Source organism: Ailuropoda melanoleuca, chromosome 13 (genome assembly GCF_002007445.2).
Source record: "Ailuropoda melanoleuca isolate Jingjing chromosome 13, ASM200744v2, whole genome shotgun sequence".
In the NCBI taxonomy this organism is placed as follows: Eukaryota; Metazoa; Chordata; class Mammalia; order Carnivora; family Ursidae; genus Ailuropoda; species Ailuropoda melanoleuca.
The window spans coordinates 21,868,956-21,926,634 of NC_048230.1; the positions used below are offsets into that span (position 1 = coordinate 21,868,956).

Here is a 57,679-nt window from a genome sequence, read left to right on the forward strand (position 1 = left end):
AGTTTTTCCTTGGCTGTCAGAGAAATGCATTGTTTCAAGACACTTTACTTGGCAAGCAGGCCCTGAGTCTTGTTGGGGCTTTATTGGTTGTGGTTTCTCCCACTGGCAGGCAGCCAAGGCCACTAAGAATGAGATCTTTAACTTGCCAAGCAACAAGACATCATTATACAGACAAGAAATAACAAGCGTTGGGGAGGATGTGGAGAAAAGGGAACCCTCACACGCTGCTGGTGGAAATGTAAATTGGTGCCGTCACTATAGAAAACAATGCAAAGGTTCCTCAAAAAATTAAAAATAGATCCAGCAATTCCAATTCCACTTCTGGGTATGTACCCAAAGAAAATGAAAACGCTAACTCGAAAAGACCCATGCACCCTTATGTTCACTGCAACATTTCCAATAGCCAAGGTACGGAAGCAACCTACGTGCCTAGTGATGGATGAATGGATAAAGATGTGGTCTTTGTATACAACGGAATATTACACCGCCATAAAAAAAAAAGAATGAGATCTTGCCTTTTGTGACAACACGGACAGACCATGAGGATGTTATGCTAAGTGAAATAAGTCAGACAGAGAAAGACAAATACCGTATGATTTCACTTGTATGTGAAATCTAAAAAGCAAACGAACAAACAAAACTCACAGACACAGAGAACAGATTAGTGTTTATCAGAAGGGAAGGAGGTTGGGGGTGGGTCTCAGGTCAATTGTATGGTGAGGAGCGGTAACTAGACTTATCGTGGTCATCACTCTACAGCGGTACACAAGGATCAAACCGCTGTACGGTACACCTGAAATTAACATAACGCTCGATGAAAACTGAAGACTGCATAATTATGCATGCTCGTTACAACAGATGCAACATATATAACGTATAATGAAAAAAATAAAAACCTTCCTATGTAGAGATTTAAAAAAAAAAAAGATATCGTCACAGACCGAAAATTGTGGACCCCAGAAGACTTTTCTAGAACTTCGTGCACTTTCACGATTCAAGCATGTGAGACATTTCAATGCCAATTACAATAGTTCATACAATGAATACCCCCAATCCCTCCAACCCCACCCATGGCTTCCCTGCAAGTTTTTTGCCCAAACTCTATTAGGTGTCTTTTGTTGTTGTTGTTGTTTTTTAACAGAAACACAAACCAAGGAGTTTCAACACAGGCACTGCAGGAGGTCTGTGCTGGAGCTGGACCGAGGGGGAGCAACTTGCACCAGGAAGCACAGCTTTGCACTGCCTTTTGGTTTTAAGTGGTCATCAACTCAGCCTCAAACTCCTTTTTGAAGATTTTATTTATTTACCTAAAAAGAGAGAGTGTGTGAGCAGGGGGAGGGGCAAAGGGAGAGAGAGCATCTCAAGCAAACTCCACTCTGAGCATGGAGCCTAACTCAGGGCTCGATCTCACTGCCCTTTGATCATGACCTGAGCTGAAATCAACAGTCAGATGCTTAACCTACTGGGCCACCCACGCGCCCCTCAAACTCACTTTTACCACCTGAAGGCACCAATCCTACCTCTAGCGACTTGACCTCCAAACGTTTATCAACAGGTGGCATCAACTATCAGGTTCCAGAAAATTCTATATGCTAACCTGACCCATGACCCTCACAGTTCCCAAATAGGTAGGACGCCTGCCCTCTGGCCCTCTATTTAGGGGAGGGCTGCACTACCAGATCCTGGGGCATGTATATTATTAAGGGCCCTGTACCCTCATGGGCCCCACACTGGGCACCAAATTTGTCCACTCACGCACACATGACAAGCCAAGGCCAAAGCCAGTTCTGATCTGACCAGTGAAGATACAAAGAACCGCTTGTGAATTTACCGTCACTTACTTACATGGATGGTCAAAGGAAGAATAAGGGTGTTCTAGCAAACCGTCAGCTGAAAGAGCTTGCATCTCATTTCATATGCACCAGTGAAGGCTTCTCTTGCAGAGATAGTAACTGGTTAGCCATATTATTAAAGGCCCGGGTTCTAGAATCAAACGCTTTGTGGCTTTAGTAACATAACCTCTCTGATCTTCGGACATCATCTTCACCTATAAAATTGGAGTCACATTCATTTTAGGGTTGTTGTGAGGGTCAAACTTTCCATCATGTAAGGCCTTGAATGCCTTCTGTGTACGTAAGCAGCACCATATTTATCTCAACATTGACCATTATTAGCAAAGCATCCACAGGGCTTCATTCCCATGTGTAAGCCACCTTCATGATTCCTGAAACAAGGCAGGGAACAAATATTCACCTCCCATATAAAGCTTCCACCAAGACTGGAAAGTCATGTCCCAACACGTATCCAATTATTTGGGAAGACACAAGTAACAGCAACACTGAGCCTTACCTAATGGCTTTCACCCACCTGGATCCATGTTAAAGGGATTTCAAACAAGATTGGGTTAAGTAGGGAAAAAGAGGAAAGATGTGGCAGGAGAGGGAAAGGAGTGGAAGGAGGAAGGACAGAGACTGGCGTAACTATTCTTAGCAAATACTCCCCTTGTCCTAGGTGGAAGTGAAGGCTTCACTGATATGCTCAAGACCCAGGACAGACATACAATCTAAGTGAGAAGGACGGGCCATTCTTGGCGTGTCCCCTTTCCACAAGACTTCACAAGACAATACCTGGCGCTGGGCCCATCTATGTACTCAACAGATAACTAGAACGATTCTTTTAGCATGGTGTTGCCCATGTCGTCTTTGAAAGACATGTCAGAGCAGCAAGGGCTGGATCAAGAATCAGGACAGCCAAGTTGGGAGAGAAGGCTGTGTCCCCACGAAGTTGTCCCTCCACCGACCTGACACTCAAAATGGANAGTTTTTCCTTGGCTGTCAGAGAAATGCATTGTTTCAAGACACTTTACTTGGCAAGCAGGCCCTGAGTCTTGTTGGGGCTTTATTGGTTGTGGTTTCTCCCACTGGCAGGCAGCCAAGGCCACTAAGAATGAGATCTTTAACTTGCCAAGCAACAAGACATCATTATACAGACAAGAAATAACAAGCGTTGGGGAGGATGTGGAGAAAAGGGAACCCTCACACGCTGCTGGTGGAAATGTAAATTGGTGCCGTCACTATAGAAAACAATGCGAAGGTTCCTCAAAAAATTAAAAATAGATCCAGCAATTCCAATTCCACTTCTGGGTATGTACCCAAAGAAAATGAAAACGCTAACTCGAAAAGACCCATGCACCCTTATGTTCACTGCAACATTTCCAATAGCCAAGGTACGGAAGCAACCTACGTGCCTAGTGATGGATGAATGGATAAAGATGTGGTCTTTGTATACAACGGAATATTACACCGCCATAAAAAAAAAGAATGAGATCTTGCCTTTTGTGACAACACGGACAGACCATGAGGATGTTATGCTAAGTGAAATAAGTCAGACAGAGAAAGACAAATACCGTATGATTTCACTTGTATGTGAAATCTAAAAAGCAAACGAACAAACAAAACTCACAGACACAGAGAACAGATTAGTGTTTATCAGAAGGGAAGGAGGTTGGGGGTGGGTCTCAGGTCAATTGTATGGTGAGGAGCGGTAACTAGACTTATCGTGGTCATCACTCTACAGCGGTACACAAGGATCAAACCGCTGTACGGTACACCTGAAATTAACATAACGCTCGATGAAAACTGAAGACTGCATAATTATGCATGCTCGTTACAACAGATGCAACATATATAACGTATAATGAAAAAAATAAAAACCTTCCTATGTAGAGATTTAAAAAAAAAAAAGATATCGTCACAGACCGAAAATTGTGGACCCCAGAAGACTTTTCTAGAACTTCGTGCACTTTCACGATTCAAGCATGTGAGACATTTCAATGCCAATTACAATAGTTCATACAATGAATACCCCCAATCCCTCCAACCCCACCCATGGCTTCCCTGCAAGTTTTTTGCCCAAACTCTATTAGGTGTCTTTTGTTGTTGTTGTTGTTTTTTAACAGAAACACAAACCAAGGAGTTTCAACACAGGCACTGCAGGAGGTCTGTGCTGGAGCTGGACCGAGGGGGAGCAACTTGCACCAGGAAGCACAGCTTTGCACTGCCTTTTGGTTTTAAGTGGTCATCAACTCAGCCTCAAACTCCTTTTTGAAGATTTTATTTATTTACCTAAAAAGAGAGAGTGTGTGAGCAGGGGGAGGGGCAAAGGGAGAGAGAGCATCTCAAGCAAACTCCACTCTGAGCATGGAGCCTAACTCAGGGCTCGATCTCACTGCCCTTTGATCATGACCTGAGCTGAAATCAACAGTCAGATGCTTAACCTACTGGGCCACCCACGCGCCCCTCAAACTCACTTTTACCACCTGAAGGCACCAATCCTACCTCTAGCGACTTGACCTCCAAATGTTTATCAACAGGTGGCATCAACTATCAGGTTCCAGAAAATTCTATATGCTAACCTGACCCATGACCCTCACAGTTCCCAAATAGGTAGGACGCCTGCCCTCTGGCCCTCTATTTAGGGGAGGGCTGCACTACCAGATCCTGGGGCATGTATATTATTAAGGGCCCTGTACCCTCATGGGCCCCACACTGGGCACCAAATTTGTCCACTCACGCACACATGACAAGCCAAGGCCAAAGCCAGTTCTGATCTGACCAGTGAAGATACAAAGAACCGCTTGTGAATTTACCGTCACTTACTTACATGGATGGTCAAAGGAAGAATAAGGGTGTTCTAGCAAACCGTCAGCTGAAAGAGCTTGCATCTCATTTCATATGCACCAGTGAAGGCTTCTCTTGCAGAGATAGTAACTGGTTAGCCATATTATTAAAGGCCCGGGTTCTAGAATCAAACGCTTTGTGGCTTTAGTAACATAACCTCTCTGATCTTCGGACATCATCTTCACCTATAAAATTGGAGTCACATTCATTTTAGGGTTGTTGTGAGGGTCAAACTTTCCATCATGTAAGGCCTTGAATGCCTTCTGTGTACGTAAGCAGCACCATATTTATCTCAACATTGACCATTATTAGCAAAGCATCCACAGGGCTTCATTCCCATGTGTAAGCCACCTTCATGATTCCTGAAACAAGGCAGGGAACAAATATTCACCTCCCATATAAAGCTTCCACCAAGACTGGAAAGTCATGTCCCAACACGTATCCAATTATTTGGGAAGACACAAGTAACAGCAACACTGAGCCTTACCTAATGGCTTTCACCCACCTGGATCCATGTTAAAGGGATTTCAAACAAGATTGGGTTAAGTAGGGAAAAAGAGGAAAGATGTGGCAGGAGAGGGAAAGGAGTGGAAGGAGGAAGGACAGAGACTGGCGTAACTATTCTTAGCAAATACTCCCCTTGTCCTAGGTGGAAGTGAAGGCTTCACTGATATGCTCAAGACCCAGGACAGACATACAATCTAAGTGAGAAGGACGGGCCATTCTTGGCGTGTCCCCTTTCCACAAGACTTCACAAGACAATACCTGGCGCTGGGCCCATCTATGTACTCAACAGATAACTAGAACGATTCTTTTAGCATGGTGTTGCCCATGTCGTCTTTGAAAGACATGTCAGAGCAGCAAGGGCTGGATCAAGAATCAGGACAGCCAAGTTGGGAGAGAAGGCTGTGTCCCCACGAAGTTGTCCCTCCACCGACCTGACACTCAAAATGGAAAACAGGCAAGGGCGGGATCACAGTGGTCACCAAAACCCAGAAGGAAGCAGCAGCCTTTTGCATAGTTTTCTTAGAGCAGGTGTCAGGAAGGGCAACCTCTTCCCCACTTCCTCGGCTTGGCTGCTCTGCACTGTGATTTTGCAACATTTTTTAGGGGTGGAGACCTTATTCCAGGATGCAAAGTTAGTGAACAGCAAGGCACCATCTCAAAGCCACTCCGGTTGGCTGTCGGCTAATTTAAAAAAAATACCTAGTTTGTATCTGGGAACCAGGACTCTCACACTGAAGTCAGCCGTTGGGAAGTCTGAGCATCTCAGCTACCAGACCCCGAAAGCCCCCCGGAGACACACACAGACACGTGCGCGCACGTAGCTTTCAATAGAAGTTTCCTTTTATTTTGAAATTGAAACAGCAGAATGAAGTGGTTTGTAGCTGAAACAACCTTCACGGGAAAAGCTGGAGGGCTCATCCAGCAAAACAACAAATTCGCAAAGTCTGAGCCAGCTGCCCTGCCTCCCCGGACAGAGCAAAGAACAGATGAAAGGGTGGGAGAAGGGGTACAATCAAAGTCCGGTGGTGATGGCTGGCAGGTGTCCAGCCAAGTACAATATTCAGAGTGGCCGCGATTACAGACCAGGAGAGCAGTCACATGCAGGAGCCCCCTCCAGCCCCCACCAGGATTCGCATCCGTAAAAACACATCTTCCGCTCTCCCGAGTGAGGTCTCAGGACTGGATACCAATTCACTTTGCCTCAGGGGAGGAGGCTCCTCTGACTTAGTCTGGTTTCCGGGACCAGGATGAAGATGCTGGAGAAAAGTGGAGAATCCAAGTGGTGGGAAAGGATGTTTATTCATTACGCTAACTCGTCATCTGCTGAAATTCATTTTGAACAGCTTTACATTGCAGTGGGTTACATAAAATTTACACAGAAGTGTTACAAGTGTTACTAGCGGCGCCCCAACCCCCACAGGGGGAAATGGTGAGTGGAGACGGAAGCACCCCAACACAGTCTTTATTCTTGGCGTGGGTGGGGTGGGGTGGGGGCTGAAGTCACCTGGCTGGGAGGGTCTTGGGGTGAGCACAGGTAGGACGCACGTAGGTGGGAACGGGGGTGTGTGTGTGGGGGGGAATGCAAGCGGGGGGGGGGCGCTGTGAAAGCTGTACCTGTTAGAATAGCACATTATCTTAAACAAGTGGAGAAACTCGCCAAAGAGTGAAACTTATTTATGGGGGAAAAAAAGAGAAAAGTCTGGGGAATTAAAACAATCCAGTGGTCACTGGAAAATGTCTCCCTCTTTTTTTTTTTAATTTTTAATTTTTTTTTTGGTTTTTTACATTTTTTGGAAAGTATTTTCAAGGTAATATTCTTTTTTTCCTTTGGAAAAAGAAATCTTTTTCCCCCCCTAACCTAAGCAAGTGGAGTTGCCACTACCTAATTTCTCTCTATTGTCTTGCTAAGAGGTAGATAAAACAAAAGTGAAATGGGGCTTCTATGAGGAGGTCCATTAGAGGGTGGGGAGGGGCTGGGACCGCCCAGTGGGCTCCCCGACTACGAAGACGCCTGAGCGACCAGAGGACCGGGGGGCCTTGGACTCTCTCAGGACAAATGATCCTGCGCCGCCTCTCCTTCTAGAGCCAACTGTCCCCGTGAAGACAGAGAAGGCGGTACAGCCGAGGCAGAGCATCTCGGAGAAAGCCTGAAGACGTCTTAGCTCTGGCTTCCCTAGGCTTCCTGACGCTAGGGCTGAGGGACGCGTTCCAGGCCCAAGCCCCGACTTCACCTCCAGCCGGCCTCTCTGGTCCAACAAGATAGAGCAACTGAGAGGGGGCGCGGGCAGGCTGAAGGGAAAGGGGTGACACACTGGACCCCAGGGCAAGGAAGGCAGAAAGGGAGGGCCCAACTTGCCAGGCCTCCCAGCCCCAGCGACAGGAGTGGGGGCTCTTGGCAGGCCTGCCTGTTCCTCCAGAACAAACCTTTTGTGGCACAAGCCTCAACTCACTTCTCCCGGCCGGGATTCATACCCTCCTGTGCGCGTCCCCGCCCTCGGTTCCAATCTCACTGTAAGGATTGAGGTAGTTAATCCATTTCTACTCGTAGCATCCATCACCTGTGGTTACGCAAAACACGTGCCCCGAGGAGCTTCCTGCTAGCTAGTTCATTTCAGAAAAAATAAAAGAAAAAGAAAAAAAAAATTCTTTCATGTCTTGTCAGTCCGGATTCAACCACACTAAGGCACCCGACTCACGGTGCCACCATCAGGCTGTGCCCCAAGGAGGCGCACGGGCCCCGAGGGTCCAGGCTGGGATCTGGCCCCCACCCCTACCTCCACCTTTGGTCACGAGGCCTCCTCCCTGGCCTGTACCCCGATAGAGAAGCCTCATGTAGCCAAAGGAAGGAAGCCGAAGCTCTCGGCTGGTGTCAACTCCAAGTCGGAATACAAGAGAGATGCTCTGCGTCTGAGCCACCGCGCGTTCGGAAGGGAGATGGCTTTAGGTCCCCTGGCACTGAGACTGTCTTCCATCTTCCTGCAATTACTTTCTGTTAGGCTGCGCTGTCTTCCTTCTACCAGTTTTCAACAAACAGGCAAAACACAGGTGCACGGTTTGAATGTCAAAGCCACTAGGATCTCCCCCATAAACACGTCTGGAGAATGAAAGGAGATCCCCGCCCCCGGAGGGGAGGTGGGAGGACAGGGCTGACTAGAGGTGCCAGCTTCTCCGCGAACTGGAAGCTCGGGCGGTCCCTCTGGGGCTCTGTGAGGTAGTTTCGTAGCACTGCTGGTTCCCAGTTTGGCAGAGGGTATGTCTGGGCGGGGAGGAGGGGAAGGCACCCTTGAGAGCTAACTGAGGCCCTCCTCGCCGCCAGCCTGCCAGGCCTGAGGGGAACTCGCCGCGCTCTCTCCGCAGTGGGGGCAGGGGACGGAGGGCAGTCCCACGTAGAGGAGCCCCAAACTTCCCCTCCTTCCCCAAAGTGCAACCAGGAGCCAATGGACCCCTTTCTCAGCTCCCTACCCCTTGGTAAGTCCCACCCCCACGTCCCCCAGGAGCCTCCAGAAGGGAAGGGGCCTGTCTTTAGCTCACACTGTTTCCAGAAGCCGCCCTCAGACAGCCCGAGTCTATGTCAAAAGATGGCTACTGCTCTGATTCAGAAGTGGCCTCTCTCAGCCTCTGTCTGTCTGTCTTTGGCACAGAGGAAAACGGACACAGAGCCACCTGGAGTGTCCCCCCCAGTGTTCTCTTGGGTTTTACGCGGGGTCTGTGATGCCAATAGTGAGGCACACCTAAGAATCGCTCCCAACCGCCCCCAGAAATGGAGAGCTCACAGGGAAAGGAATAAAGACTGACAGGGGCCTGGGGAGGGGGGGGCAGGAGAGCAGCAGGGGATCAAATTCCCTGTCCCCCCGCTGGGCTCTCTCTCCTACCCAGACCCCTCTGAGGAGCCGGGCCCACAACCCAAACTGCAAAAGGCAACCAGACCCTAGAGGGGATTAAAGCCATCGGGGTGTAACTGTCAGATGCAGCTTCAAAGTTAGTGAATCAAACCATTTTGGTTTTCTTGTGTGTTCCACAGAATTAAAAAATATATCCTAAAGAGATGGTCCTTTCTTAAAAATATATATGTTGCGTGCACACACACACATATATATATATTCTCCGAGTATAAGAAGTGGTTTTTTTTAAAAAGTCGCTTTTCTCAGATCATCCAAATCTCCCAAGTGCTTTTCATGTTGACTTATCTCGCCAAGGATGGGGAAATGGAGGTGATGTGCGGGAGGACAAGGAACTGCCCCAAGACCTAGCCTAGGGGTCAAAGGCGGCAAGACAGGTCCTTTATCTCCCCTAAACTTGAACCACCAAACCATATTCCTTCTGCTTCTGATAGGGTAACTTTCACAACCTTCCTGCTGGGCAAACGTCAGCGATGAGTGGAGCCGTGCCTAATTCAGTCCCTCGCCACACTTCCTGGTCTCTTCTGGGAGCCGAACCAGTCAAAGGAAAAGGACGTGGGCTTAAGATGTGAAGGGAGCAGGATCCCAAGGAAACTGAACACTGCAACAACCACATTTCAGGTACTGTGGGTGGTTTTTGTTTTTTGTGGGTTTTTTTTTTTTTCCTGCTGGTAGTTTGAACCAGATATTAAAGCATGCTTGCTGCTGGAAATTCGCCTTAAATCACCAAATGGCCGATGTCTGAATGTTATCTGCTTCATTTTAGGATAAACATAGAGAGCCAGAGATGGAAGCTGGGAGACCTTTTTTTTTTTTTTTTTTGGTGGTTAGGACAGGTGGGAAGCTCAAATTATATTGGCCTGATATTACCTCTAAATGCTCTCCCTGCGCCCTCCTGTCTTGGGGGTAGACCATTCTGGAGGTTATAAAGGAATGTCATGGGCACAAAGGGATAAGACCTGAGCGAGGCAGGAACCTGTCCCCAGTCACATTTCCATACCTCCTAACCCCCCTGGCCACCCACCACCCTAAATTAAGGATTCCTCTAGTTCGGGTCCATTGTTAAAATCAATCAGATCAGTCTAAAGAAGATAGAGGGGACAGAGGGGCAGTCATCCGAGTGTCTGTCTGCTCCTTGGCCTGTTGATACAGACCAAAACGAACAGCAAGATGGGACTGAAATGAAAATAACAAAAGGAAAAGGAAAAGAAAGAAAGAAGAAAGAAAGAAAGAAAAAGAAAGAAAGAAACAGAAAAAGACAGCAATGACAAACCCGGTGGACCTCTCTGAGGGGGAGAGAGCGGCTCTGTCTCTTCCACCAACGGAATCTTGGCTCCCATATTTCTAGACAGAGAAATAGAGTTTTTGTTTCTGTTTTTTTTTTTTTAAAGGTATATTTTTTAGTTATTATTTCACTCCTCGATAAAACGGAGGCAATATTTTAAAATATCTCAACAGCACCACTGGTGGGGAAAACTGGCTGGGATGCCGTTTCACCAAAAAGGGAGAGACGGGGGTGGACACCAGGGGCCAGTTGCCGGGGACTGTTTTTTGACCCCTGGAAGCCCACAGCTCTGCTAGGTTCTCTGAACCCCAGCAGGCAGGAGTTCCCAGGAGAGAGGCCAGTGGCTTAGGAATCCCGGAGTCAGAGATCAGGGCCTCCCCCTGGTCTCTCTCAACCCTGGGCCTGCCCCATCAGCCCCAGCCTCCTCCCCAAAGAGCAGCCCCTGCTGCCTTTTCCCACAGGGCCTGTTCTCCATAGAGAGATCCTAAAGGCTTACACTGGCTCATGTTGTAAGAAATTATGAAACATGACTTTCTCGTTTTTTTTCTTTTCATTAAAAAAATAAAATATTCAAGACTATCAGCTTCTCTTTTGCTTTGCTTTTCTTTTTTTATATAAAATATCAGCAAGCCGCAAAGAAAAAAAAAAGGTTAAAAAAAAAAGGTGGGGGGAACAAAAAGGAAAGTAATTGCTGAGGTAACTTCATACCTTGAGGTAGTTTACTTCGCGCACAGCATTACCTGACTGACTCCGCCCACGGGTCATGGTTGTCTCGTTATTACTACTGTCGTTGTTGCAGTGTTGGAAGGAGGGGACTCCACGCATGGGCTTTTCCACATGCAGAGAGGCCTTCCTCCCTTCCCAGCACACTGGATAGCATTGTCCAAGGTAGCTAAAAGTGCACCACCTGGCTAGTATGCATTGACAATCAGTATATTCGGAGGGAAGGCCTAACCTCATTTAACTGATGGCTGCCGTCTTCCGCAAGGGCTGAACTTCCAACGGGATCTTATTGAGCCTGGTAAATTAATAAATTAAGCTTATTTACCCCTTTGTGCATAACGCTGCTGGTATTTTGAATTTTGTTTTCAGGCACACTTTGGTCATGCCAATGATTTGCGGAGGCAGAAGCCATCGGTTAAATAAGCCTCTAGGATAAAAACAGAAGCAAATACTCTCCAATGTACTGAATATTCGTAATACATGCCAGATGACGGACTTTAGCTTTACCGGGAGCTCAGGGTTGGGTTCCACATCCCACCACCACCAAGGGAACAGTGCCGTGGGGGGGGAGTGCCCCGCAACCCCTGCCTCTGGGAACCAGCCCTTATAGGAGCACATGGGCTGGAGCGAGGGCACAGTGGCAGCCTTTGGGGCCACTCAAGTCCTCCATGGAACTGAGACTTTATCAAGGGGAGTCATGTCCCCTTCCCAGTGCTCATATCCAATCATTAAAATAGACTTTAAAAAAATATAAAATCTGCCTGAGAATGATGGGAATCAGGGACAGTACAGTGGTCAGCCCCTATCCCGCTGAGCATTCAGTACCACCCATGTGCACCTCGATGGGTAGAAGGACGTGAATGGGGCAGGGAATCTTGGTGGGGAAGTCCCGACAGAGTGGAGAAAATTTTAACTGCGCCAATTTTTCAACATGGTGATCTGGACTAGATCGGCCATAAGGGCACTCCTTTTAAACGTGGATTACTATATATTTTAATCATATTTCTCCCCCATTCTTTACTCCTTGCTGTTCCTGTTGGTTGGTTAGGGAAGGAGTGGAATAAGACTAACAGATGCTGGTGTGTCTTCTCCTTTGAATCAATAACATAAGCAAAGCAATGCATTGGTTCCTACTTTTTCTGGTAGCAGTACAGATAAAACAATTCGTGTGAATATAGGAAGAGGCTATGTCAGGGCACGAGAATAGAGGTATTTTAATCAACGGACCAAGTAGGAGAAGGCTGGAAGGATTTTAGGGTCAAGAAGCAAACCATCCTTTGAGGCTGATTAAAACACCCCTCTGCATGATTGAAAAACCTGAAGGAAATTTTATTTCTCTTCCCACTGGGGTCTGACCCACCCTCTCGGTGGGACCTGGAGAACTTACTTAAACAATCCACGTTTAAAAGCACCCTGAGCTAGAATTTCCATGGTGACACCCTGAGGGGTGGGCAGTTTCGGGCCAATTGGTTGGGCGTGTGGGGCCAAGGGATCAGGGTTCCTCACTGGAACGTCTTTTCTCAAGCAAGTGGGCAAACCTGATCTACACCCCGGCCCAAGTGTCCCTGATTCCCACTCATTCTCAGGCCTGCTGGGGAGAACACGCTCTCGATTCCAGCCCGTTGTCCTTGAGTCGACGTGATGGGGAGGGGCTGGTCACTTCCTCCGTGCCTGGGCCTGGTTACTCTGTCCCTTTTGGTGCAGCTGTTTAACTTGGGCCAGGATGTCTCGTATCTTCCTCTGTGCCATCTGTAGGAGAACCAGACAAGAGGCAAGAGTGAAGATCTCTCCAAAGGCAAGGGGAGAGCCTGACCCTGGAGGGAGAGAGGCCATCAGGATCGAGACACCAGCAACAAACAACAGGAAGAGCGAGGGTAAGCGGGATCTGAAGTTTCTCTGCCTCCCCGTGGGCCCCGAGCAGCCCCTCGCCCCGGGGAGCAGGGTGGGATGACTACAGCAAGGTGGGGGAGGGGAAACCAGAATACAAGCTCATACACCAGAATTGAAAAATTGACAAAGTTGCCACACATGCTACTGAACCCAAAATAAAACTAGAGTTTCCAGGGGTACATCTGGTCAGAAGGTCATCAGGTAGGAGACCTCCTCACAACTCAGAGCTCCGCCATGCACGTGCACATCCCCAGCAAAGGGGACAAAATGTCCAGGCACGGATTTACAAACAAGCAGTGAAATTTAAGCTCCGCCATCAAAAATGGACAAAATACCAAGGATCCGTCTCTTTACTCTTTCCTTCCTAAAGGTTTCTTCGCTAAGAACAGAGCTGGGCAAGGGAAACCAACTGCAACACGGGGCGCCCCTAACTGGTTTACCAGTATCGCCTCCTTCCATAAATGGAGTGCTTGGTTTCTTGGTTCAAGAGAAAGGTGGTGTAGGGGCGCCCGGGTGGCACAGCGGTTAAGCGTCTGCCTTCGGCTCAGGGCGTGATCCCGGCGTTATGGGATCGAGCCCCACATCGGGCTCCTATGCTATGAGCCTGCTTCTCCCTCTCCCACTCCCCCGGCTTGTGTTCCCTCTCTCGCTGGCTGTCTCTGTCTCTCTGTCAAATAAATAAATAAAACCTTAAAAAAAAAAATTAAAAAAAAAAAAAGAGAGAGAGAGAAAGGTGGTGTAGGTGGGGAAAGGCTGCGGACTCAGGATTTATACCGCATCCTACTCAGGTTTCCCTCTAATCCTCATTCTAATACGTGAAAAATACACACACACACACACACACACACACACACCGCCCGCTTTGGTACTGAGACCATCCTGGCTCCGTGCGTCCCTGGATCGATCCTCCACGCTGCCACGCCCCTCATTTGTACAATGAGATTGTCATGGGGATTCAATGAGCTAATGTATGTGAACCACGGAATGATGCTTGGTATACCAGATGCATGCCGAGTCTTAGACACTACCGTGGCTCTTGTTCGTACTTCTCTAAGGACTGTCACAGAAAGTCTCTTAGCCCAGCCATACAGCAGAAAGGCTATGTGGGGTTTGAGTTCAACGCCCTCTGTTTCCAAAACCCCTGTTCCTGGTGCCGCGAGGCCACACCACACTGGGAACCGAGCGCCGGGAACCGGGGCTCTGGGGTTCCGGGTTCCTTACCGCCCTTGACCGCTTAGGCAGCATCTAGCTTAGGAAGTGCCTAGCCTCTGAACAGATGGGCTTATGTCCAGGAGTCTCCATATCCCTTCCAGGTCCGACGCCAGAGGACTTTAGGGAAACCCCATTACCTTTCAATTAATGTTTCTCTGACTTTTGAGATTCAGAGTGTTTAAACCTGATATCCACCCTCTTTCCAGACTCCGGGGTCAGTCCCATTGCCGGGCAGTGCCGACTGCCTGGCCCACTGGAGGTGGTGTGGGGATGCTGAGTTCTGGAATGGGACGGTCGAAGAACTGGAACCAGGGATGGGATGGAGTAGTCATTGTGAGAAAGGAAAAGGGACTGCACTGGAAAAAGGCAACCAGAATGTTGTTACTACTGTTATTATTCCACAAACTAAACTGGGTGGTGGGTAATACCGATTTCCTCTCTTATCTGGTGCAAAAGGGGTTAGGGTTAGCAAAGGATGAAAGCCAGACGACAGGGAAGACTTAATATACTGCAAGAAACACAGACATGTACTCTTCACTATACCGAATATGAACTACATATGGAAGTTCTGAAATCACTTTCCCTACAGTTCTAAGAGGGCATAAAACATCTACAACATCACATACCTACACCTGGAAAAGAATGGCCCAGTCCAGAGGCAGGCAGAGTCCACGGGACTGGTCCAAGCCATGGCCAAAGCCATGCAAGTCAACGTCTGGCCTCTTGCTTCTCTGACCCCTGGACTCCTGCTGCCCTCCCACGAGGGGGGGGAGTGCCACATGTACCTGGCTGGCATAAAAATGCCCGATGATCTTGACGATGACCTGGTCATTCTCATCCGGGGTCTGGTCTCTTGGCACTACCACCTCGGCTGCTGTCAAATTCTGCAACTCGTTCACCTGGGCGGGGTGGGGGGCAGAGAGAAGCTCAGGGTGTTATCAAGAAAGCATGGAGGGGGTTGGAGGGAGGGGCAAGAGGCAAGTCACTAGCGGGTAACTGGAGGACTCCGGAGCCAGGCTGGGGAGCAGACTCGGGTAAAGAGCAAGCCAGGAGTCCTAAGGTTGTACGGAGTAGGGGGGTAGGAGGCCAGGGCGGAGCTGTTGGGTTTGAGGACGAAGATCCAGAACTTTCATCCCTGACCCTCAAGGCTCACCGTTTTGCCGCCTTTGCCAATGACTCTGCCGGCAGCTGACGCTGGCACCCGGATATGCGTCTCCAGCTTTACTTCCTCCTTGGGTCCAAAGAAGTTCTCCTCCTTGAGTTTTCCATAAATTCTTCCCTGAGCCTGAGAGAGGAGAGGTCCTTGTGAATCAGCGGGCCATACACAGGACAAAAGGGAAGCAAGGTAAACGCGGAAATACGGCCCCCAAGCTCCACCCCCATCCTCTTCGGCCCCTCAGGCCCAACCCAGGTGCGTCAACCACCTACACCAGGTGATGTGAAATCGGCCAACAGCATCAACCTGCCCCTTCCCTTACTGGTGATACTGGAGAGCCTGGGTCGAGTACCTGAATGCACACCTCCCGGAAGTACGACTCATAAGCTACAAACTCCTACAGGGTCTGGGATGATCCCATTTACGTGAACAAGACAGCTCATCCCGCCCGCCAGAGGAGAGGCTGCTGGCTATTCCACACGGCCTCCAGAGCGTCCCCGTTCTCCATGCCTGCCCAGGTCAGGAGGAGCTAACTGTCCGCTCTCTGGCTCTGTGACCAGAAGTCCAGGGACCCAGCAATGTCGTACGACTTAAAGGAGAGAAGGGGGGGCGCCTGGGTGGCTCAGTCGTTAGGCGTCTGCCTTCGGCTCAGGGCGTGATCCTGGCGTTCTGGGATCGAGCCCCACAATCAGGCTCCTCTGCTATGAGCCTGCTTCTTCCTCTCCCACTCCCCCTGCTTGTGTTCCCTCTCTCGCTGGCTGTCTCTCTCTGTCAAATAAATAAAATCTTTAAAAAAAAAAACTAAAAAAAAAAAAGGAGAGAAGGGAACTGGGCATCAACCTTCCTTAGTAACTAAAACAGGGCACAAGAAAGATGCCCTCAGCCTTCCTTCTGTCCAACATTTCTGTTCACCTTCAGAACTAAAGAGGGAAGAAGTCAGTAGAAATTGAGTTGGACGCCAAACTGAAAGCAGCACCGCAGTGCTGTCCTCGGGGCGCCTGGCCAGCCCCGTCAGCACAGCGGGAGACTCTTGATCTCAGGGTCATGGGGGGTGTAGACATGACTTACATAAATAAAAACTTTCAGAAAGTGTTGTGCAGATTTCCACTCCCACCCAACCTCGATTCCCTTTCACTGGAAAAACAAGGATGAGAACCTTAAACTGGGCCTCTGGGGGTCCGGTGATGATGACCATGCGGACTTTGGAGTCAGGGGTTTCAGGAGGGGCAATCTAGAAAGCAAAGAGCTGGTCAAAGAGGTGCCCCCGACCTCCACTTGCTCCAAGCCCCCTGCCACCACCCCAATGCCACCACCCACTTCCAAGGGCTAGGAGAGGCGAGAACAAAGTCCCTGAGCCCCAATGGCATTGGTCCTACACCAAAAATGTGATGAGGACCGTGGGTGCATGTGTCCAGGACACTCCCTAAGGACAGCCTCCCTGCCACCCACCCTCCCAGCCTCCTGGGGAGGCTTCTGTGGGGTCCTGCGCACAGTGGGGGGGGGCACAGACAAAATGCCCACGGTGAGGAGGGCAGGGACCATACTTCAGTAGAAAAGAATCCCTGTGTCTGAGCAACTCCTTCAGGACCATCGACACAACTGGACTGAGGCTTGTGAAACTTAATTTTGTTTCACGAGGACAGACTCTCCCTTCTCTCTGCACTGGACCCTGGGGAAGGGAGGCAGAAAGACAGCCGGCATCTACGGAGCAACCACTGAGCGCCAGGCACTGGCTCGGGAGCGGGGGCCCCCCCGGCTACATCATTTCATGGTACTAGGACAGTGATGGCAGTGACAAGGGAACAGTGGTTGAGGCCGATGGCCCTGGCTTAGGGGCTGGGGGCTGAACCCACATCAGTCTGGGCCAGAACCTAAGCTCCCCTTCTAGGCTGCAACTCGGCCTCCTCCCTCCCCCGAAAGCCCAGGAGCACCGAAGGCCCCGGGGCAAGGTCAAATGCAAAGGGGACGTCCATCTGTCAGAGAAAGAGGTCACACAACAGCAGCCCCACGGGGCGTCCAGGAAGAAAGGTTGAGGGGATAGAAGCAGACCCCTCTCCTCTCCCCGGGAGCTGGAAGGAGGCAGAGCGGGTCACCTTAATGGAGGCACTGGCGAAGCGGGAGAGCTGTTTGATGTGCTGGCCCTTCTTCCCGATGATGGCCCCCACTGCCTGCGCCGGGATGAACACCTGCACCATCTCCTGCTCCGGAGCCTGCTGCGAGACAGGGGCTGTTACTCCCTTGCGCGAGGGGCACGGCCTAGGAGCCCCTCCACCCCCGTGCGCACATCCTCAAAGAGGAGCAGGTGGACACAGGGCGGCCAACATGGGCGACACGCTCCTTGGCTCTCCCCGGGCCCAGCAAGGACGAGGGAGAGTGTCGCCGCCGGCAGCCCAGGCGGAAACCGAGGTGCCGTGCACGCGGCGGGCGCCAGCGGCTGGGAGCACCGCGCAAGAGCGGCATCCCAGACCTGCCTTCCCTCTCTCCGTGAGCTTGCAAGCATCAGGCTCCCGCAGGCGGCTGGGCCCCAGAGGAGGCCATGGCAGGGCCCAGGGCTCGCCCGTCACGAGAGGCTGCACCTACCATAAACGAGCTGTAGGGAGCGGCTCCAGTGACGCTGCTGGGGGGTGGCGGGACCGCACTGGACGAGGCCGGAAAAAGACCTACAGCTGCCAAGTTCAGGCCGGGGATGAGATGTGACTGCAGCTGGGGGAGGAAGGTGAGGAGGGAGAGAGGTCAGCTCGTGCTACAGGGGCCTGGCTGAACCCACAGGCCGGTGCTGGGGGAGGGGGAGCAAACACAGGACAACTGAGTACTTTTGCACAAAGCCTGCCTGCCTTCTGCTTCTCACACATGCGTGCACGCTCGGAGCGAGGAGCTGTGAGTGATGGCACATTCCCGCCGGACTACGAACCAGCAACACCAACCAGAAGGGGTCAGCCAGAGCCTCAGGTGTCCCATCTCTCTGGTGGTTTACTTCACTAACCCTGCACTAGAACATTCCTACGAGAAGGCACAGCAAGGACAGATCTCTGTTAGACTCCACGGCTCGCCTTTTCTTCTGCACCCCACAGCCTCAAGCCTCTTTAAAAATCAGATGAGGGGTGCTTGGGTGTCTCAGAAGGTGAAGCGTCCGACTCTTGATTTCGGCTCAGGTTCGACCTCAGGGTTGTGGGGTTGAGCCCCAACGCTGGGCTGCACGCTCAATGCAGAGTTTGCTCGTCCCTCTCCCTCTGCTCCTCCCCTACCCCCCACCCCCCACAGCTCACCCTGGCTCTCGCGCTCTATCTCTTAAATAAATAAAATCTTAAATTAAAAAGAAAAATCAGAGGAAAATTATGGTCCCTCTACTCACTGAAGTACACACCAACACCAATTTTATATGAAGATCACAGACCTCGAAGCCCAGAATTAAACCCACCGCCCACCTTAGGAATCAGATAAAGAATCTCTATTCATTAAACTGAAAAGATCTGGACGACTGGAGATCCAAAAGCATGTGGCCTGCCGATCCCACGTGGAGACCCCCTTCTGCTGGGCCTCAGGCTCAGAGCATCAGGGTAAACAGAGGCGCCTGACACTCACACTCATGGCAGCCACGTCGTTCTCGTAGGCCTCCCGAACTTTCTTCATAATCTCCTGCTCGGCCCTGCAGCAGTTCTCAATGGCCCCCTTCACAGTGATGGTCCTCTCGGGGTTATAGAGGGTCAGGTCCTGCAGCCTGGCGGGAGAGCAGAGCCGCGTCATCCTCCCATCAGGGAGAGGCCCCGGCTGGGAATCAGCCGCAGAATAGCTGCTTCGCTTTCAGCAAATAGCGCCCCATCTCTGTCCTTCAGTCTGTAACCCGGGCAGAGAGGGAGCGAGGTGCAGGGAGAGGAGAACACCCAACTGAAACCCCTGAATTTACAATGAGTCCAATGACAGACAGGTCATCGCCCGTAAAGCAAGGAGGATGCTCAGGACTGGAAGTTTCTCCGGGGTTCTTGGCAACCCATTTCCTGTGCTTTTGGAACAGTCTGGGATGAAAACAGGCACAGCGCTCACAGAAGAGGACTCGATCTGCTTGGCTCTGGTTCCTCCGGGAGAGGCAGGCCACGAGACAGGAGAGCAAACGCTCAATCCTCAGACTAGGACCCGGGTCGGTCCACTTCTCACGGCCTGGCAAACGTGCCTGAGGACCACCCCCCCCCACCGCAGCAGGCTCTCCGAGATGCAGGGGGCAGGCGTGATGGGCAGGCCGGAGGATGGAAGGACGTGCTTCAGCAGCCCCGGGCCTCACAGAGACAAACACTCTTTGCCACCTCACTGATTATTCTTCAGGAGGGCAGAAACCGCACCCGGCTTCTGGGGCCAAGCAGTAAGGCTCAATATTGCATACTGCCACCCCCGAGCCGCCCGGCACCCCGCTCATAAAGAGGTGAAGGAGAGCCTTACGAGGAGATGGTGATCTTGGTCTCTGTGTCCTGCTCCACCTTCTTCAGGTTGCGCCCTTCCTTGCCAATGAGACGCCCCACAAAGTTATTATGCGCCAGGATCTTCAGGGGAACCTCGTCGGCCCTTGGGAAGGAGGGAGGGACAGGAGTGGTTACATGGTGGGCCAGGCAGAGACTCGGAGAGCATGCCACTGCAGATGTGGGGTTTCCGGGACAAACCATGGGACAAAACTACATTTTAAAAGATTACGAAAATCAACACATTGGCGGTGGCTTTAGTGCTGGAGAAATGGGGAGGCAGGGATGGGCTGCCAAGGGGCACAAGGACTACCAGAGCGATGGCCATGCTCATTATCGTAATCGTGGCGATGGTTTTGCAGGTATATGCGTATTAATATTCACTCAGTTGTATACTTCAAAATAGCCATACTACAGAATTCCATGCCGTTTTAGAAAGAATGAGGTGGGTCAGTAATTACTGATCCATAAATGTGAAAAAAGCCAACTATGGAATACATTCATTAGAGTCCTATTCCTGGTAACACATGCACACCTGTGCACATGCACGTATAAGGACAAACACACACACATGCTTGTATGTGCACAGAACTGCTAAGGGGCATACAGGGTGTCACTTGTGGGAAAAAGAACCTCATATGTCAGTTTATGTCCTTTGTCTCCTGTTTATTCCTGCATTCTTGCAAATAGAAAGTAATGCAGCGGGGGAGGTGGCAACCCCCTGGTCACAAAGCCTTACGTTTTGGTGTCCTTTGCTTCCTTATGCATAATCTCCAAGATCATCTTACACGCAGACGAGCAGCCCTCAGGGGTGGAGTGCACGCTGATGGCCTTCTCCGCAGCACCTGCATTCTCCTTCCTGTGCACATCTATCCTGAGGACCACAAGGTCAAGGACGGTTAGGGGTCCCCGGTGAAACCCGGAGTCTTCTGCACCCTCCCTGCCACCTCCCCTCACCCGAAAGTACAGAAACGGCTCTTGGAATAAGCCCAAGTGCAGAAGGGGGAAGGGCAGAGAAAGGGCCGGGGGAACCCGGGGCCAGCGTGCTGCTCTGGATTCTGTCTCAATCAGGAGGTGGTGGGGGACAATGGTGGCGTCTAGCATGGGAACCCAGGGCTGGCAATCAGCAGCCCACAGCTCTAAAGCTGCATTTCCCCTTAAATGCTGGACTCCCCCCGTGAAACAACTATAAAGGGAAGGCACACTGTCCCAAATTAAAAGTGAATAATAAAGGATGCATTTGGAATAAGGACATGACGTGACCTGTTCTTTTCCAGAGGACACTGATTAGCTATAAAGATTACAGAGGGGTCAACTATACACAAATAAAAATAAAGTCAAATTTTTAAAGAGATTAGAGGAGCAGTGGTGGAGTAGGGTATGGGGCGGGATGATGACCTATTACTGAGGGCTGGCATTGGCCAGGCTGCCCAGCCAACGGCCACCAACAGGCAGTGCTCAACCCACAGCGCTCCAGGGCTGCCGACTCACCTAGACTATGTTTGCTTGATGACACTTCCTACAAGAAATTCTAGAACACTTCCTACTAATAACGGTGTGGCCCAGCCACTGCCACCAAATGGCATGCCCCCAGCCCATTCAACCTCGCCACCTGCCCCCACCCCCGCCCCCAATGAGGAGAAGAGGGAACACATTCCAGGCAACATTTCCTGAAAAGTCAATATTGAGACTCCCAGGTGTGCTACCAGGAGGCACCCCAGCTCCGTTGCCCAGCAGCCAACACTCACTTGGACTGGGTCTGTTTCGTGATGTTTCGGATGGTGGCCCCCTCCTTGCCAATGATGGCACCCACATACTGGGTGGGCACCAGGAGCCGCAGGGGGATATCCACTTGCTGCTGCTTGGCTGGGGCCCCCGCTGCCACAGGGGAGCCCTGGCGGGGCTGACCCCGAGAGCCAAAGCCTCCTCGGCGCCCGTTCTCGGGACCCTGTGCTATCTGCTCGTCGGGGATGTAGGAGACCTTTAAGGCGTGGTTCTCCAGCTGGTGGCCATTCAGCTTCATGATGGCTCTGAGGACAGAGGGAGAAGCTACTGGTCACTCCAACCCAAGCCAATCACACCAAAGGCACTCCATGTGTAAAGCAGCCTGGGTCACAACTTGGAACACACTAAACACCAGGGAGATGACCACCTACCCCCCACTCCCACCTCCACCTCAGAGACCTTTCCAGTCTAAATGTCTGAAAACATCAAAGGGAAAAGTTATACCCAACGGATTTCGAACTGGCTTATTAATTTCAGCCAGAACTATGTATCATGTAAGATTAATGTGAGAATCCCATGTGATTCATAAGCGAATAAATGTAATAAACACATGGGGAGACAAGAGACTTGTTTTTACACCCGTGGAGTCGCTACCTTCCATGTTTGAGGAAACTAAAAAAAAGGGGGGGGTGTGGGAGACAGCATGTCCTGCTTACAGCCTGGAAGCAGGAGTTTCAGTGTATCTGGAATGTCTGCAAAGCAGGAGTGAATAATGCTGTGGGAAGGGAGGAAGCGAGTGCCCTCCAGTCCCACACTGGCTGATGCAGGTGAGAAATGTTAACAAGGCGGCAACAGGTAGTGGGGAGTAAGCAGAGTGTTGACGTGACTTTGAAGCCAGGCTAAGGACCACACACTGGCCACAAGGGGCAGTAGGGACCTACAGAAAATCCTGAGCCACTGAAAAGAAAATGGGGGCAGGGCGCCTGGAGGGCTCAGTCAGGAGAGTGTGGTAACTCTTGATCTCGGAATCCTGAGTTCCGAGCACCACGCTGGCCGTAGAGATAACTTAAAAATAAACTTTTTAAAAAATAAGGAAAAATAAAAGAAAATGGGATTTGAGGAAGTGGTGGGATTTCACAACGTATCATCACCCGGCTAGAGGCGGCATGCTGAAGGAACAAGAAAGCTGGCAAAAGCTAAATGCGAGTCAATGCACAAAGTGTACAAAGTCTTTCAGTACCAGTGGTTGAGAAGTGTAGTTGCTCAACCAAAGGGCTTAAGGAGCCAGAAAGCATGGGTGTGATGGGACTGACAGCACCCGAAAAAAGCGCGAACTGGGCTGGTGGCATCATGGCAATAAAATGTCTGCCCCCGCCACATCAGAACAGGAACAAATCCCTTTTGTAAATCTCGCAGTTCCTCCTCACCATCACTAGATGGCGCCGTCGACACAGCAAAGGACCCTTGAGGGGCCAGGGCAACTAAAGACCCAAGAGAAAGCCAACCTTTTCTCCCTCAAGAGGATTTCCCCACCTTTCCTGGGAGGGTCTTTGGGTCCCTTCCCTTCCATGGATTTGCTCTCAATCCTGCTGAGTTTTCTGAACGCTTGAGATCCCTGAACCGAAGAACAAGAGTCTGCGACTGGCTATCACAGTAACAGAACCCAAGCAGGCTACTCCTGCCTGCCTAGACCCCAGCCCTGTAGAAGCATGTGTTACCTGGCTCCCCAGGCCCCGAGAAGACCCTCCCCACCCCGCCTTCGGGGCCACTCACTGCCTGGTCTGTTCCCGGTTGGAATAGGTGACATTCACCACGGCAGTCTCACTCTCGGTGTTCACTGGGGGAGCAAAACAGAGGCCAAGGTTAGAGCAGCTCAATCTGGAGATGCCACCAATGAACCCCAAGCGTTAAAAGCTCATCCATGTTATATAAGAAGTTACATGTGTTGCAAGAAGGAAATACATGAATGACAAGGGAAAATATTTCCCCTTTAGGCTCCTCTCTCCAGAACTTCTAGGAAATTCAAATTAACCTTTTTGCATTTTCCCTTCTGTGTCTTCCTTGACTTCCCCTGGCCAGCCCCTCAGAGAGCTGGGCAACTAAAGGGTGCAGTCAGCATAGCACTGAGGCAGCAGGGAGCGTACAACCTGGTCTGGGATACAAATTTATTCTTGGGAACTTCAACTAGCTAAAAATCCACACACAGTAAGATTAGCAATTTATAGAAGCAAACATCCCAAGACATGATCTGTAAGAATAGGGCAGAAGAGACCCACTTCCATGGCAGAACATCAAGGACAGATCGACCAAACGTGAGCGTATCATGACCTAAGCTCAACGGGCTGAGAAGAACAGCTATGGTTTCCTGACTCAGTCTTCCAAACATCTTGGCAGTGGAAATGCACATTCAATCCATCATAAATTCATGGCATCTGCCATTAATCCCATCCAAGTCCTCCGTTCTTACCATGAAACCTCTCGGTCTTCATTTGATTTTGCCATTATACTCTTTCCTACAGGGAGAGACTGGGCTGGACAATAGAATTCTAAGGCGGTCTGGGGGCACACTTCTTATTTTAAATTAATAAAATAAACCTGTCTTGTGTCTGTCTTTTGATTTGGGGTTCCCTGGACCAGCTGAGCCTTAGGGTGGGGGACAGTGACAAAAACTAAACCTCTGCCCTCAGCACTGAAGATAGTAAGTCACCTGGCCACAAATTCTTAGTGCAGACCGCTCTTAACCCCTCGGGCCTTCATCCTCAGCGCGCCCCCACCACGGTGGTGAGTGAGGGAGATTCTGGAAAGAACAATCTTTCCAGTTAAACTGAAAGACAGTGGATGAAACGGACAAAGACTCGGCCTTACTGGAGCTTACATTCTGGCGCTAGCAGACAAAGCAAAGTACAATCATCAGATTCTCCAGCCTACCAGAGGCTGATGAATGAATGCCACGGAAAAATGTAAGCCAGGGTTAAAGGAGATGGTGCGAAGGGGCGTGATTTTAAAGAGTGGACAGAAATGACCTCACTTAGAAAGTGATACCAGAAGACTTTCTCTGTTGTCCAAACAAAATCAAACACTTCCCATTCTGTTCTCTCCAGGGAACGGGTCTCCCCTCCTGATACGGTGTGTGACAGCTCCCAGGTGACCCCCAGGCAGATCTGGACCAGTGCGGACTCCTGCGGGGCCTCCCAGGGCAGCTCACGATGGGCTCCCCCAGCCAGCACTCATTCTTGCTGTTTGTCCAGGAGTAACTCAGTCATTAGCCTAACACGTGAGCAGTTCTGGGCAATGGTTACCAGTGCGTCCTGTTGTGTCCTGGCATTTATGACAAAAAGGCAACCTATAGGATTAGAGCAGGAGAACCTGTTTGATGGACTCAGCACTTTACCTTTGTGGAGGCAAATATTTTAATCTCGAGTGATTTCTAGCTTGCACCTTTCCACAGAAAATGGAGATGAACATTTAAATCTCCACGGGGTGACTCCTTATGTTTCTTGAACATCTACAAACTCCAATCATATCTTTTCAAATGGCCAAGCTCTCCCTTATGTCCAACCAAAACCACTCCTTATTTTAGCTCGTTTCCTCTGAAAATTATTTATAACCCAAAGCAATGGAGAAAGCTCAGAAATCTCAGCAAATATTTTATGACCCAGATTTCTTAGATTTCTCCTATGGGCCCACTCTGGAAAGACTGTGCCTGCCCATCACTGTGTGCCCAGTATAATCTCTGCTTTTTTTATATATATATTGACCAAAGACATGGAGTTGACAATCAGAGCTTCTACAAGGAGATAACGAGCCTACTATTCCAGCCAAACATAAAGAATCATGAAGCTTTTAAAGAAAAGGGACTGCAGACCTACTCAGGCTGAGCGCCCAATTTCTATGCTTGTACTACTGCTAAACCCTTCAGACCTCTCTTTCGACCATGACTTAAGACTTGGGACCCCATGCTGGAAACGCATGACTTTGCTCATTAAACAGAGAAACCTGTTTCAGAGAGAAGGAGCACAGCCACGTCCCCTGTGCATCTTTCTCCCTTCGGGCCATATTCTACCTGTCTGTCTGCTTTTGGTATGCCAGGTGGATGTGATCGTGGAAAATGAATCCCCCCAACTGCTCCAGCACCCACCCAGCCCCTTCCCCACCGCCCACCGCCTCCATACCCTTACCTTGCTCGCAGTTCTCCACTGTACCGTACTGAGCAAGCAGGCTGTCCAGCACCTAGGAGCAAGGAGAAGGGAGGAAGGGTACTCTGAGCATCCCAGGAACTGCCACGAAGCCAGCCGCCGGACATCCTCACCCCAAGGCACAGGCAGAGCCTTAGGTGGAGACCTGAGCAGTATGACCCGTCTGGCTTACCCTTTTCAGGGTACCGATACTGCGGGTAACTTGTCGGGGTATCTTTGCAGAAATGTACTTGAGCACAAAAAAGGCATCTAAGGGCCTTTCTGGAAGTAGACTTGGGCCTCTGGGGTCTAAGTCTGGGGCTCAGGGAACACCCTACCCACCTCCCTAATGCCTCTCATCACAGGGACAAGCCCAAAGGGCTAACATGGGATGGGCGGTCCTGGGCTGAGGATGAGACCCAACCAACCTCCCTCAGTACTAGCATCCCTGGCCGACCCCCGAACCACTGGGGGACCTCCCCAGTCATCTCTGCCAACTCAGACTGGCCCGGGCTTCCTTTCCTGTCTCCACTTCCCCATGTCTTGGGTGTCCCCCAATCACTTACTTCCCAACGCAGCTGGGGTGGGATATTTCGAATCTGAATTTTCCGACTCCTGAAATTAGAGGTTAAGAGGATTAATGACCACTCTGGATGCTTTAGGGGCCTACGACCTTGCAGTGTTTAATCCCTAGGTCAGTCTTTATGTCCCGACCTTCTGTTCAACACCAAAGTCTGAGAAACCAAGAATGATAACCTTCAGGGATGAAGATTTGGCGGAAGGGTGCCTCACTTCAGAGCATTAAGGTATCAGCGCTACCACAGATAGGAAGACTGAGATCAGAGGCCCGAAGCACCAGAGTCACAGAATTCCCCCCAAATCACACCTGCTTTGTTTGTCCCTCTGCTCAGGTCTCGCCTGCTCTCTCCTTCACCAACCACCTGTTTTCATCTCTCACCTCCCACCGCGTTTCAGGCACTAGATATACAAAGCTGCTATGGAAGACGTCATGCATTAACCCAACACCCATTTAACTGCTGCCTATGTCACGCTATACTTTGTTGTAGATACTGGGGACACGGTGACAGACAAAGTGCCGGACCTCAAGGTGCTCACAGGTTATTGGGAGAGGCATATATGCAAACAAATCCCAGCAGGACAGCAGTGTGGTAGTTAAGTGTTTTTTGTACAGGTGTAGACTTAAATCTCCGTTCCACCTAACAGCACTGATCTTAAAATGATTTCACTTCTTTGAGGCTCACTTTCCTTTCTTTGTAAAACAGGGACAATACCTATTCACAGGGCGGTTTCAGGTGATGCTAGATAATATTAGAGCTTAGCAAAGGGCTTCAAATACTTTTAGTAAGAGACGCATCTGGAATACTAAGGTGGAAATGATTAACGCACAACATGGCATCATGACCGCCACCTTCCCTCCTTCCAAATCACTTCGCTTTCTCCATTCCATCTTTCAAATACCTCTTAAAAGTGTAATTTTCCCGAGGAAGGCTTTCAGGTTCAAGGCTGATTCCCAGGGCAATTAACTGCTCACGACCCAAATCGATGCCCTAATCCCTGGGCTTACAACATTTCAATTGACTTGATCTTCATTGGTCAATTGTCATTTATGTCTCTGGATATCCTTGATCACAAACTTAGTTCAGGGACATGGTCCAATGAAATTCTAACGGCATGAGAGAAAACTGGTCTGGGAAGCAAGAAAATCCGGTTCCAGTTCTTAAACTGCCCCTGATTGGGTCTTCATCTGACTAAGCCAAGTAAGCTTCAGGCCTCAGTGTTCCCTTGTCAGCTCCTGCTAGGGGAGGTGGGTGTTGAAAACACATGAGGAAGAGATGCTAAGCTCTCACAGAAAATGTTTCCCTCTTGGCTCTGTCCTAGGCCAGCTCATCCATTTCCATCCCTGTGACCTTAAGTGTCTTAGAGTTGCAAAATGGAAACTGAAGCGTCTCTAAGATCCCTTCTAGCTGTGCAGCTCTGAGCATGAAAGGTTTTTATTGATGAAATACATAGAGGAAATCTCTTCCTGGGACAAAATGACTTCAGGGGAAGGGAGGAGATGCGTTGAAGGGAATCTATGTGTGTGGCTCTCTACCTTGTTGGTTCATGAACCTGATCTAAGGTCGTCAGACTACCATGCAGGACAGAGAGGAAGGATGAGAAACAAGTCCAGTTCCAGGTCCTCAGATCCCACACCAGGCCACTTTCTTTGATTCCATTCATAGGCAAAGAGGGGGCCCCAAGGCATCTGCCCTAGTTAGGGATATCCCATATAACACCCATTTCCTGCCCAAACAGGCAGAGAACATGCAGGAAGCCTCACAATCAAAGTCCAGCTGTAGGAGAACTGAGGAAGAGATGGTTACACCATTGGAAGACTGGGGACACCGATCTAGCTTGATGCCCCACGACAGGAGTCACTCCCTCTAGGGGCTGCCTGCCTGGGAGTTCAAACCAGTAAGGGCTTAAAGCAACCCGGGTGCGTGCGCCCAGTGGGAAGATGGCTCTTTCAAGATGGTTCCTTAGTGTAATCTCAGGTCGAAGGTCAAAAAGACCCTCCCCTCCTCCTACCTCAAACTCCCAGTTTTAGGGGCTTTCTTTTCAGCGTAGGGAAGAGTTGGGGAGGGGATGGGGTGAGGAAATCAAATCTCAGTTTGGGGTTTTAATCCATATCCTGAAAGCAATGGCAGTCTGGAATGTCTGGAATGTTCCAGGAGAAGGAGGGGGAGGAGGGCAGGGCCACACAACCAATGAAAGAAAAGACCTCCTGGCAGCCCTCTCCCACCCCCGAGAGGCAGAGACTCACCCACCCCTCTAGGACACACACACCCAATCCTGGGAACCCCTTCAGGCCTCCAAGCCTCCTTTCTGCAAGCCCCCAACCCTGACAAACACACAACAGAAGCCACGAAGACCCTTTGTCTTTTTTAAGCCTTTGGCCTGGTTTCTATTACTGCCGGTGCTACCTAATTTCTTTCAGGCCCAAAGCACATGGGGTGATGTTGGTGACTGTACCCAGGACCCCCGGTGAACTCATCTGTACCACAAACTCTGGAAGGCCAGGTGCAAGCTGGGCCGGGGTGGTATGCGGAGGGCTTGGGGGTCCAGAGAGAAGCTACGGCACTTGACTGGGTACTCCTTGGCTCGGACCTTAGTTTCCTCCTGTGGAAACTGACAGGGCTTTTGTGAGGTCTTCAAGAGATAAGCTGTGTGAAGGAGGGTGCCTGACTTGGGAGTGGGTGCTCAATCCCAGGCCCGGTCCTCAGGAGCCTACAGGTATCCGACAAGCATGGGAGGAGACAGGGAGGAAGGGCTGACGATGAGCTGTGTGATGGTCACACAGTCATTACAATATTTAGATGTCACTGCTGGGGTAACAGCGGGAAACACCAGAGCCTACAGTCCCACTGCCCTGCCTCCCTTGACCACTAAAGGCTTCTAAGGTCTGGCCCACGGCCCCTCTCCTCTCTCCAGTCCATCAGCTTCCAGAAGGGCTGAGCAGTACCTTTGCCCTACAGGTCACAGGGCACTCTATTCCGAGCAGAGCCTCTAGTGCCTCAACCCCAACATCCCCGGTTCAGAAAAAGCAAGAGAATGCCCAGAGGTTCCCGAACCACTGCCTCTGCGCCCAGGAGCTGATAAACCTGTTGAGTGACAGCCCCTGGCAATGGAGGCAATGGTTCACCAACCTAATTCTTTCCCTGGGTGCCAACGCCCTGTGGCTTCTGACCTCTTTGCCTGCCCTGACCTGAAGGGCAGTTACCAAGCCCTGGGGCAGCTCCCAGTGCAGAACCACCACAAGGGACCCACCTCTCTAGTGCTGGGGGAGGAGGGAGTCCGGGCGTGAAGGCCACAGAGACCGAGTGACCATTTTTCTCAAGCCCTTGGGGAGACTGCAGGAGAGAACAGAGGGAGAGAGCACCCATGCAACAGCAGAAGGAGTTAAGGAGCCAACCAAGAATTTCAGGAAGCACAGGAGCTGGATACCCGGAAAGGGATGTGGTTGCGAGGTCTTCCTGGGAAGGAAGTTCTCGTCCTTTTCACCTTTGCAGAGAAGTGTCACTGACTTAGACTGGGAAGGAAAACAGGCCAATTAGGGAAGGGCCTCACATTTGAGGAATGCTTCACAGATGCCAAGCTGAAATTCAGCACTTGCTAGAAGACCCTCATTACCCATGAGGGTGGGGTCCGCAGCTCGGCCCTACAGACCAGGACCCCGAGAAGGGGAGACTGAGTAATTCTGCCAAGCACACAGCTACTAAAAGCCAGAGTCAGGCTTTGAACTCAAAACTTGTCTGATTCCAGGCTCTCTGCACTGTCCCCTGCGCTGCTGTCTGTACGGAAGAAAGGCGACAAAAAGCCTTTGCCAAAATTCAGCCAAGTTAGGCCAAAGGACGATTAAAAATATTCAGAATTTGGGGCACCTGGATGGCTCAGTCGGTTAAGTGTCTGCCTTCGGCTCAGGTCATGATCCCAGGGTCCTGGGATCGAATCCCGCATTGGGCTCCTCGCTCAGCGGAGAGCCTGCTTCTCCCTCTGCCTGCTGCACCCCCCCCCGCTTGTGCGTGCTCTCTGACATAAAACCTTAAAAAAAGAGAGAGAAAGAGAGAGAGAGAGACAAACAGTTACAGGTAAAATAACGTGTCCAGGATTTGCTTCAAAATAATCAGGGGGTGAAGAAAAAATAAACACTGATTGGATATGAGTTGGTAATTTCTACCAATAAAGCTAGGTGATGGGTACATGGGAGATTTATTACATTATCCTTTCTACTTTTTTGTTTGTATTTTTTTTCCATAATTAAAATTGTTTTTTTTTTTTAAAGATTTTATTTATTTATTTGACAGAGATAGAGACAGCCAGCGAGAGAGGGAACACAAGCAGGGGGAGTGGGAGAGGAAGAAGCAGGCTCATAGCGGAGGAGCCTGACGTGGGGCTCGATCCCGCAACGCCGGGATCACGCCCTGAGCCGAAGGCAGACGCCCAACCGCTGTGCCACCCAGGCGCCCCTAAAATTGTTTTGTTTTAAGCAGAGCTCAAACCCAGGACTGTGAGATCAAGACCTGAGCCGAGACCAAGGGATGGACGCTTAAGCGACTGAGCCACACAGGGGCCCCTAAAATTGTCTTTCAAATTATTCCAGCTTACTCAGTTTTAAAGTCATAGCAGGTTCCAAATTAATGGATCTAACTAATACGAGGTTTTCCAGTTGGTGTTGTATTAGCAAGAATGCAAGCCTTGGTGATGAGCCCACTGGGGACTGGAAGGGGACAGGGACCCAGGGTTGAGAGGAGGGGACTCACAAATGATAGCCTTCAGAATGGGACCTCTGTGCAGGGCAGAATGCATCCGAGGTGCAAGGACTCCAGGAAAATGAAACCTGCCCCAGGGAGTGTTCTATTCCTCCTGCCACCCCCACAGCCCCAGGGGAAGGGACCTCACCTCTCTCTAGAAGGAGTTGTTCCTTTAAAACAGAGTGGGGTAAACCAGCGGAAGATGGGGGCAGTGGAAGGGAAGCAGCAACAGGTTTTGGAAATCTTGTCAAGCTTGGGGCCCCTGATCAAGAGTCAAACCTGGACTTTCATCTCGGCAGAGAACCAGGATTAAACTGGGATTTCCAGATTAGATCCTTCACCTCCTGCCCTCCCCCAGGCTGTGATTTTCAGACTAGCAGGCTCGTGTGGCCTTGGACAAATCCAACCTTCAACTCGCTGGACCTCAGTTTCTCATATGTGGGACACAAGGACCAGGATTGGTCTGTTTTACAAGGTCTGGTGTTCCCACACAGGGATCAACCCCGTCTACCTATGGGAAAAGGCTTTCTTTAATCTGAGGAATTTTCTGTGACCTGAAGGTCTTAAATAAGTGGTTCTTAACACCCCCCTCAACATATACACACACCTTTGTCGATACTTCGTTCCCATTAGGAATGTGATAAAAGCTAAGAACACTCTACACCAGAAAAGTGCCACCATTCTGCACACAATTTCAAGATCTCAGGAGTTAATGAAGACTTTGGAATCTATCCATAAATCCAAAGTTAAGACACCCTCCCACACATCTACCCATTTAACTTCATCCCAATGATGCCCCAGTCCTCACTCAAGCCTGCGGGCGGCTCCTTAAGCAGCTGGGAAGAAACTAACCCAAGGCGATGAGAACGGAGAAGCCTGGCTGGGGGCGGGGCTGGAGCTGTTGTTGCACGTCGGACAAGAGTGAGCAACAAAGGTTTCAAACCTGCAGACACACCGTGCTTGCTTTCATTCTCATCCACAGACAAGCTCACTATCGTGACTTGTCCCACGGTTTCTGTGGTCCAGCTGCTGTAGTCATTCATTCCACAGATTTTCTTGGCACCTATTAAGCACAGGGCCCGTGCTGTCCACACCACGGTAGCCACTAGTCACAGCTGGCTTTGGAGCCACTGAACTGTGGTTACTGCGACTGAGAACGGACTGCTTCTGTTTTAGGAGGGGTTTATATCATTCAACTTTTCCTCTGTAAAATCTGTGAAATCTAAATACTGATCGGGGGTGCCTGGTTGGCTCAGTGCGTTGAGCATCCCACTCTGCATTTCAGCTCAGGTCATGGTCTCGGGCTCCATGCTCAGCGCAGTCTGCTTGGGATTATCTCTCCCTCTCCCTCTGCCTCTGCAACCCCCCCCCCAGCTCCTGTGGACGCACTCTCCCTCTCCCTCTCTCAAATAAATAAATAAAATCTTTATAAATAAACAAAAAATAAAATGCTCATTGAATGTTTCCAGTGAAAACTCAGCATCTGAACTGGAATAGGCTCTAAGCATAAAATACTAAACACCGGATTCCTTATGACTTTGTACCCCCCCCCAAATAAAACCTCGTTATTACATTGACTACATGTTGAATTAATAATACTTTGAATTTCTAAGTTAATGTTAGAGTTAATCTTTTACATTATGTTCCCTCTTTTCTGACATAGCCATTAGAAAATTTCAAAAATTTTAAAAAGGAATCTAAGCAAAAAAAAAAAAAAAAAAAAAAAAAANAAAAAAGAAAGGAAAAAAGGAAATGTACTTACACATGCAGCTGTCAGTGCATTTTTTTTTTTAAGATTTTATTTATTTATTTGACAGAGACAGCCAGCGAGAGAGGGAACACAAGCAGGGGAAGGGGGAGAGGAAGAAGCAGGCTCCCAGCAGAGAAGCCTGATGTGGCTCGATCCCATAACGCCGGGATCACGCCCTGAGCCGAAGGCAGACGCCCAACCGCTGTGCCACCCAGGCACCCGTCAGTGCATTTCTACTGGATGGGGCTGCGCACTGTGCTACGGTGTGGAGCATAAGGTGATGGAGACAGGAATGCCTCCTGCTCTCAAGGAGCTGACAGTCCAGTAGGGGACCCCATTTGTTTGGGGATGGGAGAAGAGAATGGACAAGGTTAACTGGGGAGTAGAGGGGGGGCTCTCCACGGCATCCCTTTACAACTGGGTGATCCTGTTGACTCTTCAACAAGCGAGTCCCCCCCTCGCCCCGTGGCTGACGCTGGAGTAGAAGCCCCCTCCCGAAGCTGGCTCTCCTCCCAGTTTTTTCCAGCTGGAAGTCCCACATAAAAAGATGCCCTAAAGTGCCACCCTCCGCCTCTTCCATAAGATCACCGCTGACCCAGTCCTTCTTCCCCACCCTGCCTCCTTATCCCTATAGGGTGGAGAGGTGAAGAAAGTAATTGTCCAGGAAAGCCTCTGAAGGGGGCGGGCCTGGCACGCTCCAGGCATGGCAGTAGCTGAGAAAGGGGGCGGGGCTGGAGAGGGGAGGAGGAGCTGGCCCAATGCCCAGGGCTCCGTGCCAGGCTGATCCAGAGGCAGGGCAGCCAGACAGGCGGGCTGTCGGGTGGGCTGATGGGCAGGGTAGGGGCTGGAAAGGAAAACATGAGCCTACTGAAAGGTACAGGACCAGGCAGAGCAGACGCCACCGCCCAGGTAAATGCCAGGGTGTAGGAGGGGGGACTGGAGGGCAGGGACACCACTGCGATGTATCTGTGGTCCCATGAACATGGTCTTTTAAATGTATGTAGCACCCTGCACTGTCCCATGTGTGCTCGGACTCCTGTGCTAATGCTGGGGACAAGCAGAAAGGAGAATCAACTCTCCAGGAGACTCTGGGAGGAACCATACCTCCCCCCACCTCGCGCGCCACCTCTGGAAGGCTCTGTAACATGTTTAATATGCTCCCAGCCTCCCTAGAGGCAGGGACGCAGGTGGGGGGCGGGGAGGGGACGCTAGGCTGCTTACATGACTACGGATACACGCAAGTGTGCCCACGCACATGAACCCAGCACCACCAAGTTCCAGTGGAAGGAAATCAGATTCAGACACTGAGGCAGGAGAGGGGTAAGCCCCTCGAGCTTGAGAGGTTCCTCAACAGTCATCTTGTCTGCCGGCTGGAGAAACCAGCTCAGAAAAAAAGGAAAAGAGCCTTGGCGACGCTAAGGTCGAACCGGAACTCTCTGCTCCGGTCCCAGGCCGATGTATGCTCTTCCCCACCAAACCTTGCTGCTTTCTCTCTGACAGGAAGTGTTAACACAGCAGAAGCTTGTATAGCCCCGATGTCAGCAGCAGGAAAAATGCCCATATTCTGTATGGCTAACTGCGTGCCAACTGGCTTTTACTGCATGCGGCTCTAATTTGGGCACAGGGTTGAACTCACACAAGAGCTAACTATACTATAATACGGCTGGATGACTGTCAGAGAAACGTCAGCAGCGCAAAAGGATAGGCACCAAGAATTCCTGCAAGATTCCGTGTACGTTTAGGGAGAGGCAAGGACGCAAAGGTGAGACGTGGAGCAGGGAAGGCGCTACCCGGCATCAGCAAGCAGACCTCCAGGGTGAATACTTCTCAATTCACTCATCTCAGAAATAAATGGCTTGACAAGACAGCCCACGTTTTTTTGTAGCCCATCTGGGCAGCACCAGAAAGGAAGCCAAAACAGAAGCTCTGAGACGAGACAGTGGAGTTCTTTCCAGACAAATTTCAAGTCGGCCTGGGCCAACTGCCTCTCCCTCCCTCCACCTTGCTCCCTGCCTGGAACTTCGCTCTTTCACCTGAGTGGTCCCTAAGAGTGGAAGCCGGCCGCTTGAGCTCTGCAGGGTGAAGTGGGAGGAATGACAATCTGGATATGGGGACGTGTGGAGAAGCCTTCGGAATAAACCCAACTTGGGGAGACAAACGATAAAGAGGTGACCCAACTTGAGCAGTGCAGTCTTCCCGTGGAGGCAGCGATGGCGTGGGATCAGAAATGAACCGTTGCAGACATTATTCGCCATCCTTCTCAGGCTGCTAGTGAGAAACATTTACAGAATCTTCACGGGGGTGGGGGAGGGGTCTGATATACCCTGACAGGAAAAGGCAGAAGGGGGACTAGAAAGACATTCCTGCCCCAACCTCACCAGAAATGTTGGTTGAACTTCCCCCCCCCCAGTGGAGATGTCAGCATTTCCCCAGAAAGCTTAAGAGCCAAAAGGTCTGGCCCTCTGGGACCCAGAGACCTGGCTGAGGACAGAGCTGGCGCTCGGTGGAAAGCATCATGGGGCATGCCTCGGAAATTGAGAAAGGCTGTGTCTCTCCCTCAGGAGGGAATGGCAAGCTTGGAGAGCCCAGTTCAAGATAGGATTTTGCGGTGGAGCTCTCAGAAGCAAGGATAAGGAAACTAGACCAGCCTCAAGAGAAATCAGTCTTCAGCAACTCAATTCCCCATCGAGAAGAAAACCCTCTGGGACTTAGCATAATTCATGGAATTGACAGTGTTCCCCATGGAAGGCTGTGAATGTATCCCGGTATACATTAAAAATAATAACCGATCATCCTATTCGTGGAAAGGAGTGCTGGTTGTGTCCCCCCTGCACGGGATTAACCACCTCGAGGCATGTGTCCCCTGCAGCGGCCCGCAAAGACCTGTTGGTAGTCAGAAACTTCAGGAGGCTGGTGCTGTCTCTTCCTGGTGGGGTGGGGAGCTATCAGAACAACTCTCCTCGGACAGAGACACCCACCCCGAGTTCTGCCCTGCCTCGAGCAGGCACAGATGCCCTCACGGCAGGTCTTTCTCCGCAGCCCAGGGATGGCGTCCAGGAGTTGGCCCAGCACCTTCCAAGATGGTGCAGCAAGCAAGGTCTCAGGCACGCCAGGGGACCCAGGGTGGCCAGCAGGGCCTTCCGCCGCAGAGGGCCGCCAAAGCGGGGACAGGCAGGGCAACGGAGGAGAAAGAGGTGCCTGGGAAGGGCGGCAGCAGCTGAGGGTGGGGGAGGGCTGGCAGCAGCTGGGGGGAGGAGGGGAGCCCTCATGAACGGGCAATTGAGAAGGCCTGAGCAGCTGAGCGGCCGCGCTGGCGTCGCCGGGCCTGCGCCCCACGCGGGCGGCCCCTTCCCCCAGCCCCTCACCTCGCCCAGGGAAAGCTGAGCGCGCGGCCTCCCACCCCAGCCGCTGGGTGGGCCGCGTCGGCAGAGCTCAGGGAGGGGGCAGGCGATGCCCCCCGGGCCCCCCCTTCTCTGCCGCAGGCTCAGCAGTCTAGAATGTTCTGCCGCCAGCACCCCCTCGGTACCCCGACTCGTTCGGAGCCGGTCCCGCCGGGCCCAGGGGGCCCTCGGCTCCCCGGCGGGGCCCAGAGGGGGGAGGGGATAAGCGCCCCCGGGCTGCCGGGTGGGGGTGGGGACAGGACTTTGCCCTTTGTCTCTCTCTCCAGAGCCACCGGCCGAAACCCGACCCCATGAGCGAGCCAGGCAGCCAGCGAGGGGCAGGCTCCCCCTCCGGGGTCCTTTAGTAAATCCAGACCCGACCTCCCTGTGGTCAGGGCTGTGACTGAGGTGGTCCTGTGGGGGAGGGGGCTTCCCGCCTGCAAACAGGCCTGCAAGCATTTAAGTGGGAACCGGTTGGGGGTAGGGGGCCGGGAGAGGGCTGGAAGTGGGGCCGCAGAAGCTGGAGGGGAGAAAATGGCCCGGGAGGCGGCATTCCTTAGAGACCTTGGCCGGGCTGCGGGGAGGAGAGGAGGCAGGACCGGGCCAGGGAGGCCTCCCACTGAGAAGGCAGGAACTGAGGCCCGCGAGTGGGCTGGGCTGGGCCGGGGGCACCGAACGCAGGGGACTTCCGGGCCTGAGGAAAAAAGACCCTCTTCCCGAGGCGTCCTGGGAGCCTCCTCAGAAAAGTTACCATCTAAGAGTCATATCCTCCCTCCCATGCAGAGTAGGGCATTTGTCTGGGGGTGAGAAGGACCTTCTTTGTCTGCCCTCCTGGGTTATCATCAGTAAATGATAATCTTTTTTTTTTTTAAAGATTTTATTTATTTATTCAACAGAGATAGAGACAGCCAGCGAGAGAGGGAACACATGCAGGGGGAGTGGGAGAGGAAGAAGCAGGCTCACAGCAGAAGAGCCTGATGTGGGGCTCGATCCCACAACGCAGGGATCACGCCCTGAGCCGAAGGCAGACGCCCAACCGCCGTGCCGCCCAGGCGCCCCAGTAAATGATAATCTTATTCATAACTCACATTTACAAAGTCCTTCTTTTCACCCGCACCTCCTATGAACCCAGAACAGCGACAAGAGGTTGATTTGAGCCTCTGAACCACCAAAGAATGAGATTTTTAATTGCCATTCTACAGTTCAAAAAAGAACAGGCTCAGAGAGGTTAAGTGACTAACCCAAGGTGACACGAGCCAGCAAGCGAGCTGGCTGCACGAAGCCTGCCTGCTCCCTCTGCCTCTCAGCGAAAAGAAGGTAGCTGGGTTCTTGCTTCTCAGAACCAAACATAAGCTATGAATTATGACACCGTAGGCTTGTAACAAAGGTGAATTCTTTGTCCCTTCCTCCTGGGGGGTGGTGGGGGTGGGAGAAGCAGCATCTCAATCCCTGCCCCTTCCCCCAGCCTCCTATGTTCGCTGGGGTTGAACCCAAACAAAAGGGGAGGGGGGTGTACCAGCCAAAAGCTCCAGCCCCTGTGCCTGCCAGAACCCCAAAGGATGGAGGCCCTTATAACTCAGAATACCTAGCTCATTTGACTGGATTTCTGGAGATGCAGATGTTGCAGATGAGGAAACGAGGCTCAGGAAAAGATAGGGACCCCAGATCCCACAGTTTACCCATCTGGGGAAACAGCAAGCTGAGGCTGATCCCTGAACTTTAACACCACTCAAGTCCTTCTCCACTTTGCTCAGCTCCCTCTCTGTGGGTCTTTTTCGTTCTAAAGTAGAATCCCCATTTCCCATCTTAGCTGCCCAGACAAGAGGATAATTTTCTGGGTTTTTTTAACCACTGAAGATTGCCTGAAAATCCCAACAGTGAGAGGAAAATAAAATGCAAAGCATTTAAACATTAAAGCATAAAGCACCTGGGGAAGGAGGAGGCTCAGAACATGCTGGGCGTGTTTTTATCTGCTAACCTTACTTATGTTCTGCCCCCCAGAAAAGCTCAAGATAAGATTCAATTTCTTTGAAGGTCAGAGGATCACCTGTTCCCACCTTCTAAGAGAGCTCAGCCTTCGGTGGAAAGGCTTGGGTTTGAATCCCAGCACGACTACCTGTTCAAGGCGCTGACCCTGGCTAAGCGACTTCACCCGCTCAGAGCTTCAGCTTCTCCTGTAGAAGGAAGACACTTGCCCGGGGCTCTTCATGAGGATTCAGGAAGTCGCACTGCTCAGATGCGACGGAGATACTCAATAAATGCTCATCTTTTGACCTGAGTCACCTCGAACAGAGCTCTGGGGCCAAGAAGATGCTCTCTAAGGGAAATAAACAGAGATGCCTGCCCTACCTGCCAGAGGGCCTCACTACAATGCCACCCGTCTCTTCCAGATGAACCGTCTTCCCATCAGCATCTCCCTGTCGATCCATCATGCTCTCCTTAATCCACTCCTATTTTGTCCGCCTGTCCTCCAAAACACAGCTTGGCTCCCTCGAAGCCTCCCTCCTCTATTTTAGCCCCTGAGGTTGTGTCCCTCCCATTTTAATACTAGTCTCTTGGCCTCTGCTGTCCCACAGCTTTTCCTGGATCTAAAGTGAAAATGCTGGAGGGCAGAGAGTTTTATCTTGCACCTCTCTTGTGCAGCTCCCTCTCTCAACCCTTGTCTCTCTCCCCCACTCTAAAAAAGACCCAGGGACGCCTTGACAGCTCCGTTGTTAGGACTGCCTTTGGCTCAGGTCATGATCCTGGGGTCCTAGGATCGAGTCTCGCCTCGGGCTCCCTGCTCCGCGGGGAGCCTGCTTCTCCCTCTCCCGCTCCCGCTCCCCCTGCTTGTGCTCTCTCTCTCAGTTAAATAAATAAATACAATCTTTAAAAAAAAAAAAAAAAAGGACCCAAGAGTGCTAAATAAAAACCCAACAGGGGCGCCTGGGTGGCACAGCGGTTAAGTGTCTGCCTTCGGCTCAGGGCGTGATCCCGGCGTTATGGGATTGAGCCCCACATCAGGCTCCTCCGCTATGAGCCTGCTTCTTCTTCTCCCACTCCCCCTGCTTGTGTTCCCTCTCTCGCTGGCTGTCTCTATCTCTGTTGAATAAATAAATAAAATTAAAAAAAAAAACCAACAAATAATTAGTGTTAAGGCAAGAGGGGGTCAGGCAAAGGCTCCCGTATTTATGGAAGGATAAAGCGGTAACTGCCATGTAGGAAAAAGCAAAACTGTCAATGGTCTGAGTACCACTAGAGGGAGGGGGGGATGGGGAGTTAGTTTACTGGGTACAGTTTCGGTCCCACAAGATGAAAAGAGTTCTAGAGATGAAGGCAGTGATGGCTGCACAACAGAGGGAATGTTCTCCAGAACCGAGTGGCGTGCTTCATGCTTACAGTAGTAAATGTCATGGTAGGTATGCCTCACCACATAAAATTATTTAGATATTTAAGAGGTATTTAATTAACTGAAATTATTTTAAAATACTAAAAATTATTTCTAACTTAGGGGCGCCTGGCTGGCTCGGTTGGTAAAGCACGCCCCTCGACCTTGGGGGTTGTTACAGTGGAGCCCCAGGCTGGGCGTAGAGATTACTTCAAAATAAAATCTTATAAATAGGGGCGCGCCTGGGTGGCTCAGCCGTTAAGCGTCTGCCTTCAGGGCTCAGGGCGTGATCCCAGAGTCCTGGGATCAAGCCCCGCATCAGGCTCCTCTGCTGGGAGCCTGCTTGTTCTTCTCCCACTCCCCCTGCTCGTGTTCCCTCTCTCGCTGGCTGTCTCTCTCTCTCTGTCAAATAAATAAAATCTTTAAAAATAAATAAATAAATAAAATCTTATAAATAAATAAGTAGATAAATAATTTTAACTTACAAATTTTTTTTTTAAATTTTAATTTAAAATTCTCTTAAAATACTAAGGAGCAAGTTTTAAAATCTAAAAGCTCCTGGAGGAAAATGAACTGAGAAGTTGTATTTCCTTCCATCTGCACTGTAAGTCTAGTCTTTCACTTGTCCTTCATGGTATTACCAAGACCTGGCAGAGGCCGTGGCTCGAAGCAGCAGACTCTGAGCACATACAAACGAGTGGGTGACCGTACCGGGCGGGGGTGAGCCAACACACTGCCAGAGGTCCACTTCACAGCAAAATGCGAGAGCGATCGTACCCGTCTGTACCATCTTGCTCAATATTTTCTTATGTGGAATTCGGTTGTAAGTATGTTCTTTTTAAAATCCTTCCTCCCCCCTGCAAAAATGGCTAATGTCTGACTGGCAAAGCCCCCCCTACACACACACCCCCAAGCTAAAGTGGCTGCCGATGGGATGTTTTGAAGAGAGCAAAGGAGCCTGACCCTACAGGCTCCATTCTTCCTCCAGTCAGAAGTTTAAATTTAGCAAACTACTCGTTCAAGATAGTCAGCGAGGGACAAGCATAGGAAAGTGAAAGAAAGATTATCTCAGAGAGACGCAGGGTGCTTGGGAAGATCGCCGTGTTCCACCTGCCTGCCCCCGGCTTATTCTGGAAAGGTATCACGCTACCCTAGTCTGAACAGAAAGCAGCAGCAGCTTTGAGCCAAGTGGTAATAACCACAGGCAGGAAAACCCTCTAGATAAAATAACTACAGTGAGCTGGAGTTTCCCTTCTTTTACATTCAACAAGAAGGTGCTGGTGTAGACACTCGACATAAGGGGTCCAGAGAGTATCTTCTGAATACTGCTGCCCCCCCCCCCCCGCCCAGCCAACATCCTCTGTCTAGTCCCTGCTCAGAACACACTGGCTGCGGCCACCGACTGCTTGGTCTGCAAAGGATCATCTCTACTCTTTAATTTAGGGTTCTGTCTCCGAATCTTGCCAAAGCCAACTGCTCTATTCCAGTCGGACTTCTCCTCCCAAGAAACTGAGAGATCCGAAGGAGGAAGGAGAATAAATATTTCTAGCTCTGAACAGACATCCTCACCAAGTTTACTCCACCCGGCAGCCCCCACTGGAGTTCCTGTCTCCCCTCATTTTGTCCTCTTCATCTTCAGAATACCTCCTGGGAAGCTGAGGAGCCCCAAGCAATCCCAGATGCCACTCCAGAAAAGAGGCAACACACGTCATTCCGCACAAACTAATTGTAAAACCCTTTATAGTAACTGATTAAAGTCACAAGCCTGTTAAAGGGCCAAAAGCCACATCCGGATTGGAAGCCCTTCCTCTCCCCACCCCACTGAGAGAAGGTTCAATCCTCAGTCCCTAGACTGAGATTTCGAAAGGGAAAACAGGTCTGTGCGAGTGGGTGTGTGTGCACCCTTTCAGCAGGAAGGCCCCAAGGGAGGAAGTGGACGACAAGGTGGGTTCTCGTTCCACTCCAAGGGCCTGGGGAAAGGGAGGCCACTGGGGCTTTGCCCTCCTCCGAGGGGAACAGCGTGTGTGTGGTCACTTCCTGGGCACCCAGTATCCCCGACTCCTGAACGGCTACCTTGTCAGCTTACCAAGAGCTGAACATCAGGGCAAACATGCCCATCTCCCACCAGGTGGGGGACGCTGCTCTCCTATCTCCCTTCCTCTGACCCCCAAGGACTCACAGTCCCCTTCATCCTGAATCCTTCTAATACTTACCTCATTTCAGAAGGAAGGTGGTTCCTCTCTCACCAAGGTCCCTACCCTACATGCACCTTTCACAGTAGCCCCCAAGTATGAAATTTCGCCTGGCCTGGGTTCATGGCATCAACAACAGAATATAGGGCCCACTCCCCTGAGGGACGGTCCGCGGTAGCATTCTCCACCACGCTTGCGCCATCTCTTCAAGTCTCCTGTCTGACAGGATGGGGTCCATAACGCAGGGGGATTGGGGGGATTGCCCTGGTGAGCTTCATCTCCCTCTCCCAAAAGGTGGCTTTTCCTTTCAACGTGCAGGTTATCAAAGCACCCTACACGTCAGTCCCCTTCAATATGCCTATCCGTCACGGTTCCATATACATACACGCCAAAGTCACAGGATTCAACCCCTACCTACTGCCTCAGACACATGCCCCAAGCTGCCGCCGTCCAAAGACAGAGGCAGAGAGGTCCGTATCTAAAACGAATAATAGCAATAATAAGTTCATGTGTAATAACACCAGTTGACAGTTACAGAAATCGAGATTTAAGAAGAGAAACTTCTGCAAGTTTCAGTCATTGCCTGGCTCCGAAGCTCTTGTTTTTAAACACTGAGCTCTCCAGAGGGACCTTTCCCACGGTAAAGGGGGTAGGATGAGGCATCTAGGGTAGGTCAGGAGCCCCTGGCCTCATAGAGCTTCCTCTCTCCTTGAGCCTCAGGAGTTCAGAATGATTTCTGCCCCCCCCAGCTCCTGCTGCCAAAGAACTCAGACCCTACAAACAACCTTTAACAAAGAACAATTCTTTTCCCGAATCCTGATTTCTCCTCTTGAAGATTCTAACTACATCCAATCAACTCAACTATCCAATCAAATTTCACTCAGACTTAACATTTTCCATTTCAAGTGGTCAAAACATCTGGATGAAGGACTAACTGTTCAACTGAAACTCAAAATGAATAAAAATTGAAGTTCTCCTTCACCGTCTTCTCCTACAGAGACTAGAACCCACGGAACAGACATGGCGTGGCAAAGAGATCCTCCACTTCTCCCGTCTCCTCTCAAAGAGAGAGGTCTCCACACCCCTCCCTTAAACTATGAGCAAAATTCACACCCATCCGTCCTGACAGGTCCCTTATGTGCCTTTCGCCACCAAAATGCCACTTGTCTAATAATCAGACTTGTCCGTAGGGGTCTTGCAAACACCATGACACACCAGTCAAAAATTCTTCTCATCACCCAGCTGTTTGCTCTGTATTTCACTCAGAAGCAGTTCACTAATGGTTCGCCATGCTCTGTGCTCTCTGCCTTACAACCAGAACACCAAATTCTGGAAGACTGGACTTCTGCGATAGGACGGGGGGGGGGGGGGGGGGGGGGCAGTCTGTATACAGTCACATTTCAGTGTTTTGCAATCAGGTTTTTCTCCAACCGCATTAAAATGAGGAGGTCCAAACCGACTTTTCTCCTGTGATTTGCCCATGATCCACATGCACTGTATCTCAGTGGCCTGTGTTCAGGGTAAAAGCTTGTTCGAGCCTGTTGTGCCTTCATTCTTCGACTATTTATTGCAAACCTACTAGCTGCAAATCGGCCTTACAAAGCTGGCTCGCCCTGTTCCAGAGTGGGATGACCCCTCCCACTCACTAGAAAAGGACACAGTCCCCTCGGAACAAAATCTGAGGGGACATCCAAGCTCTTCTATGGGAATGGGGTTAGCCACCTGGGGCCTGAGCATCTTCCTGCTGGGGCGCCTTCCTTGCAATGGTGTTACCCCAGCCGCTCCCCTCCCCGTGATCTTTGGCTAGCCAAATCACACTTTCATCACTAACCGAAAGGGCATGCACTCTCTGGTGTGCACGTTTTTTGAGACCTTTGCTTGCTTTTGTTTTGACCGGCATTTTAAAAGGTGTGGGCTAGGAGGGGAAGTGCGCTCAGCACAGGTGGAAATGGTGTGCCAATCTGACATTCACAGGGAGCCAGACACTGGCTGGGACGCTGAGAAAACTCTTCCATCCAAGCCCAGTCAGTGGCCCGCTGGAGGACCTGTGGTGTCTCTTTTACAGCACGATTAAACCCACCCTAGAACCTCTGGTTACTATTCCCCCCCCACCTTGTTATTGTCTCGGGACCTGCAGACAGGCCACTTACTAAAGAGTACTGGACCCTGTTAACTCTTCCAGCTCTGTGCCCCGTGGCCAAGGGGCCTCAGCTCCGGGGAGAGGGCGCCCACGACGTGCACCTCCATTTTCTCTCCACCTCTCGTCCTCTTTTCTCCTTACCCCTTCCTTCTTCCCCACCCTCCCCACCCAGCCCTCTTCACGCCGCCGCCTTGGCCTTTAGCTTGTGCCTTCGAACGCGAAGGTCCGCGCCCCCAGCCGGGGAACGCTCCACGTGGGCGAGGTCGGGGATCTGGGGCTCTCGGGACCCAGGCGGGGCTGTCTGCCGTGCGCCGCGGCCGGGGGGTCTCGGGGACCCCGGGAGAGGCAGCCCTGCCGGGAGCCCCGGGCCTGCGGGGGGCCCGCGCGGAGCGGGATTGCGGGGCCGCCGGGGGCCGCAGCGGGGGGAAGGGTCAGGGCGGCCGGGCGGGCGCGGGCTCTCCAGGAAGCGCCGCCAGCGCCGCCGCGACTTTCTCTGCTTTTTGAAAAGGGGAAGGGAAAGGCAGGCAACTCCGACAGCAGCAGGAGCCGCGCCCCACGCCCAGTCTCCCAGCCGGCTTCTAAAGCTGCTGTCTGCGACCCCCTCTCTCCCGTGGGTCGCTGTGCGCCCCCAGCCGCTGCTCTTTAAAAGGGAAGCGGGAACTCCACCCCAACCCCCATCTCCCTCTCCCTCTCTCTCTCTCTCTTTTTTCCCCCGTCTGGAATTTCCAACCCAGGACTAACTCGTCTGATTTCTCCAGTCTCCCCCGCTGCTTTTTCCCTCCTCGTTTCTCTCCCTAACACTCCCATCCCAAATTCTAAGCTGCACTTTCTGGAAGGCATTAGCCACATTTTAAGAATCTTTAAAGAGAATGGGGAGCGAACAAGACGGATATCAAATCTTAACAGCTGGCAAAATGTCTGTTCATACATTTATTCTAAGGACACCACCACAACTACCCCAGACAAAAACCAACAGAGATATAACCAATGTCTGTCTTCAACAAAAAGATCCCCCAATTTCACACAGCACTTGCCGGTCTCCCCCCTTTTCACTCAACTAAACCTGATCTGAAATTTTTAAAAATATTTTAAAACTGTACACTCACTAGCCTATCTCAATGGTATCTTTGTCAACTGGCTGTTAGACATGGAAGTTTATATGGAATAAACCCTTAAAAACTAAGCCTTAGAAGTACCCAAACTCATAAAATAGATTCAAATGACATATATTAAGGTAATTTAAAAAGATTACAAGCTCAGAACCCTTGAATCAGGATTCTTCCAATGGCTAATGTCATGTATTTCATCTCTAAAGCATAATTAAAAGAATGCTTTGGCTCCTTTTCCACCAAACGCTGTGCCATTAAAACTTTACATTTGGAACAGTTAACTATACTTTGAATAAATTAGTCATGGGAATTACAAGTCTTCCCCTCCTTTCCCCCTTGGTTCTCCCATCTGAGAAAGCATTAGAGTAAAATTTCATCTTTCTACTTCGGGTCAGAAGATAAAGGGTTCTAGAAACCCATCACTCTTTCAATGGACAAATACCACTGTCCTTTAGGACAGCATCTTGAAATGCTGTGCACTAAATGATAACAAGGTAAAGGATTCTCTAGCAGCGAAGAAAACATAACTTATGAATTTGTCAGATCTATCTACTTTCTAGGTGGAAATTAAAATGTGAGTGAACTGATTTCCAACTTCCCTCTGAAGAGTGCAGAAAAACATAAGAATCAACCATTTTTAAATTTATTTAAAGGCAAAAGAAGAACCTAATATTAATAAGAAAACCTTTTACTGAAAGCCTTATAAACTGTTTCCACTTTAATCTTCCTCGTTGAGTACAGGTCAGATGTATCTTTCAACTACAACCGCTAAAGTAAAAGTGCCTGAAATTCCTCCCGCTCTAGTCCTTTTTACTCCTTTGTTGTTTTTTTAAGATATTCCCTCGCTTCTTAGCCCCCCTGATTATAATTCATTTTCAGCCCCTCAGAACAACTTTCATTAAAGACAAGTCCATTTCTGAAGGCAAAATCTTTTTGCTTGTTTTGAAAACATTCAGTGAGCCAATGACTTCAGAGCAAATCACTTAAAATTAAAAATCATATTTTTGCCACTTACAAGACAGCCCTTCACACGGATTTTCAAAACTGCTCACTTTAGGAAATTAAAACTGTAAAATCAGAATAAAGTTTAAGCACTTTCTGAGAGTTCTCACACTTCTATGGCTCTGACACAAAAGTCTTTTTTTTTAAATACTTGGAAAATTAAGATAGAGGATGTAGCCCACCTCGTTTTAAGTCAGCTTAGAGAAAAAAAACCATTAACCTGCCTAAGAAAATTAGTCTTTTAAGTCAGACCCATCATGCAGAGAAATACAGTACATCTCTTGCATTTTTTTCTTAACAGCAACACCTTTTATTTTGATGACAGCAGATGAGAGTAGGTCTGCTATCTTTAGGGTCACATTCCTCTAGAAAAAGGCACACACAGTGGCAAATGAAACAGAAGTTTAATTCCTTTCAAAAGTAAGTCAATTCTCAAAATAAACAAGTCTAAGATGGGACCCCCCCCCTTACCTTAACTACTCTTACGTCTCTCAGAATAACACACATGTACAAACCCCTTCCACAACTGTTTTAAAAATGCTTTTGGCTTTTCCCCTTTGTCCTAGTATTTGACAGTGAATATAAACAAATTCTCAACCAAAAGCCAAATCTGTTGGCCAAAATTCCAACACTGTCTGAAAGAGGTCTTGGGAAGGTGGGAGAAATTTAATATCATCCATTTTAAAATTTCAAATGAATGTTTTCAGTTTAAATGCATAGCACTCAGTCTCTTGGGTTCTTAAAAAGGTACAAATTATATCTATCAAATAGACACAAAGTTAGAACAAAATAAATTAATACTTCAAAATCAGAGGCTGTGAAGGTAACTGCTGTAATATTCCCTTTTGTTTGATCCCCCCTCTAAAAAGCAAAAAACAATCAAACAAAAAACAGGAACACTTAGGTGGTTAGATTTTTATGAATCTCATAGAAATGTTTAAAGTCGTAACTCATTTGGAACTGAGTGCATCAAGAAGTTACTTCTTTTCTATTTCTTTAAACAATGAAAACAAGAGTATATACATAAAAATACATATGCACAGTCGTTCATTTCGCTTAACATACATTAGTTATAGTTAATTAACTAGTTCCTGTTCTATACATCCATGAGATAGAAAAAGCCAGTAACAGACCAACTGAAGAGACAGTTTTCAGACAGACTCAAAACACATACCACAAAATGCTTCCTTCAAAGAACACAAAATGATAGAGCAAACTTACTTCATGAAAACAAACTTTTTTTAAATCCTAAAACTTCAAAAATTGATTCATTCTAGAAAAATGAAGTGCCTTCTCAACCACCCCACAGACACACGCGCACACACACACACACACACACACACACAGACACACACACACACAAACTGACTCAGTGTTTCTGCTCAAAAAATTATTTCAGGGAGGGGGAGAACACACAAAAGATGGAATTTAATAGGGATGTGGAAAGGAAGATTTTGTACCCACTCTTCTCACAAACCCCACCCCTTCCCAACTCAAAAGCGCCCTAAGTAATGCATTTTGGAGGGAACAAGAAGGAGCCTAAAAATGGCTTGAAAGCAAGCAGATGGCTTAGGGGGAAATATCCATACATACAGAGCACCATGGAAATTAAAATATAAATGTTTTGGGTCCCATTTCATCACATTTTGCTATTTCTCTTGCTTTCACTTCATTCCCTTTAAAATTTAAACCGCACATAAGGGCAAAAGGAAAAAAATCCCACATATGTCAGAATTCCAATTATTCTGGTCATTTCTCATCAACATGTTTCAAACACTCAGCTCTCAGTTCAAATATCCACAATCTTCTCAATAAATCTACCGGTGTCAGTATGTTTCTCTCAGTCCCATCTCCAGGAAATGTTTCAAAATAATAAGACTTTTTTTTCTTCCTTCCGATTTTATTGCCTCTTTACTCCTAACTCTAACTGCCTTTCCAATAAGAGTATCTGAAGCACTTGAGATTCAATCACAGGCTCTATAAACATAGTTACAAGCCCTATTGATCAGCTATACATACAATAGTTCTAAGTTACTTAAAATATCTTAAGCTAAACCCACTGAACAGATTTTTATCTCACTTAAACTTTACAGTTAAACTTCACAGGCTCAAAAAAAAAAAAAAAAATACAGAGCCGCCCACCTCCACCTTCCCACCCAGAAAAGGCCAGGATTATTCTAAATGCAGCAAGTTTCCAGTTGAAATGAGGGGGAGAACACACCTAGGGAGGGGAAGGGGGCACAGGAAGATCAAAGATTTCCTGGGGGCTGCAACAGGAGGGAAGATTCTGCACTGTCAACATGTTTATAAAGTCGGATTTGAGAAACCAGAAAAAACTCTGCCCCTATACTTCCCAGCCAGAGTTCAATGAAAGATATGAAATCCACCATGAATCAGATTTGGGGATAACATGATAGAGGTACCCCACTTCTCTTAAATGAGAATAGAAAGGTATTGGGACACACACTCTCTCTCTCTCACTCTCTCTCCCTCTCTCTCACTATTCATCCAGGGAGTTCTAGACCCTCCAAAGAGCCCCAGCTCACAGCCTGAACACAAAGCTCTCACCCCAGATGGTCCCCTTGTAACAATGGACTGAAGGAGTGGGGGTGGGGGGGCTCGGAAAGGATAGCACAGCCAAAGCATATTCTTTGCAAAATCCTGTTGGGAGGGGACGACGTGTGATGTGAGGGACTAGGGGTAGGGGTCTGGAAAAAAAAAAATGCCCTTGCCTGTTGCAGAAATATACATAAAGCACAAACATAAGGGAATTCTTTTGGGGGCAGAAACTCATTCCACTTCCCTAGGAAGTCGAAGGGGACCCCCCCAATCCACTTAAGAATTATGCTAAAGGATGGGTGGGGGGAAAAAAGAGAAAGGGAGTCCCGCTGGAAGTTGAAGAAATGTCCAGGAGTTGGAACTCTTCAAAGATTTTTAGCTTCCCCACAAAAATGGCCCCACACACACCTTGAACAAACTCCACAAGGTTTCTCTATTGATTTTTCCCCTTTTACTTCTCCAAATACCATCTCTCGGCCCACCCCAGCCCCGGCTTATTTTTTACAAGCTGTAAACCACCCATTACAAGATCTTAGCCAATCTTCCCTCCCTGCCCCCAACATCCGGAGTTGGGGGTGGGAAGGCCAGTAATGGGTTTCTTCCACTGGAGACACTATGGACCCCTTAACACAGTCTCTAAGCGCCCCCAGGTTGCCTCCCTTCTCAAAGAGCCCTTTCCTACCTTTGTTTTTTGGGGACCGAGTGTTCAATCTCTAGGCGTTTTCCTTGCAATTCGACTTTCCCTAAAGGTTAAAAAAAAAAAAAAAGCAATATGAGAGCTGGAACAGGGGTGGGGGGTGGATAACAAGACGAAGAGGGTAATTCAGGAGTTCCTGGGATCTGAGTGAGATCTGCCTAGGAATCCAGGCAGTGGGTTCCGTGGCCAGACGCGAAACGGTCGCTCTGGGAATGGTGGAATCTATAAATTCGTTATTGTGTTTTGTTAATTTTCGTCTTGTTCTGTTCTCTCACTGAGGCTAGCTGGGTAGTGGGTGGCTCTGGGAGGCCGACCTGGGAGTGGGGCGACCTGGGCGTTTGTGTGGGCGGGCTGCCTACTCGGCTCCCAGAGGTGGGGAAGCGGGGCCGGGAGAGAAAGGGCTCCCCGTTGCTCCCGAAGTGTGTTGCGGGGGAGGGGTGCAGAATGAAACTTTAGTTTTCTATCGAGCCGCGGAGAAGGGCTCCGGGCGGCGGGGGCGCTCACCTGTCGGGGCCGGTGGCGAGCAGAGGCCTTGGGGGAGCGGAGCCGGGGCCCCGCGGGGAGGGTCCCCGGCGGCCGCGGCGCGCGCCTCTCGGCCCAGCCTGGGCGTCTCGGGAAGCAGCAATGGCGACCCGGCGCCGCCGCCGCCGCGCCACCCCGCTCACGCCCCACTTTCAAATCAAAATGGCTCAAGCCCAGGCCCTGGGCGGGAGGCGGGACCCCCTTCCTCTCCGGCCCTGCCCGAAGGCTGCAGTCCCCACTGGGCACCCGGGAGATCGGGGACGGAGCGGGGACCTCTTCCCCGCCTGGAAAGGCCTAGGGCGGAGAAAAGGGAGCTGGGGGTGTTCGCGCTGGGGGGTCGGGGGGTCCAGCCTCGGATAGGGAGGGGCGGGCATGGAAATAAGGCCCAGACGGGGGCCGCCTGAGTGGGGACCCCCAATGGGGCCCCCGCCCCGTCGGTGGGGGGTAGGGGCGGCCTTACTAAAGCCTCCAGCTTCTGCTCTGGGGCTGGGAGGAAGGGGTGAGGGGGTCCGGGATATTTCCGCGCGAGGAGCGAGTGGGGGGATGGAGGGGGGCGTCGAAGGAGGTGGGCGGAGGGTCGATGGCGAGGCCAAGCCCCGCAGGCCGGAGCGAGAGAGGAGTTGGCGGGCAAGGAGAGAAGAGGAGCAGGTCTCCGTTGTTCGGGGATTTCGTTGAGGCTTTTCCGGGGAGGTGGGTGCACTCTTACCGGAGAAAGTTTCGATGGCCTTCATTGCCCAGTGCTCGTCGGGGCAGTCCACGAAGGCATAGCCCGACTTGACCAAGAACTGGCCGCTGTAGGAGATCTTGTGCTCCGCAAACACTTTCTCCAAGTCCGCGGGGGTCACGCTCTCGTTGAGGTTGCCGATGTACAGCTTGTTCATGGTGGCGGTCTCGGGGCGGGACGCGGTCCCTGGCAAGGCCGAGCGGGCGGGCGCGGGCGGCGAGCCTCCTAGGCCGAGAGGCGGGAGGCCGGCGGCAGCAGCCGCAAACTTTCTTTGCACCCCACCCCTGAAGTTGTCCCGAGCCCGCGGCGGGGAGGGCGGCCTGAGGGCGCGCAGAGGTCGCGGGAGAGTTCGGAGAGGCCCGGGAGAAGTGCCCGCGGCGCGCTGGGAGGCGGACGACGCGGCGCTGCTCCTTCCCTTCTGTCCGAAACCCCTCCGAGCGGGCTGGTGTGTCACGTTTCTCCGCGGCCGCCCTGGCGCCGCCTCTAAATAAAATCGACTTGAAAAAAAATGGAGCGGAAAAAAAAAAAAAAAAGGCGAAGCCACGTGGTGAAAGCCCCCACCCACCCAGCTCGGGAAGACCCCCGACGCCTCTGGGCCCATCGGCCCTCCGGCCCGGACCAGCCCACCAATCTCCAGCCCGGGGGGGTAGGGGGGCATTCAACACACACCCCCGGAGGAAACAGGGCGGTGGGGGCTGCGTTCCCGAAGCTCTACTTGCCCCCTCCCCCTTGGCAAGAATCTGGCCCCTAGGGAGGCGCCCCGCCCCCACCCATCCCCCTACCCCGGCCCCGGCTGGGGGAGGGTGGTCGGGCCCAGAATCTCCCACCTCTTTATGGGTAAAACGTACGGTTATTTTTTATTCGTGTGGTGGCTGGGGGGAGAGTTTGCCCACCCTACCCCGGTTAACTGCTAGCGACTGACAGGCGGGGGACGGCCGAGACAGACAAAGAGAAGCCGAGGACTCGGGGTCTTCAGGCGGGGGTCGCGCGAGCCGGTGATTTTAAAAGAAAGGCGCTTTTCCCCTAGATTTTTAAGTGAGGGGTCTCGGCCTTCCCGGCCCCAGCCCTAGGAGACTCCCCCGCCTCCGGCAATCCAGGACCCAGGGACCCTGCGAGCGCGGGACCGGGAAGCTAGGAACACGGGGGACCGCGGCTGGAACGAGGGCTCCGCAGGAAATCGTGTTTCGGGATTCCCACGGGAGAAGGGTGGCTCGCAGCCGCCGAACGAGACAGTCTCGGGGTTCTGGGGGGAACGCGCGGCTCCGGCCCAAGCTGACCCCAGGAGAGAGGGAGGGGTGGAGAGGAGGAAGAGGAGTGGTAGCGTGAGCAGACCCGAGCGAACCGAAGGGGGAGGTCTCAGGGAGGGAGTGACCGGGTGGAGATCCGAACGCTCCCCTTCTCCCTCCCTGACGCGGGGGCAGACAGGTGGAGTCCCCTCCGCCCGCCCCACCCCAGCCGGCGACCGCAGCTTTCCCAGCGCCGGGTTCGGGTCTCGGAACTTTGTTTGGGGCGCAGCGTTCGGATCCGGGCGGGAAGGCGGGAGAGGGGCCCAGGGGCGGGGGGCCGAGTGCTGAAGCCCCGCCCACGTCCCCAGGTCAGGCCCGCGGGGGGAGGGGGTAATTTCCGCTCAGCGCTCGGGGAAGCGAGGGGCGGGAGCTTCGAGGAGGGGGCGGCGGCCCCTCCCCCGCCCGTTCCTGGGGAGGGGGAAGCGGATCCGCCCTGGTCCCTTTCCTCGCCTTTGACCAACTCGCTCCGGATCCTCCGGCCCCGGGAGTCCGAGGGACGGACCCGACTGGGCAAGGGGCGACACGTGGGCGGTCGCACCCCGTCTCGGCGGTGGGGGAGGGGGCCGTTCGCCGCGCGTTTCGGAGTCCAGGATAGGCGGCAGAGAGCGGGACGCGCGGTCCACGCGCAACCGGGATCCCGGGCCGAGTGGCGGGCGAGGGCAACGAGTTCCCAGCGGAGGGGGCTGGGACGGCGCCGGGGGGTAGCGGAGATTGCGGCCCGGGGACCCCGGAGCTCCCCGCCTTGGCCCGGGGGCCGGAGAAAGAGGGGGTGGACCCCCCGTAATGCCAGACTCTCCCTGAACTGGGCGGAAGCTCGGGTTTTGCTCCGGGTTCTGCGGGTGGGAGAAACAATTCTGTCGGGGGCACGCGTGCTGCGAGGGCAGGTGAGGAAGGGGGTCACTCTCCCTTTCCCCGTCCCCGACCCCATTGTCTCAGTCGCCTGCGGCCCGGGCCGACTCCGCAACACGTGTTGGCTGCACTGATACGAATGCCTTGGATTTTTTTCTTGTTATTATTTTTTGTTTGCAGAGTCAGTGAGCTGACTCCCGACTTGGGCGCACCGCTCTTCTGCCAGACGGTTTTCTACCGTTCAAAAAGTCGGGAGTTAAAAGACCACACGCCGCACCTTTGTCCCCCTCCCGGTTTTCCCCGCGCGCTGCAAAGAAATGGGGCTTGGGCGTGGGGGGAGGGCTTCCAACTCGGTTTCTCCATCTCCACCACCTTCAAAACCCATTCTCCAAATCCGCGTTTTGTTCTAGCCAGCCACGTGCTTGTCGGATTTGGGGGTTTGTGATTTTTTTCTTTGCATGGGGCGACAGAAAATACTAGGAGCTGTTAGTTGCTGAGTAGAAAAAGAATGTTTTCTAGGCAAGAAGGTGGGCGACATTTGTATGCTACCCCCCCCCACACACACACCTCCTTCGACCCTCCCCCACACACCGTTTCTGACTCTTAATATTTAGTCAGCTCTTGGACCATAATTTTCACACAAACCAACGAGCTGGAAACGGCGTCTGCCACATAGTAGGCATTCAATAAACATTTTTAAAATGAAAAACCAGCTAATACAAACTGCAGGGCAAAGAGAATTCAGAGAAAAATTAAGAGCCGGGGGAGGGGGGGGCGAAATCTTGCCAGAATGTGTGTCTGTTGCCCGGGGACTTTTCTTGGTGATGTGTGTGGACTTTTGAAAGGGCTCAAAGATGGTCTCAGAAAGGCTGTTGTATTCCTTGGCCTCTTCCTAAAAAGGAGCCCCAATCTCCTGAAATCTTTTCTGTTATATTGGGGAACAAGAAAGAGGGTCCTAGGCAGAGCACTGCAGTTCCCAGAAACTTTTAAGTGCTGTTTCCTTCATTTAATTTAAATCTCTAAGAATTAATAGAAGCACCTCTCAGGGTTTCTCCCTGGGGAACGTGCCCACTACTCTATCTCTTTATTCCTAAAACAAAAGCAAGTTACACCCCACAAAAATTTCCATCCAGACCTCTAAACTCCTGTGAAATGCAGCCCACCTTTTCCTATCCTAGATTCAAAGGGAAACAAAAATTGTAAACGTAATCATTGAATTCAGTTTACTTTCAGATTTTTTTTTCCATTTAAAAAATATAAAAAGTCTAAATGTTAGTTGAAATTAGTTTCTTTTCCATGTTTTAAAATGACAGTAGGGGAGAAAATACACATTTGTGAAAATAAAAATTTGCCAACTATTGCTAAATTGAAACTGATTAGTTCTTTTTAAAAATCAGATGTTTCAGTGAATTCTAATCCTCCCCCCTGCCCCCACCAAGGGCTTCTGTGTATAGTCCGAGGCTGCAAGAACACAAGAGAGCAGAGACAGCTGGGGTGAGATGCAGTTCTTTTTAGCCCCCAAATCAGTTTTGCCTCAGTGATCTAGCTATTTTAGGCTGGGGTTGGGGGCATTGAATGATGTTGTCTGGTGCTTCACCTCCCCTCTGAGTGAGCCCAGCACTAAAATTAACCTGAGAGTAGGGTTATTTCTTGTCAAGACTCACATTCCTGGGATAGGGATAGGAATGGGCCAACTTGGAATGCCACAATTTATCATTCCCCTTTTCTGCTCTTTCTTTCTTTTAAAGACAACTAATAAACATTGTATTTGTTTTCCTCTTTTTTTTTTTTCCCTACACAGCTTCTTGGAGAAAGATTAATCATCAGTACAGATTCAAACTTAGTTTGTAAGAATTAAAAATATAGCTGGAGGACCAATTATTTTCTTTAATAACATTATTTTATTTTTTATTCTTTTATTCCACTTATTTATTATCATTGGGATTTTTGTTGTTTGTTTTGTTTTGTTTGTTCTCCTCTTCCTCTCCCTCCTTCCTCTTCATTTTTCCTGGAGAAGTGTTTGGTCTAGTTAACAGGATTCAATTCTCTGAATCCAGAAACACTGAAACTTGACTCCATTTTAAAGATGGGATTCTGATCTATTTTCCTTCAATGTGGATATACAAATTCAGAGAGGAAAAAAAAAAAACCCAAAGACAAGAAAACAACTTTTTTAACAAAATAGAAATATGGCATGAGAAAATCAGCAATTCCCTTGTCCTACAATATTAATTTTATTTTTAAATGTTTCTTCCCAATATTTGTCCATTGGTAATAGTTCTAGATTTTGTCATCTTATTTGTATATCTTCATTTTTCACTTGCTGTTCTACAAGAAGTAGTTCCCATTGCTGCCTCAAAATTTTCATAACTATCATTTTGCACCAACATATGACATTCAGTCCAGTAGATGCAAGTTAATCATTAATCGTTATTTTTAGATATATGTTACACCAATTTTTTTTAACTTTTACTGAATAGATATTTGGGGGCACATAACTTTTTCTTCTCTAAAATTAGCTCATTTGAATGAATCACCAGAATATATACTTCTTTTTTAATCTTACATTTGCCCATGCCTTTCTATTTTAAAAGTTCAGCATATTTTACAAAAGAGAGGACACGAAAAAATTGGAAAGCACTTAGGAGGGAAGTATATTAAAATAGAACTTTTCTGGTTTTCTAATGAATCCTAATCAATTTTGAAATAGAATTATGGTTTCTATGAAATACAGAAAAAGAATCCACATTTACTGACACAGGGCAACTTAGACTTCACAGTCCTTGGAAGAATTTGTTTTTTGTTTGCTTGGGTTTTATTTATTTTGCTGTTGTTTGCTTGTTTTTTCCTTGTTACTGCCTTGGGTTATTTTGTTTCTTCCAGCAACTTGAAGTCTTGGTGTGGTTCTTTTAAATGCCTATAAACTTTGAAAAAGTGTAAATTAGTCCCAACTTAAAAGCACATGAAACATTTTCTCCTGTCAAATAAATAAGGATCATTATGTGTTTAAGATAACTCATAAAATGTAGGGGAATTGTAAACAGAAAAGGAAAATTTCCTCCTTCAAATTATTATTGAAAAGTGTTCCATGTTTAAGACCTTAAAAAGAAATGTGTTTATTCCAGAGATAGAAAAGACTCAAAGAGAAAAAAGAAGTTTAAGAACAATCATCTGTTTTTCTATGGGTCACACAGCCTGTGACAAAACTGCTCAGTGTGTAGCTTTGGCTCACGTTGGCAATGCAGAAACCTTTAGATGAGGAAGGGAATCGTTTATTTTGTTAACTTTTGAAAAATGGATGTTTCCAAATTGTGAGTAAATTAAACTACACCACGCTAGCCCTATTGACACATGTACAAGAAATGGTCAATAACATTCTTCACACTACAGGACTACTGCCCTTTACTTTTTTTTTTTTTACTCTAAAATCATTTGGTTACAAGATAATGAATAATTTTGTGTGGTCCCTATTTGGCACCTAATGCAAAATAAATCACAGGTTACTTTGGGGGATGATTGTGGAATTCAAGACAAGGAAATGTTCCTTTTCAAAGTAAAACAAATTGTAAAAAGCAACAAAAGAGAGAGAATCCATACCTCAATATTATTTAAAGTGGAAATAGTAACAAGACAATTTGGTACTTGACATCCACATAGCTTCTAAGTATGCAAATGATTTTAATTCAAAATGAGTCAGAACAGCAAACTGCTTGGAGTTAATTCAGTTTTAGCTACATAACATCTATGCTTTTTAAGACTAGAAGAATGTTTCTATCTAGAAAGCAAATTATTTTTGTTTGCTTGTTTAAAATGTTATTCCTGATGATAAGATTAATTGCTTTTATTCGTGTTGCTATTTAGGATTTTTTTTTCCAGGAGCTGTCTCAAATATTTCAGAGTGCTTAAGAGGGGATGGCTGCTATGATTTTTTATATTTAGGTTTAAAAATGCTATGCTCATTAAAAACACTTCATCTGTCTTTGTGAAACAGACCAGGTTTACAAAGAAAAAGAACCCATCCTAATAGTGTTATTTTTTGTTGTTTGACTAAACTGAGATATAATTCTAAAAATGATTTCTGATATTCATGGGTTAACAATCTAGAAAGAGTTTTGGTCCACACACCTCTCCCCAAAACACTCTCAAATTTTTAAGAATTATTAGCACAATTTAACTTCCATTCTTAAACATAACCTGAAAGTATTTGGTAAGCATTTATATGTTCAATTGTTGAATCCATGTTTAGGATTTTCTTTTCGTTTCTAAAATGTGTTTACAAAGTGTGTAGAAAACAAATATTAGAGTTATTTTTAAATTGCTTTGAAATGAGGTTCATGATGTCTTTCCCTATCTTCCTCTTCCTCCCTGCCCCTCCCCCCACCCCTCCCCTTTCTCCCCCCCCTTTTGTTCCTCCATCTTTCTTCCTACTCCCGACACTGTCAATTCCTTTCCCCCTCCCCCTTTACCTTTACCCTCTTTTTAATTTTTCTTTTTTCTTTGGTACTTCTCTTCCCCTTTTTATTATTCTCTGGCTCCTCTGCCCCTCAACCCATTTCTTTCCTCTTTATAATCAATAAACCTATCCCAACTTTCTATACTTTTCTTCACTCCTTCCCTTTTCCTTTTTCCTGTCCCTCTACACTAACTCGCTATCATTCAAACTGTTACTTCTGGTGAAGAGGAAGGCTACAGAGATGCTTGAGCTATTTTATGCACCAAAACAAAAAGCTTGTTACATTTCTGAGGTGAACATCCATGGGATTCAGACCACAGAGCTCCCTGTTCTCCCAGCATTCATTGTCTGAACATTCACCAGACACTTTTACTTCTTTGTATCATTTTTCTGTGTCTGATGTTGCTTATAACCTATTTTGTTATTAGCATTTTATGTATCGAATCCTCGAGGGCACAGCCAATATATCACCCGAGGAGTCCCAGCACAGTGCTGACAGGTGTCCAAAATTATATAGTAAGTATCTTTTGATACTATCTGGAAAGATGTGGTCAGTGTGATCAAATAAAATGCTGTGTTCAGCCTGTTGTGCTTTTCCTTTCTTCCTTTTCTTTCTTTCTTTCTTTCTTTCTTTCTTT

General features: G+C 49.8%; 1 protein-coding gene across 2 annotated transcripts; it reads right to left on the reverse strand.

The window, feature by feature from the left end:
• Positions 1-9,736: 9,736 nt before the first annotated feature.
• IGF2BP1 (insulin like growth factor 2 mRNA binding protein 1) lies at positions 9,737-50,935 on the reverse strand. Of its 2 annotated transcripts, none has more exons than XM_011221826.3 (15): positions 50,436-50,935; positions 49,193-49,253; positions 26,266-26,314; positions 25,703-25,754; positions 23,298-23,361; positions 21,548-21,829; positions 20,539-20,673; positions 19,783-19,905; positions 18,934-19,069; positions 17,932-18,054; positions 17,445-17,561; positions 16,508-16,582; positions 15,349-15,480; positions 14,981-15,094; positions 9,737-12,842 (listed from the first exon to the last, which is right to left on the reverse strand). In XM_011221826.3, exons 1-15 carry the CDS (start codon positions 50,608-50,610, stop codon positions 12,750-12,752), a joined length of 1,731 nt encoding a protein of 576 aa, XP_011220128.1. In that variant the 5' UTR covers positions 50,611-50,935; the 3' UTR covers positions 9,737-12,749. The 2 variants fall into 2 exon arrangements, with proteins under 2 accessions (XP_011220128.1, XP_002916873.1); XM_002916827.4 differs by having other exon boundaries at positions 17,445-17,564; positions 50,436-50,933.
• Between the last annotated feature and the right edge of the window lie 6,744 nt (positions 50,936-57,679).

Excerpts from the sequence above, each read along its gene's own strand:
- IGF2BP1 (XM_002916827.4), bottom strand. The coding sequence starts at position 50,610 with ATGAACAAGCTGTACATCGGCAACCTCAACGAGAGCGTGACCCCCGCG. Across the intron at positions 49,254-50,435 it reads GGCCATCGAAACTTTCTCCG|GGAAAGTCGAATTGCAAGGA; the intron begins GTAAGAGTGCAC and ends TTTAACCTTTAG. Across the intron at positions 15,095-15,348 it reads TTGGCAAAGGCGGCAAAACG|GTGAACGAGTTGCAGAATTT; the intron begins GTGAGCCTTGAG and ends CACCCCGCCCAG.